This window comes from Amblyomma maculatum, chromosome 5 (assembly GCF_055883805.1).
Source record: "Amblyomma maculatum isolate TAMU_Amacu chromosome 5, ASM5588380v1, whole genome shotgun sequence".
NCBI classification, from domain to species: domain Eukaryota; kingdom Metazoa; phylum Arthropoda; class Arachnida; order Ixodida; family Ixodidae; genus Amblyomma; species Amblyomma maculatum.
The window spans coordinates 19,199,919-19,272,007 of NC_139348.1; positions in this window are offsets into that span (position 1 = coordinate 19,199,919).

The following is a 72,089-nucleotide window of genomic DNA, read 5'->3' on the forward strand; positions in this document are numbered from 1 at the left end:
CCTGTTGCTTAACGCTCTTTATTTCTCCGTCTTTGTGACTAGTATACTTACTAGTTAGTTTCCTAGTTCTTTTCCTCCATTGTGAGCCAACGCTTTTTAAGTATAGATATTTAAATACTTTAGCTGCCCATCTGTTACTGTCCAATTTCCTCAGGCGTGCTCATATAATATTTTACTCTGAGCTTCCCGTACTTGGAAAGATGCCCAACCCATATCTCCTTGTACAACCTCATTTGTGGTTTTGCCGTGGGCACCTCGTGCTTATCATCCAACGGCTCTCTCATTTAATTCTAATGTCGACTGTACCTCTGATTTAGGCACAAAACCGCATTTCCGAAAGTAAGTCCGGGCACCATAATTCCTTTCCAAATATCCCTCGAAACCTCATACCTGTTGTATCCCCACAATGCCCAATGCTTTATTACCCCGCATTTCTTCGCCCTTTGGCCTTACGTGATTGCTCATGCTTTCCCATGTATGGCAATCCTTCGTCTGCCTATACCCCCAGATATTTATATTCTGCTGCTCTGGGTATTTCCTGACCTTGTATTTTAAGACCCTGATCAGTTGAGCCGTTGAAAATCATCAGACCAGACATAACTTCTCTAAAACGGAATCCTAGAGCGCCCCCTTCGTCTCCGCAATACTTAACTAGAGTTTGCAATTCTTCCAGACTCTCAGCTAGTAGCAGAATATCGTATGCATACATTAAACGGGGGAGGCGCTGCTCTACCGCCTTTGCACCTAATATATGTGACAGGTTAAAACCTAGGTCACTTTCTTGTATCCTCCATTCCAGGTTTATCATTAAATGCATGAATAGCAGCGGTAAAAGAGGACAGCCTTGTCTTAATCCTTTGCATACTTTGACATCTTCCGCACTTCTTATCCCTTCCCATGTAATTTCTACTTTGTTATCTCGGTATATTTCCTGTAGGAACTCTATTATCACATAACCGATACCTTCTTCTTTTAATATGTTCCACAGGAGTTCCCTGTTTACGTTGTCGTACGCCCCGTTTATGTCCAGGAAGGCCAAATACAAAGGTCTATTTTCCACTCTAGATATTTCGATGCATTGGGTAAGCACGAACAGGCTATCATCTAAGCCCCTACCATTTCTAAAGCCGTTCTCAAGTTCTCCGAGTATCTTGGTACTTTCTACCCATGCTTGCACCTTTAATTTCACCGCCTGCATGGTCAACCTGTGCATAACAGATGTTATGGTAATCGGCCTGTAGAATTTTATGTGCATCCTTTCTTCTTTCTCTTTACAAATCAAATTCATTTTACTCTGCCGTTAGCTGTCCGGAATTTGCTTATTCGTTATGTGTTTCCAAAGCTTTTAACAACGTTTCCTAAATTTTTGGATCAACTTCATTAATCAGCTTGATCGTTATTCCATCTATTCCTGTAGATGTGTTTCTTAGAATATTTTTTTCTGCCTTTTTCCAGTTGAGATTGGTCAGTGTTAAGCTGCTAGGTGCGTGAATAGCGCCATCTAGTTTACATAAGCAAAACTATTGATACCACATTTTTTCGCCCAAAAATAAAAAAAAAAAAACAGTTTACTTAGTAACTAACAAAACTTCAAGCAATAGAAACATTCAGTGTTTTTGGTAGTCTTGAACCATGATGGTGTTCTTCTTTGCATATCGAACGGCTCAGTTCTGGAATGTTCCTTTGAACTGGTGTCCGAAACGATGAAACGCTAAGAGATAGTGATGGTACAAGCTTCAGGTGAACAGTCTATTTCATCTGTAGATGGTTTAACTGGTTGAGGGCAGGGTACCAGCCGATTCCAGTTCCAAGTGCATTCATCATTTTGTAGTTGTCTTGAGCACGTTGGTCAACAATGGTGAATGGACTCGAGGAGGTCAAAGCACTCATAGGCACGTGACTTGGCAATTTGACTCACATTGGCTGACCTGTTTTTAACTGAGAATGCTTCGTAGCTCATCGCCGGTCAGTGCAGTCGTACTTTATTGTGGCTTTTGTGCTACTTTCCTATGGATGGGCTTCATCGCTGCCTGTGTGTCTTGAAAAAACTGTTTACCTAGTGCTCCAACCGGATCAAGTTTGGGTTTTGATGGCGGCCATGAAAAAGGACTGAAAGCTCCACTCCATTGGTAGCATGCGGAGAGCAACAGTAGCCCCTAGGTATTCGGTGATTGCTTCCTTCAAAGACCAATGTTCTTGCGTGCAGACTTGAACATACTCTTTGAGTACGCGATTAAACCTCCATACCTCGTCGTTACCTTGTTGGTTGTAGACTGCCGAATACACATGAGCAATGAAGCATTCCTTAAGAAGAGTGTGAAACTCTCCGTAAACTGAGAACCATGATTACTTACGAACTCGTCTGGATATCCTTCCCTGTTGAAGATGCTTCGCAGAAATGAGATGACTGTTGTAGTAGCCACTTTCACCGAGAAGCAAACCTCTGGCCACTTACTGAAGTAATCAATTTGGCTGCAATAGCAAAACGACAATTTGCAGGCACATTGTAAAAGGGCCCCGCAATATCGGATGCTAACTTTTACCATGATGCCGATGGGAATTCAACTGGCTGCCGAGGTGGTGACACCGGTTTTGAAGACTTGTCAGCAAGATGCAATCAATTGTACTTGGTTACACATTGCAGGCCACCAGTACTGTTCACGCAATGTTTTGTCCATGTTATTCCCGGATGGTACTCGTGAGCTGCGTCAAGAAGCTGTGCCATGAAGGACGAAGGTACGATAAATTTGTCTCCATAGAGCAAGAGGTCTCCACCAGCTGAGAGCTCACTCCACATTCAGTAGAACAGAACGACCTCAGCAGGCAACGTCTTCGCTGGAGGCCATGCCGAAGTCACCCACTTCACCACCTGTTGCAGCAGCGGGTCCTGCATTGTTTGGATGACAAACTGTGAATTAGTAGCACATGTTGGGACAACACAGTCTCCCCCGTCTCTTTTTCATCCCCATGATTTGGGGGGCCATCCTTTAAAGAGCATCAGCAACAGTATTGTCACACGTCGGCAATTCAATTGTAAAGTTGTACGCCAGTAAAACCCCTTGATACTTTGAAAGTTACGCCAGCGATTTAACTTTGCCGCCGCCGTGCTACCTCCTCGCCTATTCCTCGCCCCTTGCGCGCCCCTTCGCTGAAGGCCGGCTCTCCGCCCGATTTCCTGAGCGACGATTGGTCTCCCTGCCGTTGCCCTTGGAAACCAACGCGCGTCCGGCGTTTTCCTTGTGTTATCTTTTTCCTTCGCACCATTTTTCTCGTAGTCTCGGCGAGCGAATATTGCGCTCTGTGCTTTTATTGCAGCGTGCAAGCTCCATGCCGTGCTGTTCCGCGTACAACTGCAGCAAGCGGCCTGAAGATGGTTATGCGGTATTCATGATATCTCAAGGAAAGCGTGACTGCTTGCGCACGAGTCAATGGATTCACAAGATTAGTCGAAAGAAGTTTATTCCTAGAAAGAACGGAGTTGTTTACGACGTAAGGTGCCTTTTTCACTCCCCGTAATAACGCGTCGCCTGACGCTGCGTTTTTTATTCCTGCTTGCTCCTCAATATTTTTGCGGCGGCAACATGTTCATTGTGTAAAAATAAGGTTGTCCTCTGCAGCCTGCTGAATATTCTGCGAGGCTCCAAGGCTCCATCATTTAACACGCTTCGACTTTTGTACATTCAGAAATAGGGCGCTATAATCTACTTTTTGCTGTCAGAAATAACTGGAAAATTACAGTCTCTCGATTGCATTTGTCGCGATTATGCTAGGATCCCTGGCCTCCTTCACTAAAAATCAAAATTCGGGCTTGTAGAGGAGCTAGCCTTTCCAGCTTGCACTTGTAGTGTGCGTCGGTTACTCGGGAGCAATGAATGCTGGCCCTGAAAAACTCTTTGGCAAGTAAACCCGAGGTATTGTCGGTAATCTGCACTAGTTAGGTCGTACGAAATTTTTTTTTTCAATTCTTGAATGCGTCTTGCCATGCTTCGACGCACGCGTGGGTTAAAAAGTATGCGTTCGTTTTATCAGGGATGCGGCCAATGTGCAGGAGGTGTTCACATGATCGCACACGCTTCACTTTGACCATGACTACTAGGCGTTGGCAGGTTATCTTCGCTTTGAAAGCTGGAGCTCTAAAACCGCGATTCCGCGTATTCATTTGCTGCGAGAAACGTTTTCACATCGATGTCAAATCAGCCGGAATCATTGCATCAATTTTCTGTATTTACGAAACTTAAACAATCAATAATGATTATAGTTATGATGTAAAAATAGGGGAATATTTTTCGAACAACAATTCTTAGCACTGTAACATATTACTCATTCCAATTGTATGCAAGATTTTTTTTTCACCTAGCCTGAGTGATTAACTCATCGCTCTATGTTCTAGCTACATTTCACTGAAGACCAGTTTGAGCCGCCAATGTTACACGAGCTCGAAAAAAAAACAGGCCCAACGCAGTTCCATCAATTTTCTCTCACCGACCTGTCCTGAAGGAAAGGAAGCCTCTTCGACATAGACATGAACCTCGCGCTGATAGTAGTCAGTTATTTCTGTGGCTTGCTCTTTTCCCACCTCCATTTATGAGAAAACAAGAACGTATAAGAATTAAAAGTCAATGTATAGTTGTCTCGTCAGATATTATGAGATAATAGAGATATGACTGACAACGTAAGTCAATGAAAATTGAAGTATATCAATGGGTCATGGGACGGCATCAGATTAAATAATGATGGTTATGAATAGTGATAGGTAATGACGGTGAATATTACGGATAATAATAGTAAATGATAGTAATAGGCCCGGATAGTGAGGTGATAGTGTTCGTTGCGGATAGTAACAGTTATGATAGGTAACTTGATGGCATTAGCAGATATAGTGATAGATAGGATAGCGATATTTAATGAATTGGCAGTTATATGCTTTCTCATTTCCGCACGTTGAAGACTTATGTGCCCCCTGTTTTTTTATTTGATTGTTGCGTTCAATGAAATTACGCTCTTTTACATAGAGCATGAGGCCACAGAATGCTTGCCCCAGAACTTCAATGTCTCGGCAATAGGGCCCACCACTTCTCGCAGTGTACCCTGCTGTCTTTTAACCACACCCGAAGTCAGTGAGTGGCCGCGTACTCATAAAATTATTTAATTCCTCCATCAGCATCATATCAAGACTGCCGTGACAAACCTGTTCCTTGCCTCGAAGCGGCAAGGAACAGCTCAAAATTTGGTTTTATACAAAATTAGCTAATTAACGCAGATTATCGCGGATCGCTAACTAGCACAGTGCAATTACACTTGGCCTAAGCTTTCCATTGGTATGCGGTTCGATGTTGCAGCTAAAATTTAGATTTTATTTGCAATTTACTAAATATCAATTAATTTGGCCCAGTAATTGATCAAAGTACATGTACAATTAACCAATAATCCAATCTCATGGTTGATCACGTGACATATACTATGCTTAGAGAGATGCTTGACAGTAGCGAAATAGACTAAGTCCTGCTTTGACCTTCTCTCATCTTAAAGTTCAAAGCACCAGCCTGGATCGTTTTCCAAAGTTTTACCGCGGTGACAGATTTCACGCTCAAAAAAACAAACACAAAGTCAGAGGCACTACTAGATTAGGTGCACAAAGTAAAACTTAAAAAGTGTCTGCAGCACAGAACTCGCCTGAAAGCTTTGTTTATCAGTATTCCCCATTCAAACAGTTCTAAGAAGAAACCAATCAATTCATAAACTTTACTTTCGGCATTCTCAATGCTTTTCTCGCAATTTTTCAAAAATTTTGTGCACTCCTGGAGCGCAGACCTGGCCCAAAAGCTCGCGCTTCACTCACTGCTGCGGCCGGCCGGCGGGCGCCAAGGAGAAAAAGTGTGTCGTGCGCAGCGCTCGCCGCCGCCGCGCGAGGAGAATCGAGGGGGAAAGCGCGGCGCGGAGGAGAGTGTCGCTACTTTCAAATTATCAAGGGACTTTATACGCCAGCAGCCTAGCGTGCCACCTTGCGACCAGAATGATCGGCGGTTTGTACTTTGTACGGGTTTGTACTTAGCAGTGTGACGAGGGCCTGGTTTTCGATACGTAACATGAATGGATGACCCCAATTGTATAATCTCCAGTGTTCGCATGCCCACAAGCAAGAAGGGCTTCCAGTTCTCGAACGGAATACTTCGGTTCCTGTGGGGTAAGCCTGTGAGAAGCAAAGACAATCGTTACTAGCTCATCCTTTCTTGTCTGCTGCAAAACTGCTTCTAAGCGAATGGATGAGGCATCCGTAGTGACAACAATGTAACCTGCGGGGTCGCATAGCTGCAAACATCTTGTGGCCAAGCACCTTATCAATTGCTCTAAACAAGCTTGTCTCTCAGGAGTCCAAGCGAGGCTGAACAACCACTGCATAGTCAGGTACAAACTTGGCGTAATAGCCGCCCATGCAGCAAGCCTATGGTCGGCCCGCTCTCGGCCCTTGCCAATATGGCCAACTAAATCTCATCGGGCTGAGCTTGGCCGTCCAGCCTGGCCCGAGATCGGGGATTTACAATGGCCTAAAAATGGCCGATCTTCCGACGACTACAGCCTACTTCGGCGGTTTATCCATGCCTTGTCAGCGGTCTACTTGTTCATGTCCCGTGGGTTACTCATGAAAAGCTTGCAGTTCGATTGCGCGTAAAAATTGATTCTGCGGCAGTATTTTTAGGTATAAATCGTTTTCAGCAAGCGGGCTGTCCCTCTGTGGCATCAGCAATATAAAATAGCATTCTCCAAAAAGGCTATGTAGCTTAACAAATTCTGCACACCGACAAAGGTAGATTCAAAAAGCCTTTTTATTGGCTTTTCTCAGTCGAAACAGGCTCAAAACTAATAATAAAAAGCACTTTTCTTACAGCTTATTAAGTTTGCGAGGCTTCACAGCAATTTATTCTAGCTTTCAGATTCTAGGCTGATTTGAAGATGTCACGTTTCCTTGCTGGTTGTGCAAGTCGTCCCATCCCATCACTGTTATGTGCCATCGCTTGACTGCTGTCGCGGCCTTCATGGACAGGACGTAACTCAGGCACGCTGTCCCTTCTCAGGCATCCTAGAAAATATATGAACAAAAAACAGCTTTAATTTTGTATTCATCGGAACAATGATTTTCCAGCCCGTGAAAAGTGGTAAAACGCTGTCACTCCGGCAATAATCATAAGGGTCTTTAGTGTGACCAGTAGTGAGGTTCAGTGTTGCAGTCATCGACAGATACCTGAAGTCGATCTAAATGTGGGGTGTACGAGTTTTACATATATACTGCATGTCCCAGATAATTTGATTCCAGGGCTAGAAAAGACATTTCAGAGGCAGGCGAAGGAAGCCGGTTACATATTACTGGCAACTAAATTGAGCGCCACAAAAAAGCTTTTGTAACGAAAGCTATATTGACCATGAACTTGGAATTTCGCTGTGGCGGTGCTCCAAGGAGGCACAGAAAGAGCTTGAGCCGTTGCCTGGCAACCAGCGTAGCTAGTGGATGCCGCGCGCTCGCCGCGGAGCCACCGCCGCCGTTGTTTGGTATGACGTCACACCACTTGCCTCATCAATGCGCTCGCCTTTGCTCGCTTCGCTAGCTGCATCGCATGCCTGCTAGCATGTCGGAGAATTGAAAAGGAGAGCTCGCGTGCGCCGCAGCCATAAGGTGGCCGTACGGATGGAAACAAGTCTGCTAAGCAGGACGATGCCTGGAATCGACATCGGAACGAGATGAAGAGGAAACAAATCGCCCAGGAAACAGAGGAACAGCGCGCCGAATGACTGACTAAATATGCCGCCGCGAGACGGGCACGTTTAACGTCCCATGTCTCGACGGCTAGCCGCAGCGACAGCAGCCGATGGAGACCTGAGTCCTGCTTCACTGAAGACGGCCTGTTATGAACGATAGAACGCGACCAAGACACTTCAGCAGGCACAAGAAACCGAAGAACAATGCACCGCTCGCCTAGAGAAAGTCGTAAGAGTGACATGATCCGAGAGGCGCATGTCAGGCCGCCAGTGCATTGGACGAGGAAGAATTTGCTCGACGTGGAACGGACAACGCGATTCCACTAACCTTAGCTTTCGCTACGTATATCCTGGCGTAGCCGTGCTAAGCCACTGCCAAATTTTGTTCGCAATTTTTAATTGACATTATTTATCAAAACTACTAAATAGTGACATTACACAGTAGACGTCGAAGAGCACCTTAACAAACAACACTTCATTACTTGTGGTAACGAGCCCTCATGTGTACAATTTTTTTCCCAGAATAAAGCAGGAAACCCCGTTAATACAAAAATCAGATGGCCAGAGAATGTAAACGTAGCCTTGGCCCCACCGCCCATTACAGCAGTAGAATTGCTAGTTGGTGATGGTTTGTTCGCCCGCACAGGCAAAGCATTCAACTATATTTGCATTTTATTTCGTTTTAACTTGCAAATAATGTTCCCCTCATTTATATCCTTACAGCTTTGTAGTCTTTGTCGCCATTGCAATGTGCGGTGCACTCGATATAACTCACGTTTTCATACGCGCCAAAGGGCTGACGCGAGGCAACCATGCTCAGCATATGATATTTACTCTGCAAACCCATCGTGGCTGCAGGTTGTGTCATTCGCTCAAATAATGGCTGATAGCAGCAAAATTGCAGTGCGCAAATGGGCTGGTAAGTTTCTTCATCTACATTTCGCAGAGTTTCTCTGGAGAAAAAAAAAGGTAGACGTGATGTTTCCTTACCGAAAATAATGAAATAAGTGCTTCTGAAGGTGCTGTCCACCTCTGTATATTCCATTTATTGTCTAAAGTGAACATTTAGTGTTTAGAGCTAATAGCCTGAATTAACTACTTACTAAATAAATAATTTTCTGTGCTGCTCAAAGTGGCTGCCGGCAGTATGCGACCGGTTTCCAATGCCAGTTTCTATTATTTATGTTTAACGCTTGTCTTAAGCTAGCGGGCACAGCATGTATATTGGAACTGAAATAGTAGCTGCATGAGCTCATATCTATGATGAGGTTTGTAAACTCATAATATTTCATTTGCAAATACCATAAGAATCGCGTGACTGCGGCCTTTTGGAAAGTGGACGTTGCATACATGACAGAGCTATATTCGTGACAAGGTTAAAGCACCAAACTTAGTAATTCAGTTTAGAAAGTACAACTATAATAGAAATTGAGGGCTGTCAACACCGAAGCTATGCCTGGTTTCAATTTTTCCTAGACGGCAATTCCGTTCGAAATCTGGAGTTTCAAAAATACGCCTTTGATATCGTGTTGATTGTGCTTCCCCCGGTCCATATTTATAAAATAGTGTTATTCGAGCTTTTTATGCCTCATATGCAAGTACATTTCTTTATTTGATGATGATAAAGAAAGAAACTGGATTTAGACTACGATACCTTGCTCACTGACGCAGTTTCACCAATTATTTTAGCAGAAAAGCCAACATAGCCTCGTACAGAGTATTTATGATGTTTTTGATATTTCGAGCATACCTGAATAAAAACATTAAACTTCAACTGAGCATGAAGTATGACTGCTTTCAATTTCAGTCCATATTAGTGCCCCCAAAATTATAATGAAATCGAATTTATATTTATAATTAACAGATTTTTACTCGCAAACCTTCTTACGTACATAATGCCCACATTTCTGCATAATCCACCTATAGTGGGAGTACAAACATTTCCTCAGCAGTTTTATTGCGACAGTTCTTTATTTCCGCTTGTTCAGAGATAAAACCTGCGGCTGCAATCAACGCATGGGAAAAGCTTGATGTCAAGAGCTGTACACAATTATCTCTCGACAGCAGCAAAGCCAAGCTTTCATATGCCGCAAAGCCGCATGTGCGAACGCAGAAATTGTGGCAACTGTGTATTCTGTCTTATAGTATATATTAAAATATTGCCATGATTCTCTTCTAACAAAACAGCCCATTCTTTATGCTACCTTCTCGGTACCATATGTAACCGACAATCTTCATAGCATTCGATTACTTTCTTGTTTATCGGCAGCTAAATTGCACAGGATCATTCCATGCGAAACTTTCCAGGCTCCGAAAATGATGGCCGGTAATTTTTCAAATTAAAATTGCACCTGTTGGTAATTGCGAGAAAGGCCTTTTGTGAAAGTATATTGAGATTCTTTTCTTTTTGCTGGCGCAATTAATACTTGAGGTTTCCGGTAGAGGACGCAAATTACCCCCAGAAACAAATTTTTAGATTATAAGCAAAAGAGGTTGCAATTATGAATATATTTTAAGAATATTGCAATTGCGTTCCTATTTCATGCCCATTAAGATTAGAACAAGATTAACTTTTGGTCATTTAGCATGGAAAATATGTGGAGGTTCAGGAAATATTTTAGTAACGTTTCACCTGAAGCAATGTTTAGCCTTTAAAAAATGACTTCCGGTAATTTTTCAGATTAAAAGTGAACCTGTTGGTAATTGCAAGAAAGGCCTTTTGTCAAAGTATATTTATGGAAATTCTTCTCTTTTTGCTCGCGCAATAATACTTGAGGTTTTCGGTAAAAGACACAAATTAGCCTCAGAAACAAATATTTAGATCATATGCGAAACAGAATGCAACTACGAATATATTTTCAAAGTATTGCAACTGCATTCCTACTTCATGTCAATTCAAGATTAGAACAAGATGAACTTTTGCAACTGCTTAGGTCAATAAACGTGAAAAATATGTGGAGGCTCAGGGGAAGTTTTCAGTAACGTTACACCTGAAGCAATGTTTAGCCTTTATAGGTTGCTCTAGTGAACAGTTCAACGAAGCGAATTCTAGAAAAGAAAGTTCTAAATTCTATGAAAAGTACCTTTTTATTTATACTCAGGGCTGGATTAGAAACCTTACTAATGACATCAACGTCCTGTCTCTTATCCTAGAATTTGTGCGAGTAAACATTTTTTGACGGCAGGTTTTTTTTATTGCCAAATATATTTCTTTGGTATTTAAAACAAAGTGAACACTGCGTATCGACCACAGTATAACCGGTATCGCTCAAGAGGGAAGTATACAACAGTTGCATCTTACATCTACTTACCTAAGGGGCTGAAACGTGGAGGCTAACAAAGAGAGTTCTACTTAATTTGAGGACAATTCAGAGGGCTACATGGAAAGAAAAATGGAAAGGATAACGTTAAGAGATAGAAAACGTGAAGATTGGGTCAGAGAAATAACTCAAGTCACTGACAATCTAGTGCAAATCAAGAAGAAGAAATGGGCATAGGCAGGACATGTAGCGCGAAGAAAGGATAACCGATGGTCGCTTAGGGTAACAAACTGGATTCCAAGGGATGGAAAACGTAGCAGGGGCGGCAGAGAGTTAGGTGGGCGGATGAGGTTAAGAAGGTCGCAGGGCTCAAGTGGATAGAGCTAGCACAGGACCGGGTTAATTGGAAGAATATGGGAGAGGCCTTCGCCAGCAATGAGTATAGTCAGGCTGAGGATGATGTTGATGTTGATGATGAAGAAAACTGCGTGCTTCACGCAGAAAGAAGCGGCACCGGTATCAAGCTAGTAGAGGTATAATCTTTAGGGAGAGAACCACATGAATGTGTATTTACCAAGGCTAGAAATAAGACAAAGGTAATCAAAATTATTTGGCTACCATGTTCCAAAATAGAAGCACGAAAGAGAATGGCCTTCGAAATTGTATCTGTGCAATCATAGTTCATCACAGTTCACCGATTTCAGACCTGCTACGATTTAAACATGTCTTGCTGAAATCTTGTAGCACTCAGTCAATAATTTGAAGTCGGGAAATGGGCACGTGTACATAGGTGGCCTCACTTTATACGGCACTAACGATTCAAGTGTTCAAAAGTTGAACGTAAGTTTTATTTATTTATTTAGAATACACCTCAAGGTCTGCATGTATGGGGTATTACGGGAGGGATAGCGGCATAATTTAAATGTTAAACATTAGTTATCATGAATAAATTATTCTTTCTATGGAATTTTTAAAAGATTGTGGATTGGAGTGGAGCATGGTTTGAGGGGGAAAATCATTCCAGTCTTTCGCAGTCTGGATGAAACATGAAAAAAGATGTGCAGTAGTGTGGGCAGATGGTGGGTAAACACTTTTATTTTGGCTTACACGTTGCGAATTCCAGTGAGAGGGCAGAATGACGGAGTTGGATAGCTATGAATGATAAAATTTATGAAAAAGGCAAAGTCGAAACATTTTACGTCGATGAACGAGACGTGGTACTTTAGATTGAGATTTTAGATTAGATGCAATAGTGAAGTAGCTGTAGTTAGAGTAAACAAAGCAGATGGCTCGATTTTGTACCGATTCGAGAGTACTTGCAAGGTATGATTGGTGGGGGTCCCAAATTGCTCATGCGCATTTTAATATTAATCGAACGAGTGTTAGATATGCCGTAAGCTTTACAGCGGGAGAGGCAAGTTTTAAATGACTGCGAAGGAAGCCAAGACAGCGGTTAGCATCGTTTGTGAGTGCAGAGATGTGGTCATATCATGAAAAGTTGTGGGTTATGTTAATGCCTAAGTATTTGCAGGAAGAAGCACAGGAGATTATTGAACCAAAATTATGTAATTAGGCGGTGGGCAGCAGTGTTTTCGATAAAAAGATACGACGGATGTTTTGTCAGTATTGATTGACATTACCACTTGTTACACCACGCTTCAGTGTGACAGATCGTTTAGTATTGCGGTTTTGTCGGCAGTACTACTGACGGTGCGAAAGATTACACAATCATCCGCGAATAAACGAATGTTAAATGATATGTTATTTGACAAATAATTAATGTAGATCAGGAAGAGTAAGGGGCTCAGAACAGTTCCCTGTGGCACTCCGGAGACGACCTGGGACATTTGGGATGAACACTTGTTGGCGGATACGAACTGCTGACGGTTAGTTAGAAGGGAATGGATCCAAGTTAGAACTGAGGGGCTTATATTTAGGCATGAAACTTTTGAAAAAAGACGTTTGTGTGGAACCTTGCTGAATGCCTTTTCGAAGTCAATGAACACTGCTTCTACAGGAATACTAATATCAATGTAAGTGTTTATGTAATTAGTAAATAGTGCTAGGTGTGTGTCACAGGAAAGACCCTTTAAAAATCCATATTGGCTGTGATGAAAAAAATTCATGGGTTTTAGGAATTTAATTGTGCTAGAGTGCATTAGGAATACATTAGGAGTACATGGTTGAAGTTGATGAAAAAACAAAGCTAAGAAGAGAAAAGGCGAACCAAAATTGTTTTGTAGGTGAACATTGTCTATTATGGGGCCACGTTGTAGCCCCGTAAAGCTTTTGACGTGCAATAATATTTCAGACACATTTAAGAAATGGCGGCCGATTCCTCGCACTGCAAACTCAACACCGAAAAGTGCTGCTTTTGTTGAGCACCCAAAACCACCAAAAATGAATGTAGCCATCTGACGAAAATATATTACTTGCGATTCATTTAGATTCATTTAAAGTGACAGTTTCGTAAAAAGCACGACGGCATCATTCGCGAAACCATGATATTAGGTTGCGGCATGTACGTGTTCTGCAACAAGTCACAGTTCGGTAGTGCCTACCCTTTTTCCTGTTCATGGAATTAGAAAAATAATTTCTCCAGTCGAAAAAAATTTACACGCATAAAGTTTTCGAAAATAAAAAGCTACGAATTTCGTACTGTGTACACTAGCCATCTCAAGCGTTTTTATATCGTGGGCCTTGACTCCCAATAAAGGCTTGAATAACAAGAAACGGTCGAATTTTGAGGGGTTTGAAAGATATCGTTTTATGAACCGCTTCGTTCAATCAGCTGAACAAATTTTAACATCGAGTACAGCTATCAGTGAAAGTAATTTTTTTTGTAATGTTAAGAATATTGTGAGAAATGTTTTAAAACTTCACATTTGTTGCGTTAATAGTGATCTAGAATAACGCTAAATTCTTGTATTCTAATAATGAAATGACATCACAGAAGAAAGCAAGTGAAAAATATAAAATAAAAACATACAGTATTGCATCTTATTTCAAGCAAAATTTAAAATTTTTTGCCTTAGGTTCAGGTAGTATCATACAGCGCTTATGCAAGAAAAATTATTCACGGAAAATTACTTCGATGAAAGGCAATTCGCGCAATTACCAAGGAGTCCTATTTTTGAGGCCTGGGACGTTTCGCATGAAATGAGCCCACACTAACAGTATACGTCCATTAGACTGCTAATTGTGTCACTCTCCTTAGATATGGCCATGTCTGATCAGCTGCTCGCTGGCGGTACCACAAAGCAATCAGGATATATAATTAATGCAATTAAAAAAGGTTCACCCCCTCCCTCGCCTAGTATTGGTATTGAGGACACATTACGTGACATTGTACAGACGGAATAAATTTTATCGTTCAGATTAAACGAGCAAACGGACAACTGAAAGGAATGTAGCACCAAGACCGTAGGCAACGTCCGCAAACCAAAGCGACGTGGGTAGCGTTCTAACAAACAGTGCACTGCCAACTAGGCTCCAGCTCCACTTCGTCTACCTCTTCGGGTTGGCGAGCGAGCTTATGGCGATCGGGATTACTACAATACCCCCCGGCGGAAAAGGAGCCATCCTGGCGACTCATGGTGAGGAAAGGGTAAGGGGATCATAATACGGCTTGAGGCGGTCAACATGTACAGTTTCTCGGCCGCGGCGGAGATGATCTGGAGATGGGTTCAAGGGCTCTACCACGTAATTGACAGGAGAAGATTGTTCGAAAATGCGGTAAGGTCCATGATAGCGCGATAGGAGTTTGGATGTGAGGCCGGGTGCAGAGGAAGGCACCCAGGGCCAAACGAGGGCACCTGAGGGATATGAAGGCGCTGGATTTGCAGGGTCCCGGTTATGCTTTTGTTGAGCCTGGTTCTCCGTTGTGAAGGAGCGCGCCAATTGTTGGCATTCTTCGGCAAACGTGTGCGCTTCAAACAGTAGAGTGGTCTCTGAAGCGTTGGGGTGGTAGGGCAGGATAGCATCCATGGTGGACGTGGGTTCACGACCATATAAAAGAAAGATGGGGAGAATACAGTCGTAGTCTGCGTAGACGTATTGTAGGCGTACGGTACGAAAGGCAGCACTTGGTCCCAATTAGGGTGAGCGCTATCAAAGTACATGGCTAGCATGTCACTAAGACAGCGATTAAATCGCTCAGTCATGCCGTTCGTTTGGGGGTAAAATCCCAAAGAGAAGGACACAGGAAGAGAGAGAATGCCCGGGTGCTTATCGTCGGTGGTTCCAACATGAGCAGGTTCAGTCGAGATATCATGGAACGTGTAAAGGGTGATAAGCGAGTATTATGGCGAATTCGAGTGGGAGAGCAGGCGCCCTCGAGAGCACTTCGAAAGTGCTCTCAGACAAGCGGGTGCCTTCCAGTGGGAGAGCAGGAGTAGGATCACTGGCTTCCAATGGTACAGGAGAATACGCTGTGGTGCTCCGGTGAATGATCTGGCACTGTTTGAGGAGGGCTTCGACAGTGTCGGAAAGAAACGCACGTCCGCGGTCACTGATCAATTCTTTCGGTGCGCCGTGACGAAGAACAAGGCGATGCAGAATGAACGATGCAACATCCCGTGCGGTGGCAGACTGCAAGGCCGATGTTTCCACGTAACGGGTTAGGTGGTCAACGGCTACGATGACCCAGCGGTTGTTAGCCGAAGTGGCCGGAAGCGGGCCATACAGATCGGTACCGACACGGTCAGAAGGGCGGCTGGGGCAAGGCAATGGCTGCAACGGAGCGGCTGGCTGAGGGGGTGGATTCTTGCGACGTTGGCAGGCGGTACAGGATCAGACGTATTGACGAATGAAGCGGTACATGCCGCGCCAGTAATATCTCATACGCAGTCGAGAATAGGTTTTCATGACACCTGCATGGCCGCATTGGGGATCGGCGTGGAAAGAGGCGCAGATTTCAGAACGGAGATGTCGCGGAATCACGAGAAGCCACTTTCGCCCTGTAGGATGGTAACTGCGGCGGTATAAAAGTCCATCACGAGTGGCGAAGTGGTGGGCCTGACGACGAAGTGCACGTGACGGAGACAGCTCTGCGGGCGTAGACAGCAATGTTAAGAGGGAGGATATCCATGGATCCTTCTCCTGCTCAGATTTCATGTTGGTAATGTTGAGCGGCGACCTATCGTAGGCACAAACGAAGCCAGCCGTCGAGTTGTTTGGAAGCGGTGAACGGGAAAGGGCATCAGCGTCGGTGTGCTTGCGTTCAGATCGATAGATGACGTGGATATCGTACTCCTGAAGACGTAACGCCCAGCAGGCGAGGAGGCCGGAGGGGTCTTTGAGGGAGGATAGCCAACAGAGCGCGTGGTGGTCGGTAACAACGTAGAATGGGCGACCGTAAATATAAGGACGAAACTTGGTAATGGCCCATATGATGGCCAGCACTCGTTTTCGGTCACAGAATAGTTTGATTCCGCTTTCGTGAGGGTACGACTAGCGTACGCGACGACATACTCAGAATATCCAGGTTTCCGTTGAGCAAGAACAGCGCCCAGACCTACGCCGCTTGCATCAGTGTGTATTTCGGTCGAGCAGGCAGGGTCAAAATGGTGGAGTATAGGGGGAGAGACCAGTAGACGGCGTTGTGTACTGAACGCAGCATCACAGGCTGGTGACCAAGAGGAGAGGTTCGGGCCTCCGGCGAGAAGTTGCGTTAAAGGGGCGATGATACTGGCGAAGTTGCGGATAAAACGGCGGAAATACGAACATAGACCGACAAAACTGCGAAGTTCTTTCAAGGTTGTGGGCTTGGGGAAGTCTGCGACGGCACGAAGTTTGGTAGGATCCGGTATAACGCCATCCTTGGATAAGACATAACCAAGTATTGTCAGCTTGGTAGCGGCAAAGTGACATTTCTTGATGGTGAGCTGTAGGCCGGCTTCAGTAAGGCACGTAAGGGCACGCTGAAGGCGCAGAAGGTGGGAAAGGAAATCTTTCGAGAAAACTACAATGTCATCTAGATAACAAAGACACGTTTCCCATTTGAGCCCACTGAGAATTTTATCCATCATTATCTCGAATGTGGCGGGGGCGTTGTACAGTCCGAACGGCATCACATTGAATTCATACAAGCCATCGGGAGTGATGAAGGCTGTTTTCGGGCGGTCAGTGGAAGCCATCGGTACTTGCCAATAGCCAGAGCGCAAATCTAGTGACGAAAAGGACTCCGCTCCTTGCAAACAATCTAGCGCGTGGTAAATTCGTGGGAGTGGGTAAACATCTTTGCGGGTTATCTTATTCAGACACCGGTAGTCCCCACAGATGCGGATCGTGCCATGTTTCTTCATCACCAACACTACGGGGGAGGCCCAAGGGCTTTGAGATGGTCGTATGATGCCCCGTTGAAGCATATCGGCGACATTGTCACGAATGACGCGGCGCTCAGTGGGCGACACGCGAAATGGTCGCTGCCGCAGGGGAGCATGAGGACCATTGTCGATTGCATGAGAAACGGTCAAGGCGCGGCCCAAGGAAGGCTGGGACACGTCAAAAGATGCACTGAAGCGCTGAAGGAGGGCCACTATTTGGTCCCGTTGGGCGGACGGAAGATCGGTCGCGATAGCTCGATGAAGGGCGTCGACAGGAAGCTCATCACTCGCAGCAGCACAAGACGTCAGGGCAGCGACGTGAGGAAAAACTTCAGGTTCGGAGAACATGTAAGTGCGATCAGGGTCCAGCTCTTCAATGTAGTCGAGGCACTCGCCGCGACGAACAACCGTCGGGCAGGGAAAAGGGTTGGAAGCATAGTTGGCACAGCTGCCATCAGAAATTGTTAGAACGGCGAAAGGAAGAAGGAGGCAGTTATGGTGAGCGGAGGTGAGTTTGGGCGTAAAGAGAACAGGAATAGGGAGGGCAGATGTCGAAATAAGGGGAACGAGAACAGAAGAAAAGGGAGGAATGTCGGTGTCTGCAGCTACAAGGCGTTTAGCAGGGCGCACAGGCGGGTCACCCAGGGAAACATTACACACAGGGGAAAGCTCAACTTCACCACGGGCACAATCAGAGTACTGTGAGTACACAGAAAGTCGTAGCCGAGGATGATGTCGTGGGAGCAGGCATAAAGCACCACCATCTCGACGAGATACGTAATGTCTTTGATGCAAACTCGTACCGTGCACGCTGCCACAGAGGTGATGCGCTCTGAACTGGCCGTACGAAGCGAAAAGGCAGAAAGCGGCGTCGTGACCTTGCGAATTTTGCGGCGGAGGGCATCACTAATTACGGAAATGGCAGCACCTGTATCCACCAGCGCAAGAACGGGAAAACCTTCTACGAACACTTCAATGACGTTGGCGGGAGAAGGCGGAGGACTTAACGAGTTCGTCAAACGCGCAGTTCTTGCCTCCGGAACTGCAGCATTTAGTTTTCCCCTTGCGTAGGGCCCTGTCGCCGGAGCATCGGCGAAATGGAACGTCGGCGAGGCGAAGGCGAACGGCGTGTCGAGTACTGAGCCCGAGGTGGAGACGATCGAGAAGAGACGTTTCTCAAGGCCGGCTCGGGATCGTAGTGGTACTGACGCACTGCGTTCTCAGGATGAAGCGGGCGCTGACGGCAAAGGCGAGCGACGTGACCAAGGAGCCCGCAAGCATAGCAAATTGGGCGATTGTCGGCGGTTCGCCATGGGTTCGTAATGCGGCGTCGCGGTCGAGGGATCGGAGACTGAGGGGCCATGAAACGAGGTGGAGCATAAAATGTAGGGCCGTTCTGGTAAGACGATGTAGGAAGCGGACCGCGCGTTCCAGCGGTTACTTGAGCGTAAGTGAATGGGGCTTGCACAGGAGCGATGGGAATACCAGAAGGCAGTGCTTCAGCGACTTTCTCCTCGATAACTTGGCGGATAGCCGGCGAGATGGATGGCGCGTTGACCGGCGCTAATTGCGAAGTGCAGACGGTCGGCTGAACTGGATGGAGGAGGGACAGCCTGCTTGCAACTTCTTCGCGGATGAAGTCTTAGATATTCTGCATAAATTGAGAATGTTCTGCAAACGACGTGGCCAGTGCCAAGCCAGCATTGCCGGCAGGTGCGGCAGCCCGCCGCGTAGAAGCGCGTTGCTTTCATAGCTCGTCAAACCTCTGGCACAGGGTTATAATGTCGGATACGGAAGTAGTGTTCCTGGCCGACATCATATAGTACGCATCATCAGTGAGACCTTTTAGAACATGTGTGACTCTTTCGGGCTCGGGCATGGACGGATTGACCCGCTTACAGAGGTCAACTACGTCCTCTATGTAGCTGGTAAACGTTTACTCGGGAAGTTGAAGCCGTGCATGGAGGCGTTGTCTGGCGCGGAGTTTGCGTATCGCAGGACGGCCGAAGACATCCGCGAAGTTCTTCTTGAAGACAGACCACGTGGAAAGATCGGCTTCGTAGTTTCGAAACCACAGATTTGCCACGTCTGTGAGGTAGAAGAGGACGTTGCTCAGTTTTATGGAATCGTCCCAGCGGTTGTAAGTGCTGACGCGCTCGAGAGAGGCCAGCTAGTCGTCACCGTCATGGTCGTCGGTACCACTGAAGAAAGGTGGGTCACAGGGGCGTTGAACCCCGGGACAGAAGATTGTGGCAGGAGTGGCAGGGATGGGCGCCGATGGTTGGCTGGGAGCGTCCTGCATGGTTGTGACCGAAGGCGGTAGCGTGCGGTTCCGAAGTTCCAGGGTGAAATTTGCGAGGACTGGGGCGACGACCGAGACACCTTCACCAAGTGTAAGGTGTTTATTGGAGAACCAAGACCGTAGGCAACGTCTGCAAACCAAAGCGACGGGGGTAGCGTTCTAACCAACAGTGCACTGCTAACAAGGCTCCAGCTCCACTTCGTCTACCTCTTCGGGTTGGCGCGCGAGCTGATGGCGATCGGGATTACTACAGGAAATACAAGCACAAAATTCAGAGTAACAACTTACTATTTCAGAACGAGATATTGAACATTTAAGGCACCTTAGTTTTTTCGAGGCCGTCGAGATGCGGTCGAGTAAGTGTACGGTTAAAGCACCCTGATCGCGGGCTGAACGAACGCTTGCAAAGACTGCTAGATGTGTGCATGTGTGTACTTATTTGTACTTGTGTGTGTGCGTGCAAACGGAGCGGCAGGGCTGACGCCTCCCACTGAACGGTTGCAAATTGGGAGGAGGTGTGCCAGCTGGCGCCGCACAGACGGGCAGCAGAAGAATAATGGCTGGAGAAACGCATCGCACTAAAGACATCCGGTCCTCCCGCAGCCATCCCCGCTGGGCTAGCGAGTAGGTTTCTCACAGTTTGCCGCTGGCGGCCAACAGTTGTAATGATGGCAGAAGATTCCTGAACCAGCCACAAACAGCAGCGGTGAGATAACAGAGGAAGGGAGGATCCTCCAGGAGCCTGGCGAGTAGGACTTCGAGGGAGAGAGAAACTTTGAAGCGAGCCGATCAATGCAAAAGGAAGGGGAGATTAGTTTCGGGTGCTGTGTCGAGAAGCCGCACCCTGGCAGAGGAGAAGTCAAACTGCAATGTGTATATAGCTCTAAATAAACTTTGTATTCTGTAATTAGAGTGAATGGTCCAGATTTATCGGGAGAGGGAGTGAAAATGAAGAAAAGAAAAACCTTTCGTAACACCACCCAACTTGAGTCTTGCTCAGAAGTGGGCTTCCTGGAGGGGGTCATCCCTAGCTGCGCTCCACAAGCGCGCGCCTGAATTCCTCCTGTAGGTTTCTGCGCAGCACGGCTAATACAAACAAAGTCCGTTGTACACCGACAAGAGGCACACAAAGGAGAAACTGAGTACAGGCTGCCGGATGAGAGATGTGTGCGAGAACCATCGCGCCAGCGCCTTGGCGGAGGCGTGCTCGTTGTGCAAAGCACAGAGGAAGAAGATGGCGGTCGGGTAGCGAGAAAGCCGTGCGGGCCACTTCATCGATGGCGGTTAACACCATTCAGCCAAAGCCTCTTGACAATGGAGCGGTACACCGAGCAACAACGAACAAACACTTGCTTAATCCACATCGATCAAGGCTTGGCAAAAACGAGCTGTGCAAGGGAATCCGGAGTCGCTCGACGGTGGCAATGGCGCACAATCAGACTTGGCTGGAACTGGCAGCTCTGGAGCAGTGCCGGTCTTTGGGGTGTGCGACCAGTCGCACAGGGCATTAGCATGAAAGGGGCGCCGATCTGCGCTAAGAGCTCGCCCCCTCCCCTCCCAAATTTCCACTCTGCCCGACCTCCTCCTTGTCTTCCGTGCTCTTTGAAGTGAGGGAAGCAGTATGCTTGCATGCAGAACCCCAAACGAGGTCTGCGAAGGAAAAACGGGTCTTCCCAAGAATTGCCTGGGGAGGCCTTGGGACGTGGCGAGGTTTTCGCCTTGTTCTGTGGCCCTCTGGAATACCTGCGCGCCACACCCCGAAGGTAGGTGGAGCAGGAAGGGGGATGAAACGTTACTGTGCTGTCTGTCCACAGCCCGTCTCAGTTGCTTTTTCTTTCATGACAATGTCCTTTGAATGATGACCGTTTTTTTTCCTTTCTACATGCTCTGTGGTGCAAACAACGTCATAGCACGCAAGTTAAAAAAAAACACAACTTTGAGGTCGAAAACGGGTCTGAATGTCCTCTAGGTGCCCTGTTCATCTCATTTTTAAGGAACGCAGGAGCTATATGGGCTGTGAGCTTGACACGGCCGCTGGAAAAATTAGTTTTGGACGAAAGAAATCATTCCAATTATGAATGCTAGAAAGTAATTGCAGACAAAACTCATTTAATCATATTTTTGAGTAAAAGATTAATTTTCTCGCTACTGTTGTTGCTGTGTGCATGGATGTGACTTCGGACAGAATTTCGTGTGACTAGTGCGGCTACTTTGGAAATATCAGTTGGATTTGCCGAGTCTGGCATTACGTTAAAGCCCGTTTTATTTTAAATCTCGTCTCTTCCCTGTTGCATACTGAAAAAAAAACTAATATCCATTTTAACAACCCACCTATGGCTGCATATGTCACCGCTCTAAGCAGAATGATTTGTCAAAGATAAGGAAGGCACAAATGCTAAATTCACAGGTGTGCAGTGAAAGTATAAAATACGAAAAAGAAAAATGCCTCTTTAATGTACAAGAGATTGCCTACTTTTCGTAGTAGGGCTAAACTAACCTGATCTACCCTGGCCAGCATCGCACGGCCTATATATAGCAACTTGAGCAGGTTCCGCTCAAATTGGCAATAATCATTTTTTATGCCGCTTAACTTTCGCCCTGTGTAAAGAAAACTGACGCACCAAACCTTCCTCAGGTGGGTCCACAGGGAAGCAGCTGTTATTAGCCACCGAAGGAATACACAATGACAAGAGCGGCGCAGAATTCACGTTGTTAAGACTTTAAATTTATATATCACAAGATTGCGTTTTGGTATGCTTTTTGAGCTGTAACTTTATGTAACATATTTATGTTCGTTGTTATTTTTAATGTTTACAGTAATTTCCCTTTTCAACAGGTTTTGATTATTCATTGTTTAGCGCAGAGTCACTATCTTCTGCTTTCTGTAGGAATGGCCTTCAAAATTTTTTATTGGAGAGCACTTGATATTCCTTGTGCATGTGCTCATGCATTACAAAAAAAGACGTACGAACTGACAAGGTCGTCAAATGACTGAAGTACATTTTTTTGCCTCTGACTTTTGTGTTCTTGGTTCTCAACGTCTTAAGTTGTAGAAAGTGAATGCGCAGTACGCGGGGAAAAATGTTCGAGTGCTAACTGCTTTATGCTGTGCCATCTAATACTGCCTATGTACAGGCATGTTCATGTGCGTTTTGCCAGTGTGCTAATCCAAGGGCTTGGGAGCAATACAATGAGGTCAGCCGACTACGCTCAATGAGTAGAGAGCTAGATTCATGCGACTTCTTTACTAAATGAACCCTTTACTGGTTCCTTCATTACAAGGAACTAATGACTGTTATTTATCTTGGAATAGCTATAGTTGTCTCCTCTGTTCATGTCTCTAGCATTGAATGGCTTCTTATAAAGGTATAAATCAGTCAGACAGGCAATATTTGAGCCTTGCTCATGTTGGTTTTGGTGGGTGCGCAGGGTGACCAGATCCTTTGGAGTCGCGGATTTGGCATAAAGCCAGCGATGCGTCACACAACTGGCAAGCTGCCATTTTGTTTGATAACACAGCAAAAAACGAGAGAGAGAGAGAGAGAGAAAATACGAGTGCCTTTGAAAAGGTGAAACAGCGACGGCGCACCAACGGGTACATGACACCATCTCTTGACTGCTCATTACACTGCAGACACTCCCCCTTAATGAACTGACACTGCACCCGCTTTTTTGATGGCCAAACATTCGCTGTGCTTGAGCGTATTCTTCCATTTAAGGCCTTTGTGAATAAGTCAACCCAGTTATTCAACGATTCATTGTGCTGGAGTTGTAACTTTCCCTATTCAACCTTTTCTTTCAGGAAATAATACTTGAAGTCAGTGTGTCTGCTTCTATCTGCAGTAACTTGGTGTTTCTCAAGCGCAGTTGCACTCTGGTTGTCAGCCATTAAAATCAGTGGTTCGTGCATCCCTTACGGAAATTCCATATCTGCTCCAGATATGAAACATATGCTGCCAGATACAAATATATAAGGCAGCAAATAAGACCTTATCTTGGCCAGATAAGGTCATATATGTGCAAAATGTTGCCCTTATATGGCTCAGATTTGGCCATATCATGCAACATATAATCCATATCTGAACTGGTAACGGGGCCTTATATGGCTTGATCAGGGGCATATATGGTATCCTCGCGACCTTATGTGGCCTGATAAAGGGCATACATGGCATCGTCATGACCTTATGTAGACAGACCAGGGCCATATTCCTAGCGTCAACAGGACTTTATATAACCTCATCGGGGCCTTAATTATGTAGGCGCTATAGTTATTGTATATTAGCAATATATGGCCTTCGTGTACCTTCTGCAAATATCCAATATTGGCATCATGTGGTCGAGGCTCGTTTCTACACTCAGCATGGCCTGCATGTTATAGTGTTAATTGTATGCAATTTAGAAAATATCTACGACTCCTAGTATTTCAAATATTCTGCACATTGCTCTGCACTATAATTATTACACCATGTGTTCCTTAATCCAGGAGGGCGCTGGGTTATAGCTATATGCTCCTCTTTCCCCCTACTAACTCGCATTTTCATTTAAAATGCGGCCCCAGTCCGGTGCACAAAAGCATGGTCGGTTAAGTTGAGCGATTCAAAATATCAAGAAAATGATGGCAGTTCAGTATAGAGCCCCCTCCGCGCTGTCAGATGGTGACTCACCCTCAGAGACAGCTGGCGATTGCTTCTTCGAGGGCCGCAGTGGCTAGACAGTGACTCCTCCTCTCCCGCGTTCCCCTCTTCCCTCTCAGACAGCGACGGCCCCTGCGTCGCTGGCTCGCATTTCATCTCTCCTCCTCGCTGCCACGCTCTATACCGCGTAGGCCGCGGGCTCTCCGTTTTGTGCGTGCTTGCTTCTTTCCCCTCCCCCTTTCAACTCCGTGCGCCTAAGCACTTGGTATCTCGTTCCTTTTCGATGGCAGACATCGGAGTTCGGTGCGGCTGGCGGGCGTGCTGCATGTTGTGTATGCTGGTGTGTGTGTGTGTGCCAGCGCCTGTTCGCTATTAGCTGTTTGCATGTAACAAAAATGCGACAGCAAATCTACAAGAGCTTCAGTCTGACTGTTGGCACAGAGGAAATTACTGTGTCCCACTGCGGGTGGAAGCTGCCTCCCCAGTCTTAGCAGCGACCCTGATGGTCGATTGAGCTTTTCGGGGCTTCTGCCCTGGGTGGTCCGACCAAATCTTCACCATTGTTTCGGATCGCACCCTTATCGTGCCGCCCCATCTTCACGCCCGATCACCAAAACCGTGAGCGTGAGACTTCTTATCGGGAACTAGCACTTGCCAGCCTCAGGATATTGTTCACTTTATTATTTTGATGGAAAATTAGTTTTCCAATCAGTAAATTGGATGCTAATTGCTAGTATATGATATTTTTTCGTACATTTCGTTGCTAATTTGTCTTTCGCTCCAGCAATTTTGACAAATTCAGTGGGTGGATAGGGTCCTTCGTTGTTTATTATTATTTGCACTACCTAAGTAGCTTCATGCTTGATTTAGTTTAAGGGCAGAGCTGTCGCTGCCATGACAAATGCCATCGGACATGTTTTTTTTTTTGTTTTCTCTCCTAATTTGAAAAGCAACCACGAGTTGGGCGCGTTCGCTCATTTTGCACTGTAATCCCTTCTTAAGGTAACACCAGTACTTCCTGACAGCCTATATGTACTTTTCTAAGGTTGAGGTATTATCTGCAGTCCCAGCAGTGTGTGTTTTATCGCCCTACGGTTTAGCGGTACTTTTTCCGGGTATCGACAAACTTTTAAATTCCATTTTAATGGTCTAGTTCGATTAATAGCCGTTTATTTTATTTAGCTTCGCCAATAAACCAGCTCAAACTAAAACCATTTACTGGTTAAAGCTCTGTGTGTAAAAGAGTAGAATAAAAATGTAATATCTAATTTAATAGGTTAATGTATTTCACTTTATCTTCTCGTGTAGACATTATTCTGTTCAGATATCTCATTAGTTTGTTATAGTATCGCGCGTAAATGAGTAGAATCTCAATATTTACTAACAGACCCTGTTTGATCCTCGGTACACACACGTAATTCAGGACCGTCTTTGAGTGATTCCATATAGGCAGGGAAAAAAGAAAACCTGTGGTTTCAAAGCTATTTTCCTGTAAGGTTTGAAATAAAAGGGGAAATTCAGGTTTCCCTTGGCAAACTTGATTGAACGTGCGTTTAGCTGAAATACTAAAATTGTTTTGTGTGTGTTGCAATAAAGTGTTATGTTGATATGTAGATATATAGATCTAAGTTCAAAACCTACCTGCCATGCGGGCTAGATCTTTAAATCAGGAATTGGGTAGATAAAGCATATCTGACCAGATATGCCTTATCTGGTACTCGAAATCAGCAATTGGGCAGATCAGGCATATACAACCAGATATGCCTTATCTGGTACTCGAAATCAGGAATTGGGCAGAGATGCCTTATCTGGCCTAGATCTGTCTTAATATACCATATCTGCCCAATTCCTGATATACCTGATCTGGATTTTTTTATAAGTCCAGATATGACATTTCCGTAAGGGATGAATTGGTTCGCATTAAGTTCCTTCATGAAAATTTGGAGCCACATTACTTCCTTTGTGGCGTGACACATTCCTACATATTCCGCTTCGACTGTTTAAATGCAATGCTTCGCCGTTTCTTACTACTTCAGGAAGCACCAGCTAGCGTGATCACGTACCTGCTGAATTACTTCCTGTCAGTCTTGTGACTAGCCCTGTCTGCGTGACAAAAAGCTTGTACGCACTTTCCAGTTCTTTGGTAGACTAGTGCATTATTCTTTGTTTCACATAGAAAAGAATGTGCTTTATGCCGTCCTTTTGTGGGATGTTCATTGAACTGTTCATTGTTTATTGAAGTAACTGCAAAAGCCAGGCCCGGCCTTGTGCCTCCGACGAGGTAAAATAATGCACCAATTGCTTGTCTATACTTGTGGGGCAGGTCCTCACTTGATGGTTATTGTTGTCTCCTTTTTGGTACTTTCTTCCAGGATCCAAAGGAGATGGTGCTACCTTTGCGTCTGATATGCCAAACGTCTTCACTATGTCGTCAGCGTAAGCCATCTGGTCCAGTGTTAGTTTTCCATCCCTTTCTTCTTTCAGTCTTTTCAAAAAAATGTGGCTAGCTTCACCCAAGTTTTTTGCATCGAACTCTTGACCTAAGCGGTTTTTGAAGTCGGTAATCTCTTTCTCATCTTCTGCGATGATCACCAAGACATCAACGTAGACTCCCACGATGAGGTTCTTCTTGCTGTAATAAACACAGCGTTCTGCTTTTGATGTTGCCATCCCTTCCGACTAGAGCTTTTTGCCAAAAACATTGCTACACTCCCTTCTACACTGTCACAGCCAGTAAATGTTCTTCTTCAGAAGGCATACTTCATCTTTCTGTCATTTAAATGCTGTGGTTGTTCTATGTAGACGGGCTCCTTCAGAATACCATTTAAGTATGCTGCCGTGTTGTCCATCCGGTGGATCTTCCGATTGCTCTTAACTGCTATGGCCAGTAGTGTCCTGACGTACTTGAGCTTTACTACAGGAGACCCTAGATGAAAGCGCCACAAGATGGACGCTAAGATTCCAACTGATTGCATCTTTCTTGATTTTTCGAGAGCATTTCATTGTGTAGCTCGTCGTCACCTTATATCTAAACTTTATGCTCTCCGATTAGGTTTATGCACGTTATGCACGTTATCATGGCTCCGCAACTTCTTGTCCCTTCGCCTGTTCACCGTTGTCAACAACGTCTCATCACATTTTCTTATATCTCATCAAGCCTACCACAAGGCAGTGTTCTAGGCCCCTTATTTTTTTCTAATCTATATCGATGATTTGCATCATATGCGTTGCGGAGCTCTTCAGTTTGGACAGGCAAGCGTCGAGGCCCACGCAGCACAAGACAGTGCTCCAGTTTTGGTGATATACTGACAAACGGGGGCCCTATAGAGGCACAACTTTGCCACTCTTTGCACAGCATCGTTTAAGACAATCCACAGTACTCCAACGATGGATTAAGGTTCACGTGTTCCTCCAATGCTGGTGCTTACGTTCTCACATGTTGGCGATATTTTACCTGGTTATTCCCTGCTTCCCGATATTGGTACAACCGTCTTTAGAAGCTACATGGGACCCATTTTGTCTTCCGTTCACCCAATATCGAATATGTACATCTAAGAATTTGCTACATTGGACAAGTTTGTACTGTGTGCTGCCATTAGAGGCCGTGCCGTTTTTAAAACTGTCTATATTGGACTACTTTCTCTAGCCTTATTCCTATATCTGCCAAGCCGTTCTAAAAAACCGCCAACAACAGACCACGTTGTCCTCGATGCCCCGATGTTGTTTCCGCGACGTGGAGGCCTGGCTATAGTTCTTTTCAAAATATTTACTCTTATTATTCAAATCAAAACAGGGATCAATATTCGCGTATTTTAATACACGCATACTAGAAGAAATTCGATGAAATTTCTAGAAAACATTTTAATTATGCTTTAATATATGTTATATCTCTATTATAGCCTTTTTATTCCAACATGAACCGTAGGCCATAGCACACGGCGGTATAATATATATGAACCGAATATTTGGAGCTGTTTTGGAGAAACAAATCGCTGATTTCCGCAATTTTCGCTGGAAAGTAGTGTAGCAGCGAGAGGTTATATATAATTATAAATGAAATCAGGGATCCTTATTTCTATATATTATTGTACGCTTGCTAGAAGCGATTTTATGGAATTTGTAGAGAAAGCATTTTATTCAAATTGCATTTAAACGCATTCATAGCATGGCTGCAGAAGACGCATTTCGCTTTTGCCCGTCCAATAATTTGCTTCCAAACTGCTGTTCACAGGTAACGCTAATATATAGACACTTGGGTTCCTGAGAATTGCGCGTGAGTCCTCGTTACACCGAATGGCTAAGGAAGAATATTAAAACAGGGTACGATTAAGGTTTGTTTCTTGCATTGTGGTAGCCTGTGAGGTTAGAATGACAATGTTTTGCATATAGAAGCCTATTCCCCCGAACTATCTATAATTTGGACGGGCTACCACTTGAAAAGGTCCAACATTACAAGTATCTAGGGGTCTATTTTTCAGAAAATTTGACATGGAACCGACACATAGAATATTTAACCTTAAAGTCATCTAGAACGCTAAATCTCATTAGACGAAATTTTTATAAAGCCCCCACAAAAGTAAAAGAACAGCTATACGTAACTAACGTCCGTCCAATACTCGAGTATGCTTGTGCGGCATGGGACCCTCAAAGCTCTTACCTTGTGGAAAAACTTGAACGCATCCAAAACCGCGCTGCCAGGTTTGTTTCCGGCAACTATAACTTCCGTAGTAGCATCACTATAATTAAAGAAAACCTTAGATGGAAAACATTGGCTCACCGGAGACTAACCGCAAAATTAGAACTTTTTTACCAAATATACTCTGATCTTACGGGAATAAACAAGAGCTTGTACATTCTACCTCCCCATTTTATCTCTGAACGCCGCGACCACAAGCTGAAAGTTCTTGTAACGCGATGTCGAACTGATGTGTTCCGTAATTCCTTTTTTCCTCACACTTCTTCACTTTGGAATAGTCTTCCTAAGAGCATAGCACAATGTAAAACAGGTAAACATTTTCAGACTTTCCTGGCGTCCAATTTGTCGTAGTAGCTTTCCACCCTTTTAAACCTGTTTCTCGTACTCACATTTTCAGTGTTGTTCTTTTTATTGTTAAACAAATGTGCTTTACTGTATACTTTCAGTATTGTAACATGCTCATTTTAGGTATTTTTTTCCGTTATTGCCCCCCCCCCCTGCTATAATGCCCCTGGGCGCTGCAGGTACTTGTATAAATAAAATAAATAAACTTCATGAACTATAAAATGGGCTAAAAGCTTAGGCGCCTAGTGGGATATGCATCTGTGTTGCATATCACGAACAAACGAATTGACTTCTACAACATAGTACTGTTGAAGCAATACATATAACCACTTGCTGGGTTTAAAGCGCCTGAATTTAGCGCTCTGTTTTGTGCAAGTTGCACAAGGAGTTTCACTGCAGCCATTTCTGGAACACGCATATAAATTACCAGAATGGCAGTGTGAGTCGCCCCATGCACGCCATAAAATTCTATATGTCGCGCCATGTAGTAAGCATATTCCTGCGTTCTTTGACGAGATATTTACTCCTTGCAATCCGATGATGATGCAGGAGTTCTTTTTCTGCGTAATTAATTCAACTCCTGCGCAGTTTTCATCGATTTGCACTGGTACAGGCTTTTGCATCTTTGCAGTGTTTTCCGGCTAGTAAACGTGGTATTTATTGAATAAAATGCATCAGGAGCAGTTAATAGTTTTAATTTGGATTATTATTGTTCATTTGCGTTGTTTCTTGCCTGAAGCTGTAAAACATTTAGAATCAGTACCTGGTACAGCGCGCCACCCTATTTAGATTTAGATTAGTGACGCGTGGACGGGCAACATAGTAATAAGTAACAAGATATTGCTTGCAGCATGGGACTCACTGTTAGAAATGACAAGTATGCTCCTCCTTTTCTGCTTCTGTATTTCAACAATTAACCGGATTTCTAGAAGTTCTGTAATGCTTGTGTTTCTTTTTTTGCAGATGCCATAGTGAAGTCAAAGAATGGCTGCTACTGATTACCAGGATTTTATCTTCAAATTGTTGCCGAATTTGCTCGCATCCTCTCCAGATAGGCACTGCTCCCGTCCCCCCTTTTAACCAAGCCATATGAACGCGCCCTAGTGGCCTATCGAGGCTACATGAATGACAGGGTCCAGGCTTGTTAATTCTGACGTAACTGTCCCATGTGAAACGAGAGACCCAAGTTGGCACCTCCTGCCGACCGCATGAGTTGGTAGCCCAGCTCTCAGCCTAGTGTCACGTGATGAGTGAAGTCCCAGCACCACATGGGAAAGACGGGGCTACCGGCCGCGCCATGCTGAAGTCTCGAAACCTATGGGGTAGTATTGCTTTCGCAATAAAAACAATACAACTTACCAAGAATGCAAGGCGACGCTTTAAATGTGCGTTGAAGTGAGCGGAACCGGCAGCACCTTACCGAGGCAGCAACAAAGATTATATAGAAACGGGAATCTTGGATATATTCCGGTAGACGTATGATGGGCTGCCTAACTTTCAGGTGAAGTGGAAGCACGCATCGCTACGCCGAATTTTGGGATCAGATCTTTACTTGCTCGGCCGCGAACCGGTTCGAGTGTCCGCTACTTACGTTTGTTGCTCTAGGGTTCATGGATATAAAAATGGCTTGACGCGTGACACAAAAACACAGGCGTGATCCGCATGCGGAAACCAAAGCCAATCATCTTGATTTAGGTCTTCCCATGAACGCCAGCTGTATCAGAGAAGGCGAGGGAAGAACTGTTAACTCAGCTGTCCCCAAGCTCCAAATTCTTTCAGCTTCGCTTCTCTCCCTTGTGATGCGGTCTTTTTTTCCCTGTAAGTATGGCATTTTTCGAAAAGCGATTTTCATTTTATCTTACGTTCCTTACTCCATTTTAAGGCAGTGTAGAGGCAGGTTTCTCTCCTTGGGATTTTTCCACATCCTTTTATGCTCTTTTAAGCTTTCATTTAGGCATCGTCCCGTTTGCCAAACATACACTTTCCGAATGATAGAGGAATCTCGTTGACTAGTTTTCCAGGGCAGTCAGCAAATCTTTTCCTAAGTTTTTTTAGTAAAAACAAGAGTTTTCTTAATCACGGGACTACTGATGCGAATAAAAATAGAGAGCTTACATGGAGCGGAGAAGGATACTCGTACATCAGAACGTTGTGATTATGCGACAGGGTTTGAATGAATGCAATTATAACTGTATTTTTCTGCTCCATCGAGTTTTCAGGCTAACGTTTTTGTTTTAGTTTTTTTTTTCTATTCCTGGCATAGCAAGCCGTATGGAACGGATAGCACATGAATCAGGTAGCCTACGGCCGCTAATAGTGCTGATTGCTGGGCGAACATGAATTCGAGTAGGTGCTCATGGGAGTTTTTGACGGCTTTCTTAAAATACAAGCTGACTACGGATCAACGAACGCATTGGATCGGATACTAACTAGTGCTCTACTACGTAATGGTTTCCGATCTTGACAAAGCAATGGCAAATATGATAGGACATTTGTCACAAATGTATAGGGCTCCGATGTCACCAATGTAACGGTAACCATGAACCATCAGACGCACGGTGTCCAGCAAAGATTTCCTCGTTAATTCTCACAGCGTGACCAGCTCTCACCTGACAACAGCCGTCATTGGTGTCGTCTAGAAACGTCACTGGCCGTGCAGGTCACGCAATAGCAGCAGTAAAACGGCAACTGTTGAAGCCGCTGCTCAGGTGGCTAATATCCCGGGTTGCAATATCACACAGGCAAGTCGTGGACCAGCATATTCAGCAGTTCGACCGCCAAAACCGATAGGAAGCAGGAAAGAGTTTTCCAATTTCCGGCAGGTTCTCACAAGGCCCAGTGCCTCCAGAAAGGCGGCACTGTAAGCCTTCTACAGCAGTTCCTAGCGCATTCACTGTTACCCGTACGGACGCCTCGCCTGCGACAGCGTAGCAGCCCATCAGCAAGTTTTGCAAGGAAGACAACCAGTTTTATTCTCCTGGCGAGGCCACGCCAACCCACCACAATCTTTTCGTGCTTCTTGTTGAGTGTATGGATCGTATGGAGTGCAGCCAAAACCAAATGTTTGCTGGTAAGTTGATTAGGCTTGCTCAAGTTCTTCTGGAACGTCACCATGGCGGGCTCAAGTCAACCGTCTAAACTGTAACCAGGAGCCACAGGGATGCTTCAGTGGAACTGCCGTTCTTTTGAGTGCAAAAAGGCAGAGGTTCAGCTCTACTACCCGGAAGAGATGGGTTCTACTATTTGATTACGTAGAAGGCAAGGCCGCTTCCCCTCCAGTTTTGTTTCGCATCCAACATGACCGCGCAGTTTCTTGTTGTTCCTAAACGCCTCCGGCAGGAAAATCTGGAGGCATTGCCCGATGGGCACACAGCAGATCATCTCGGGTTTGCGCGCATGTTGCGACGAATGCAGGAGACGTATTGGCCGCGACTGCCTGTCGAAGTTGCCCACTACGTGGACGCGTTGTTATGAGGGCTGACGACACAAGACGCCGCTGATCAGACCACCGGTACTGCCGAATCTGATTCCTCCCCTAACCCTGCCCTTTCAACAAATGGGGATGGAGCGATCCTCGGACTCTTTTCATCTTCTACTAAGGGTAATTTTTTTAAGGAATAACAGCGCGGAGACGAAGGACAAGGAAGAAGACAACACCTGCGCTCTTTTTAAGTAATAACAGCGCGGACACGAAGGACAAGGTGTTGTCTTCTTCCTTGTCCTTCGTCTCCGCGCTGTTATTCCTTAAAAATATGTATCAACTAGCTCAACTTTCCGTGTTATTGTGCTAAGGGTAACAAGAGGATCTTTGTGGCCACTAACTACCTTATCCTTTACACCGAAGCAAAAGTACTCCGTGGCAGAGTTCGGCACAATTTGTTCGAACAGATTCTCTTGCGGCACGGCGCCCCAGAAGTCTTCATTACGTACAGGGGAACGACGTTTACGGCAGAGTTGACGCAAGCCATCCCGGAATAGAGTTATAAAAGCCATCGACGAACAGGTGCGCAAAATTCTTCCACCAGTTGACTTAAGGGCCTGTCACACTAGCGCGACACGACACCGACGCAGACCCGACAACGACACCGACAGTCGGCCAACTCGTCGGCCGACCGTGTCTGCGGCCGACCAAGCTGTCGCACTAGGCCGACGACGGCACCAACACGACCGAGTGTGACAGGCTTTGAGGCCGGGGACACCGACAAAACCAGTCTGCCGACTGTCGGTGGCCGAGTCTTCGAGAGATCGGCCGTCGAGCAAAAACTTTCTCGAAACGCAAAACCGACTCAGTACACCACGTCGACAGCGAATACCTTTCAGCACTAATATAAATAAAAAAGTAGAATCAATGCATAATCCCTGACTGAAACGCGAGCGTGAGCCGCCAAAATACTCGAGGCTGCCGAATGCGTGGAATATCAACGGCAGCGTTTTCTTTTCGGGACGAGTGAATTCGGGGCGCATAGATTTGTTGCGCTCGTCGGGACCGTGAGCAATCTTTCCGCTTTTCCGAACTGCACAGAATAGTGCAAAAAGTACATAGTACGCGACAAAGAAATGATGAAAAGAAGCGATTATTTTCCTGAAGCCAGCAGAGATGCCGATACTCCTGCGCACTTCGATCATCGCTGCGTCGCTACTTCGCAACCCAATTTCAACGCTATGTTACGCATCACGCAATAATTTTTTGTTGCATAATTCAATGTGTTTCAAAAATTGTGTGTGCAAAAAGCGCAGAACTTGCGTTTAAACTTTACAACAGAACCAACAGCAGTCGTGGTCCCGCGGCCGGCCCTGTGAAATCTGGCTAAGGTTTTAGAAAATCCGCCGGAAGTTTTACCTGTTACTGCACAACATGGCATGATTCAAACTATATGCAGTTTACTCTCAGCAAGCTGGACAGTCAGTTAAGCGGTAAACGCTCCTACTACCTTCGCGACTTTCACACTGCAAGACAGCGTATTAGCTAGAACCATATCTCAATCTATGGCTATGGAACGAAAAATGGTAGGGGTAACATTAAGAGATAGAAAGCGTGCAGAGGTAGTCAGAGAAATAACTCAAGTTACCGACATTCTAGTGGAAATTAAGAAGAAGAAATGGACATGGGCAGGACATGTAGTGCGAAGAGAGGATAACCGATGGTCGCTGAGGGTAACAAACTGGATTCCAAGGGAAGGAAAGCGTAGCAGGGGGCGGCAGAAAGTTAGGTGGGCGGATGAGATTAAGAAGTTCGCAGGGGTCAAGTGGATGCAGTTAGCACAGAACCGGGTTAAGTGGAGAAATATGGGAGAGGCCTTCGTCCTGCAGTGGGTATAATAAGGCTGATGATGATGATGATGATGATGATATCTCAATCTCTGAAAGTGCCGCTTAGGCCTAGCTTTTGTGGTGCAGTGGTTAGCGCATCTGGCTATCAAACAGGAGGTCGTGAGTTCGATCCCAAAATTAGAGTTTTTTTTTCCTTTTTTTTCAGCTTTTAATATACACTGTCTCTTATTCGCCGTGGACAGCTTTTGTTTTTCGAACACTGACGTCGTTCTGATCCGGCAACCAGAGCCGTAAAATAGTGGGCACTGTTCAGTCTCGGCCCATAATCACGACTGTTGAGGCGCATGTTTTGGTATGGTCGAATATATGAAATAGAATTAAAATTAAGCGTTCCTTCAGTAGTTACGAGAATATACCATGAAAACTAAGATAGGGAGTAGCTACAGAAAGGAGAATTTCGCATGGTAGAAAAAAATAAAAGGATTAAGAAAATGAACGTATAATGACACGAGAAGAGAGTGAGAATGAGAGGGCTGGTCGGTGGGGAGGTTTCCCACGTTGTCTGGCTAGTGTGACATAGGAGTTGGGCGACCGTCGGCCGACAGCCGTCTTGCGAGCGACGCGGCGCCGACACCGACTGTAGGCCGACTGTTTCCGTCGGCGCAGTGTGACATAGACGCAGGCATCAGGAAGACGCTCTGTTGGCAGACAAAATCGGCGTCATGTCGTGCTAGTGTGACAGGCCCTTTACAGAGCGTCTGCACAAAACGATTGCAGATATGATCACCATGTACGTCGGCGATGAACACTAGACCTGGGACGCCATCCTGGCGTGCTTGATCTTCGCGTATAACAATGCCATCTAGGAGACGATTAGAGCGACCAGAGCGACAAGTACAGCGGGAAGCCCATGCTGACGCTCGGCATATTACTGCCGCACTTAACAAACGAAGACAACTTCGTCGTCGCCGCCTACCTGCAGCCTGCAGAGGAAGCCCGACGACTCGCACGGCTGCGTATTGAAGAGCGACAGCGCACCAACACCCGACAATAAAACTTACAACGACACCAGGCAGAGTACAATCCAGGAGACCCAGTGCTGGTTGGACTCCAATTTGCCGCCATGGACTAAGTGAAGTTATTGCTTCTATACTTTGGGCCATACAAAATCCTTCGCCGCGTCAGTAAACTCGACTATGATGTCACTCCCGGCGGTACGACAGCATCACAACGGCGACGCGCGCACCTAGAAATCGGTCATGTTGTTCGTCTGAAGCCTTATTACGCACTGTAAAGAATTCATTATGTTTAAACTTTATAATGTGTATTTTGTAGTTGCTTTGTTTATTTAGGAACATCGATGCGATAATTTTTAAGCTGGAGTAATGTAAGTATTTTTTTTTGTTTTCTAGCGTAAGCAATACTACTGCAGGTCTCAGCCGCGTCGCGTGGACGTGGTAGGTAGCCACGGCGACCTTTAGAGCAGCTGCAGATGGGCTCCCAGCTCAAGCCGTCGGGTGGCCGCGGCCGGTAGCAACGGTGCCCCTTAGATGGAGAAGAAGCTACGTCGGCTTTGCTTACTCAACCTACTGGGTTTAGCTAAAGCTAAACTCTAGCTAATGTTTTAGCAGCCGCCGGCATGCGGCCTTATCACTGTGATTCTAGCACGCATATCAATTCTATGATGCAACCGATGTTTGGTTTGGGCTAGTTGGTAGCAGTTTCTTGAAAACATAGCGCAAAAAAGACGGGGACAACTAACACAGATGTAGACAGGACAGGCGCTCTATTCTCTATTCTTGTTTGTTAATGTTCGATGTCGCAAGACGCACCTTTATCAGTTTCGTTGTGACGCAAGATGCGCCAAGATCTCTGTCGAAGAGAACAACAAATTGCCTATGTTTCTATGTTCTAATTTGTGCTAATAACTGTTCGAGGTGTTATCTAGATGGCTTTAGCCGCCTTTAAATTGAGCGCTGACCTGCGCGAAAGGCATTCATTGTTCGGCCACCGAACAATCGAAAATCGAACAATCGATAGCAACGTTTGTTGCTATCGATGCCGCCAAGTTGCTTAGTTCTTTTGCTACCACAAGTCAGCCATATAAAGAGGTAATTTCGGCACTTACGTCTGTCTCCTCTTTAGGTTTCTATGGCCGTGCCACCAGTACGTGACAATATGTCCTATGATGCGCACTTAGTACGTGATTAATAAGCCTGCCATGTGTGAACAAATTGCTGGGGACATATTTATGAAACAGTTTAACACTGCACAAGCTAGCCTCTATACTGTAGTAGCTTCTTTCAGGCCTTGTTTATTGCTCTCTTGTCTGGATGCTGAAACAATTTGAGATATGCATGTGCCCATGTGCCTTCAACTTTGACATGTGTGTAGCACGTTTACGCTGACCTACACTCGACACATATTTCTTGTATCCTTATGCGCCATTGTTCAAGCGGAAGTGCTTTTTACGCACACTGAAAGTATTCAATATATGGAATAAAATGAATAAAGTTCGGGGTAACAATTTTAAATTTGGAATTATAAAACATGGGAAGCCGCTGTAGTGCGAAACAAGCATTCGAGGCTTGCAGCAGCTCTATGCCATATTTACAAAACGAAGGGGGACAGTACTGCTACACGGCGTGCGAAGGCAAAACAAACTGGGGCTCGGATAGAGAGTTCAGTACGGTAAAATGTCTACTAGCGGTACGAGAGACATTGTTTCCCGCGTGGAAACAACTCACGCAAACAATCTACCCCTACTTAGTATCCACTGCTACCGTCTGCATCCTGGTAGGGCTCCGCTACGGCGTCCTTGTTCACCCAGGATGCATCGTGTCGCTCGCTGACAGCACGATAGCGTCCATAGCCGCGCCCCTCTGGAATCCCTGTTGTTGGCTGTTCGTTGTCCTCGTTAAGGCTAACCTTCAAGCCTAACACATATCACGCCCTGCGCTAAGGTATGCACATGCGCACTTGCGCTAACTTCGCGCGGGCCAAAACGGAGTGCATAGAGCGCGAATATTTGAAAAGCAAAAAATGAACGCAGGCTCCCCACACTCCTTAGGACTGCTGCAGTGCTGCTGAGAGCCACCCCGGAGGGCAAAGCTTCCTTAACATTTATCCCATACTGTTTTTCAAACCAACTTCACCTCCAGAATATATACATATTGTGAAAGCTGGTTCGTATACTCAGCGCAACCCTTTTTGGTCTCATATATATTTCTCAGGCCTGGAATTTGTCGAAAACAAATCACCAAACATAACACTTGTGAATTCGATGACAGTGCAGTAGCTTATGTGTAAAAACAGAACATCCACGCAGGCTCCGACATAGGGCCAAAATTGAAATGTTCGAAAACAGGGATATAGCTGATATAAGAGGGTGCTCCACTTAAAAACACGAGGAGAATTGAAGGGATTCTTCCGTTTTGATCTGTGTACGTAATTTAGCGTACGGCATCGCTATTGTTCCCTTAGTTGCACCGGATGTGCCTTAATCGAAACTGCCGTATGGGCGATCGGATATCAGATTATATGCTGCAAAAAATTTGTTTCCTTTTATGCAAAACTATGCTCCACATATGTAAGGATCAACCGTCAAGTCAAACCAAGAACGATGTCGCATTGTCAAATATTTCTCCAGAGCCGATACATAACCAAAAAAGAAAGCAAGCGAGGCAGAATATAGGAATTGCTGTACACCCAAAACAGGCAAAGTGATCTCGAAAATGTGTATATAGGAGACTGCGATAACCACGTTGTCAACTTAAATTGCGATGCCGAATTCTGAACACCATTCGTGCCATTCCTAGGAAGCATATATCCCAGTAGTCTGTTTCGTTTTGACCAAAAAGAGGAAACGCAAAACATTACCTACGTTCAGGTTACCGTTGGTTTCATGTTATCTCTATTAGCTTAAGTCGGGCTTTCAACCGTCTAAGCCATAGCACCAGTCGTGGGATAGGTTCTTATGCATAACCATTTCGCAATGCACATAAGATGCTGAATACTGTCTTTCAGCCTAAGTCCGAGCTACGTAACTAATAGTTAAGCAGACACAAAATTAACAACCGTCAACAACGGGCCCTAAGGGATACTTATGCCGTGGCCTATAGCAACGTGCTTTTAACGCATGACGTTTGTTCATACTACGGCCAACATGGACTCCCTCGGCTAATGGCAGAGACTTTTGTTTCTCTTCCTGCTATCTGTTCAGAGCTGGTTTGGATGCTCTACAGCGGTATAGTAGCTAATATGGTGCACGATTGCAATATATGTGACTAAGTTCGAGGTCTCTCTAGCTAGTAGCATTCCCAAATCGTAAACCATGCAATGAATGCACGATAATATGATCATTCGCGATCGTTTCGTTTAGAAGAACAGAGATGTTACACTCTCTAGTAAGCGGAGATATTATAGCACGGCTACGACTTGGGTTTGACATTGGAATGCAGAATAGGTCCAGAAGGCAGGCTGGTGGTGAAAATGCTTATTAAAAATAGTTATATAGAGACTGCTCCGGGGTCAGGCTTAGTCCCTTTCCTCTCACAAACACTAGGTGGAGTCCCTAGTACGGGACCCTAGTGGCTTCCGCTGCCGCCATTGCTCTTTTGACCAACGCCTCTTAGGCTTTCAGGTCGGAGCAGGCGTGTAGAGTCACCTCCCAGTCCTCTCGGGTGGGATTCGGGTTAGGAGCAAAGGCAGGGTTGAAGGGGCACGCCCACACCATCTGGAAGAGGTGTCAGGACATTTCTCCACAATATTGGCACTCCTCGGAGAAGGCGCTGTCAATGTGTTTAAGTGGTGCCAGCACATCATGATGTTCGTAAGGAGGCGTAGAAACACGCGGTCCTCCGCTCACGTTAACCCTTTACACGGGTGGGGGTAAGATTGTGTCTGGTTTGGTACAGCTGAGTAATTTCTCTGAAAGTGTAGGCTGGTGTGAATTCTTTTTCTGCGGAGAGGGACGACGTTGCCGGTTAGAAAGGTCTTGGGCGGCGGCATCTTCTGCCTCGTTTCCAGCTGGTAACCGTTTCATCCTAGGTAAAGAAAGGCAAAATGGTGTCTCAGTTCTTATGATCAGGACTGACGTACATGGATATCATGTCGGACAAGGTGCGGTGAAAGCCTTCGATGAGGCCATTGGTCTAAAGATAACTATAAGATGTCTTGTGGACGGTGTTGGCAGCGTGGAGTACTTCCGCCAGGACTTGGGAAAGAAATGTCTTCTCACGGTCGCTATCAATATGCGGGGAGCACCATGACGCAAGACGATCGCTCGCAGGAAAAACTCGACAAGTTCAGAATCGGCCCCAAAGGAAAGAGGGGCTGCTTAAGCGTAGCGCGTCAAGATGGTCAATAGCGGTTGTAACCGATCGATGACCGGCGGCGGTGAGAGGTAGGCGGCCGAATAAGTCAATGGCGACAGAATCGAAAGGCACGGTTGGGCAAGGAAGAGGTTTCAGATGGCCGGCAGGAAGAGATGTTGACCGCTTACTATGTTGGCAAGGCGCACATGATGATATGTATTTGGCGGCGCTGGTAAGAAAGCCCAGGCCAAACGTAGCGGCTTTCTTTATAGTCTTACGTGTTGTGGTGTCCAAAATGACCGGCAGTGGCATTGTCAGGGTAAAACCTCCAACACTCGACGATGGAGAGAGCGAGGGACAACGGGTACCCACCGGTGACCAGTCATGTGGCATACAGAGCGGTAAAGCGTTCTGTGTTGCATACGGAAAAGGCGACGCTGACGACGGAGGCGACTGATGGCTGCCGATGAATGACCGCGGAGGCGAGCGATAATTGTGCTACTGTAAGGATCAGCCTGCTGCAATGCCGGGAAGTTACTGCTCAGGTCCAGCGGAGAAGCCTCGATAAACGCAGCATCTAGATGATCACTGGAAGGCTAACGTGAGGGGCAGAGTGTAGGGGCCATATGGGAGTTGTTTGGAGAAGAAGACAGCGGGCGTCAGCACCGAGGTGTTTTCTGCCTGATTTGTACGTGATGGTAAAGGTATAATCTTGTAAACATAGCACCCAGCTGCCGAGCTGACCTGATAAGTTGTTTAACGACGACAGCCAACAGAACCCATGATGGTCTGTGACGATTGTGAAGTGGCGGCCGTACAAATAGGCTAGACATTTTGGGACAGTCCAAACAACGGCAAGACATTCTTGTTCTGTAATGCTGTAGTTACGCACGGCAGCTGTGAGAGAACAGCTAGCGTATGTCATAACCTGCTCTTAAAACTCAGGTTTGCGCTGAAAAACAACGGCACCGATGCTTTGTACACTGGCGTGAGTGTGAAGAATGGTGGAAGCTGTCTTATCAAAATGTCGAAGCACAGGAGTTGACGTGAGGGCTTGCTTGAAGGATTGGAAGGCCTTTTCACATGCATTGGACCATAAAAAAGCGCGTCAGACTTCAGGAGGCTGTGTAGAGGGGCCGCAATAAGAAGGAAAGTTTTGGATCAAACGTCGGAGGTACGACGCCAACCCGAGGAAGCTGCGCAGTTTTTCTGGCGTTTGTGCTGAGGAAAATTATTTACAGCTGCGATTTTGTCGGGATCGTGCTGTATGCCCGCCTGGCTAACGACATGACCTAGGACTTTGTAGGTTTTGCTGGCGAAGTGGCGTCTTTTGTGTTAAGCTGGAGACCGGCTCATGCCTGACATATGATAACTTCTGTGAGACGGTGCAAGTGCTGGGCGAAGTCCGACGAAAAGATGATAATATCGTCTAGATAATACAAGCATGTCCTCCATTTTATTCCTTGAAGCACTGTGTCGATCAAGCGCTCGAGGCAGGAGCATTGCATAAACCGAAAGGCATCACATTGAATTCATAAAGACTATCGGGAGTAGCAAATGCAGTCTTGCTCTTGTCGAATTCATACATGGGAATTCGTCAATATCCCGAGCGCAAATCGAGACTTGAGAAATACTCTGCTCCCTGAAGGCAGTCCAGTGCGTCATTGATGCGTGGTAGCGGGTAAACATCTTTTCGGGTTATCTTATTAGCGCCCGGTAATCCACACAAAACCGCGCAGAACCATCCTTTTCCTGACGAGAACATCAGGAGAAGACCAGGGGCTGCTCGATGGCCAGATGTTTTGCGGAAGCATGTCCGCAACTTGGTCCTCAATGATTTTGCGTTCTGATGAGAAAACACGATATGGGCGATGACAGACGATGGTTGATCCCTGAGTCTCTATGCGGGGGGAGGCGACACGTGTTTGATCTAAATCTGACGTACACATATCAAAAAGAGTGTGTTTCAAACGACTGCGAGTAATGTGCTGACAGTTCAGAAGTTAGGTCAGTGCTGATGGTTGCCGCTGAGGTGGAGGATCAGATAGTGGAGAAGCACAGCAAAGCGTGGCGAGCAGAACAGGATCTCCTTAAAAAAAAAAAAAGCCCACAGCTCCTCCTTTTGGTAAAAATAAAAGCTGGGTAGGAGTGTTTATCGCCGCGACAACCGCGCAACCGCGGTTGGAACAGGTGAGGCAGGAGGCAAGCGCTATGCCCTCGGAGGTCCAACGTGATGCTGGCATCACTAAAGGATCGCCTTCAAATGCATAATCCAGGTTAACAATGATGAGGTGTTCACGGCTAGGGCTAAAAACGTAGTCAAGGACCGCGAGCACACGCAGTGGGGAGGAGGCTGATTCTGGTTCGTACTCAGTGTCCGCAATGTGAATGAGGCGGTCACGGCAGGCGATAAGAGCAGGCGCTAACGACAAAACATCTCGGCCTAAAATTAGTTCATGAACGTCTGACGGAATCATCAAAAATTCAATATGATGCCGCTGGTCATCGATGAGAACGCGCGCTGTGCATTGCCCTATAGGTGTCATGGTAGTACCGTTGGCTCCATGGAGAAGAAGATGGAGCTTTACTTTGAGGAGACCACAAGATGCTATTAATGACGGAATAAGCGGCTCCCGTATCGATTAGGGCTTCAACGTATACTCCTTTGATTAGTACTTTGAGCATCTTAGACGGATGTCCGGGAGGAATTCCACAGTTCATTTGTGAAGCATCTTTCCCTCCAAAAACTGTTTCTGTTAGTTTTCCGCACTTGGAAGGAACGATTGTGAAAGCAGTCGAAGTGGGGACGGGCGGTGAAGTGACGATGGAAAGCGGCGTCGGGTAGAACGAGAGGGTCGAGAATTATTCTAGGAATCCTGCGGCGAGGGAGAACGACGGAAGGAATCAGAGTGTGGGATCGTAGAAGCTTCAGACTGGAGTAGGCGGGCATTCTCAAATGGAGTATAACCACGCTGTTCGTCTTGCTGGTGCCGGAGACAGACGCGGGAGATGTGACCGCTGGTTCCGCAGTAATAGCAGACAGGGAAGGGAGGACGCCAGGATTGTTGATAAGGGGGTGGTTGAGAGTATGGGGCTACTGAAGCAACATCATCACACACAGGAGCAGGACAAGGAGAATGGACTGGGGCAGGTGGCTTCGAAGTCATTTCAGCGTGCGTGGGGAAGCGGCAGGCTGTAGTCGACGTGGCTGCTGCCACGGCGCAGGTAAAGGCGGCCAGTTCGGCCTTGACGACGCTGCGGAAACCTGAAGTGGCTGGCGGAAGGTTCGAGTTTCCAGGAACTAAGCTTGCTTGATTGGCGAGCTCCTTTCGTATAATGGGATAATGGTGCCATCAACAAGAACGTTGTCATTGATGTTTTCTTGCTGCAGGCGGCACGACTAAAGTGCATCCAGGCGTTGGCAAGTGGTGTTATATCCGGCACAGTGGAGGTGTTCTGAACCAGCAAGGCGTTAAATGCGACGATTGCGATGCCCTTAACAATGTGGCGAACGCATTCAGCTTCCATCATAGCAGCACCGACTCGGCGGCAAAGAGCTAAAACGTCCTCGATATATGATGTGTAGGACTCAGCAGGCTGCTGAAGACGGGCTTCGAGCTTCCTCTTAGCCAGCTTCCGCACCTTCTGGGTGCGGAAGCTGGCTTTCGCATTGGTACTCCTGCCTAGAATCTTTGTCATCTCAAATCTTGCCCTACACGTGCTAATGCAGGAATAAATGTGCCTTACAAGGTTTGAATTTTTATCATTATTGTCTACATTTTTTACATGCTCCCGAAGCCGGTCATTAACGCAACGGCCAGTTTGGCCTACATAGGAAGAGCCACAAGAAAGGGGCAAGTGTATACCACTCCTGTGGCGCACTTAACATAGGAGGTGCCATGCCTTTTTTTTGCAACCCCTTTCACAAACGCCCGGCTTGTCTTAGAGGCCTTCCATGTCAAAAAACTATCTGATCGCTGCGTAAGTGATGCTGCGCTGCAGATCTATGATGCTGAAGTTTCATATCTTGATTCGTTTGTGTAAAATTGCGGTGTGTGTGATGTGTGTACCTGCTCTACCTTTACGCATGCTCTGCTTTTCTGTATATATGCTGTTGTTGCTTCACCCCATAAACAGTTGGTAGTTGCGCTCGTGATCTGTTGTGTGTTTCTTCCTGTGTCCGGCTAAGGTGTTGCGCATTTCTCTTATATACTATGCAGAACCAACTAGCCCGACAACACGCTCTTCTGAGATATAAATCCTTATTTGTTCTTTTCTACAGCCGCTCGCATGCCGCCTTATCACTGTAATTCTAGATTGTGGATTCTTTTTGTATTCTTTGAATATTCGTGCTCATTGTCGAGAGACGACGCTTTATCATTTTCTTGTCGCGCAAGATGCGTTAGATGCATCTCATAGATTCCAGCAACTAGCGCGTCTTTCTACAATGTTCCAGGTGATGCGATACACCGTTCTGAGTTTTATCCAGAAGTTTTGCCGCCGCGGCAACCTGAGCCTCGCAGGAAAAGGGGGAGGTACACTCGGCGACGAACGATGGCGGCTAGAGCGCGCGCAGCAACCGGAGAACACGAAAAATGAAAGGAGGGGGGGGGGGGGGGTTGCCGGAGGCAGCACTAGCAGCGACTGCCTGGTGCCGCTGCCGCCATGCAGAAAGAGGAGGAGGGGTCCACCCCTCTTCTCGTGTGGCGGCGAGGGTGCTCTTCGGTTGCCGAAACTCAGGCTCGCTCTCAGCGGATCACGGCGCATCCCGTTCTCACTTGCTTCACGCACTAGCGGCGTCAGCGGCGTCAGTCAGTCGCTGCTATCTGTTCGGCGCGTAACGTTCCTATGGGCCCACGAGCTGCTTCCCGCAACCTTCCGATAACTCAATTGCTCTCTTCTTTTCTCCGACCACAAAGCTTCTTTCATGACAGCCAAGAACTATTAGTGGAGTGTTTCTTGATAGAATAACTGTGAAAAACTAAAAAATACCAGCTGAAATTGTACATACGTGTCTTGCTCGAAATCTTTGCCTCAATCTATCGAAAGGTGAAACAGCTGATAAGCTGCGCTCAAATTTCACATTAGGAAGTAACATAATTGTTGGCAATTTTTCTTTTAACTACCCACCAAGTTTTTACTGAAATGTCTCGATGAGCTCATATATGCACGAATCAGACGAAGTGAGCGTCTGCAGGTTCTTCGCTCGAACAGCACTAGGAAAACAAACTTCGCTCGCAATATAGAAGTCAGAACTTATGTTGAGCACCCCAACGCCTTCTACGACTGGCTGCCTTGCGAGCTGCTTCCGGGTGACACGCGAAATTTTCTGAAAACCAATAACCTGAGCGACAGCGGCAATGCTTTGGCGGCCCTCACTCCACCGCGCAACAGTGTCGCAGGGCGTGTTGCCGCGAATGGTCGCCTCACGCGGTTAGCGCTTTAACTACAACTTGCCCCATAACATGCTGAATAAAATTTTTATATATCTCAAAAGGTAGTAGTGTCTTACTGCAAATTATGTTGGTTTCTGGCCCAGCCGCCAACTTAATTTGACTGCCACTTTGTGGCTGACCAGCATGACTAACATCCATCTTGTAGCCGATCCTATTGAGGTTCCACCTAGACCAGCAAGCTGATGCAGCTGTAATGAAGGAATCTGATTATTTTCACACTCACTCTGCAATATCGAACAGGCATGTAAATTTGACAAAAGGAAATGAAATGCCATACCAGCCTAGTTTTCATCTTTCATAAGCTGATAAGCTGGAGTCAAATTTCTCAAATGGCTCAAAGTCGTCGAATGGTTGTTGTAACACATCCCTAATCATGTTGATGCTCTCAGATATGTTTCTAGTCAACATCTGCGTAATAGCATCCAGCTGTTGCGCCTGATGCTCAACACGCATCAAGACTGTCTGCAGAAGCCTGATTTTTTTTGCTGGAGCTCCGAAAACTGGTACAAATTATATTACTTATATTTAGGGGCAAAACGAGCATAAACAGGAAATACAAGAGATAGAGTTAAAGCTGCGTTATTTCATGAGATAAATCTCCAAGCAACAGGCACACGCATACGCCAGCCCCCTTAAATAATCATGGAAAATATGTATCATCAAGCACTTTCATGTGCAATGCTTTGGAAGTGACATATTTGAAATACGTGTCCATAAAAAATGTGATGACTCAATATTATGCATTTTTTCTTACCCTCAAAGGACAAGAGCAGTTTTTGTTCTGGCTGTATTTACTGGGCACAGACAGCCTGACAAACAATTCTGGAGTGCATTGTTTTCATCCACATTCTTGACAATAACACTGGAGGCACAGATTTCCCTTTGATGTAGACACTTCCTGTTCTCTGATCTTTTCATTGGCTGGGGCCAGTTTGACCAATACCAACTTTGCCACAGATGACATCACAACACTACTCCTGCGACACACTGGGTGAATTGGGTTCTTTCGTGCTCTTATTTAGTTTCTATGTGGTGTGCAGAACAATGACTAAGCGATGCAGGGTACGTGCATGTTTCTCATAAGAAAAGATGCTAAACAAGTGCAACAATAGACACGCCACCCAACTCGTATTTGCTATGCATGATGACAGTGCCACACTTGCCAGTGCGGTGAGGTGAAAAATCAGAAGATCCTTTCCTTGAGAGAAGGAAGGGGAGGGGGTGGGATCAGTGTCCAATGAGCTGCAATGTAAGCATCCTAAAACCTGAACATACACACAAGCAGCAACGGCAAGCATGAAAAACAAGTCCTAGATGTCCGCACCAAGACATCCGCACGGCACTGCTGAGTGTTCTCACTATGCCTCCGCAGCTGGTGGAAGCTGATCGTCAGAGCGCCACTGCCATCATCAGGCATAGCTAGCGCAGCTTGGTATCATGACAGAAGCGGCCGAGCGCTCCGTATCGCTCCTCTCACCGACCTACTAAAAATATTCACCGCTTTCACGTGGGGCCCTGACCAGCAAGGTGCGTTTTCAATACATATAAGCTTACTGACGTCACCCCCTGCCTTGGCTCATTTCGATCCTTAAGCTTCAACTGAAGTTCAAACAGGCTCCTGCGGATATAGTATCGGTGCAGTGCTTGGTCAGCGCCAACATGGCAATGTCCGCGTCACTGAATATGCCGGCCGCCCTCTTTCCAACACAGAACGCAATTATTCGATTACCGAGCGCGAGTGTCTCGTCCTTGAATTGGCTGTCGCTAAAACCCGACCTTAATTATTCGGCCATCATTCTCAGGTGTAACCTCCGGCCGTCTTGGTCGCTGGGCTTTGCTCCTTCAAAAATACTCCTGCAACGTCGGCTACAAGTCGGGGCGCCTTCATCAAGATGCTGCTTGTTTGCCTCGCTATCCTGTAGATCCCCCTAATCTCAGTGACACAGAGGCAATTCCCCGTGTCTTCGCTCTCTCCAATCTCGCCGACATAGCAGGCGAGCAGCGCAACGATCCATCTTTAAGATCCATGATTGACCTGACATCTAGAAGAACAGATTTATCTCTGCAACTTTTTGTTGTACAGGATGGAGTGTTCTACCACTGTAAATTTCATAATGACGGTCCTTCCCTCCTTTTGGTCATTCGAAAAACGCTAAGCTGCTCTGTTATTGAAGAACTCCACGACCTGCCCACTGCTGGCAATCTCGGTTTGTCTCGCACTCACGACCGGGTACGGAGTCGTTTTTTGTTTTGGCCGAGAGTATACCGCAGCATCCGGCCCTACATCGCAGCCTGCAACACGTTTCAGCGTAGAAAAGCACCATCGCGGCCACCAGCTGGCCTTCTCCAACCTATTGACGTACCCCTGGAACCATTTTATTCTGCTGGGCTTGACTTTCTTGGCCCCTTGCCGACGTCCCGGTCGGGAAATGGATCGCAGTGGCAACCGATTATGCAGCACCTTATGCCATCACACGAGCTTTACCGGCGAGCTGCGCTACGGATGTCGCTGACTTTATTCTACACAGCGTTATTCTTCATCACGGCGCTCCTCGTCAATTAATCACTGACCGCGGCCGCTTTTTTTTGACCCGAGCTGTTGAAGAGATTGCGCTCATGTTCGAAGGAGCATAAACTCGTGAACGCGTACCATCCCCAAACCAACGGCCTTACCGAGCGCTTAAATCGCAGACTTAGGACATGTTATCCATGTATGTATCACCTGATCACCAAGATTCGGACCGCGATCTTCCATATGTGACCTGTGCTTGTAATTCTCCCAAGCACGACACGGCTGGTTATTCACCCTTCTTCGTGCTCTTTGGCAGGCACCCCGCTTTACCTTTGGACACGCTGGTTCCTCCTGCTGGGCACCCCATAACTACCTACGCACGTGATGCCATTGCGCAAGCCACTGAAGCGCGCCAAGTAGCCCGATGCAGGCTCCTCGCCTCTCAGACTTCTTAGAAGTCTGCCTACGATAGGCGACATCGCCAAGTAACCTATGACCCTGAGTCCTTTGTTCTTTTATGGTCTCCTGCACGCCGCATTGGTCACTCCGAGAAACTTTTGTCCCCCTATTGTAGCCCTTATAGGGTGGTGCGCCAAGTCGCTGATGTGACGTATGAACGTGCCCCTCTTGTGCCTGCGTCCTCCACCTTTCGCGCACTACTGAGATTGTCCACGTTTCGCGCCTGAAGCCATACGAACTCATGCCTTCTTTTCCAGATTAGCGTCTGGACGACGCTCACGCCGCCGAGGGGTCATGTTATGCGATGAGGAAGAAGAAGTGTTTCCTTCTCTTGCCGCACGGAATGGATAAGGTGATGACGAAGAATTGAGACTGGTTCCGTGTTCCTGCTTGCTGCTATGCCAGTTGAGGCTGTTGTAAATATGTTGTAAATACATCGATTTTCAAATTAACAATGTGAACGAAAATATTTCAAATGGTCATTGCAAATGGTCATCGCCACCCTTATCGCGTATGCGGTGCAAAACGCCAGGTAATCCAAAAGGAGGTTGACAAGATGCTCGCTCAAAACATATTCGAACCCTCGACGAGCCCGTGAGCATTCCCAGTTGTTCTGGTTAAAAAGAAAGACGGCAGCTGACGCTTTTGCGTCGATTATCGCCATCTCAACAGTATCACTAAAAAGGACTTCTACCATCTTCCCAGAATCGTTGATTCCGTAAATCCTCCATTGAGCTGTATACGTTTTCTTCCATCGATTTACGGTCCGGGTTTTGGCAGATCGCTGTTGACGAGCAGGACCGTGAAAAAACCGCCTTTGTCATACCAGACGGCTTGTACCACTTTAAAGTCATGCCGTTTGGTCTCTGCAATGCAACGGCGACCTTTGAACGAATGATGGACTCCCTTCTACCCGGATTTAAATAGACAACCTGCCTGTGCTACCCCGACGACGTCGTAGTCTTCTCGCCGGCCCGCTTTCATGTGGAGCCTGACCAACAAGGTGAGTTTTCAACGCTCTAAGCTTACTGACATCTCCCCCTGCCTTGGCTCATTTCAATCTCTCTACTTCCACTTAAGTTCGAAAAGTCTCCTGCGGATATGGGATCGGTGCAGTGCTGGCTCAACACCAACATGGCAATAACCGCGTCATCGCTTATGCAAGCCGCCTTCTCTCCAACGCCGAACGAAATTATTCGATTACTGAGCGCGAGCGTCTCGCCCTTGTATGGGCTGTCGCTAAATTCCGACCTTACTTATTCGGCCGTCCATTTTTAATTGTAACCAGCCATCATGCTCTTGGTTGGTTGTCATCTCTGAGAGATCCCTACGGCCATCTTGGTCTCTGGGCTTTGCACTTTCAAGAATACTCCTACAACGTCGTCTACAAGTCGAGGCGCCGACATCAAGATGCTGGTTGTTTGTTTCGCTATCCTGTAGAGTCACCTGATCTCAGTGACACAGAGGCAATTCTCTATGTCTTCGCCCTCTCCAATCTCGCCAACATAGACGGCGAGCAGCGCAATTCAGTTCAGTTCAGTTCAGTTTATTACCTTAAGGACCCCCGTGGGGGTATTACATAAGGGGTGGATTATACAAAAAAAAAATAAGTACAATGGTTGCCATGTGGGTTCAACATACAATATGATCTGTTAGTGCTTTGGAAAAGTTGGATGGGCAGGTGATAGCGGCGATGCTGTGGGAAAGGCCGTTCCAATCTAATGCTGCTCGGGGGAAGAAGGAGGCAGCGAACGCGGTCGTATGGGTCCGAGGCCGGGCAACTTGAAGTATGTGACCAGTGCGATGCGATATGCGAGCTGGTGATGTGATATAGCCTGCGTAACCGTGGGTGCTGTAAAAGAACTTATGAAACAGGTTTAGGCTGGCAATGCGGCGACGAATAACAAGGGTTGATAAGGCGAATTCTGCTTTTAAAGACGACACGCTGACTTGATATGAATAGGTATTGTGGATGAATCTAGTGGCACGGTTCTGGACGGATTCGAGGGCATTTATGAGGTATATTTGATGTGGATTCCATATGGGGGATGCATATTCTAGTTTCGGTCTGATTAGCGATTGGTAATCCAGGAGTTTAACTTGTTGGGGAGCGTGACGTAAGTGGCGTTTCAAAAAGCCTAGTGTTTTATTCGCGGATGATATTACATTAGAAATATGTGTGCGCCAAGATAAATCATGAGATAGCGTGACTCCTAAGTACTTAAATGAGTTAACTGCTTCTATTGGGATTTGAGCTATATTGTACGAAAAAATAAATGGTTTAGTGCGACGGGTGAAGGATACAATCTTGCATTTCTGAGGGTTAAGTGTCATCATCCACAGGTCGCTCCATTTCTGAACGTTAGTTAGGTCAGTCTGGAGGGCTTCTTGGTGGGAAGAGTTATTAATAGTACGATAAATGACGCAATCATCTGCGAACATACGAATGTGACATGATACGTGAAGGGGCAAGTCAATAATGTATATTAAGAATAATAACGGTCCGAGCACTGATCCTTGGGGGACGCCTGAGGTTACTGGAATGTAATCAGAAAATTCGTTATTAACTATGACTAATTGGGTTCGATTTGTTAAAAATTCCTTAATCCAGTTTAGAATGCTAGGGTGAATATTTAGGTAAGAGAGCTTAAGTAGTAATCTGTGGTGTGGTACTTTGTCAAAGGCTTTTGCGTAATCTAAAAAAATAGCATCAATCTGTTGGTTGCAGTCAAGGTTGGCATGTAAGTCATGGACAAATGTAGCCAGTTGTGTCTCACAGGAAAGGTTTTTACGGAAGCCATGTTGTGATGAATGAAAGAAATTGTTGAAATCGAGAAAGTTCATGACTTGAGAATAAATTACATGCTCCATGATTTTACAAGGAATGCTTGTTAGGGAAATGGGTCGATAATTTAAGGGCGAGTTTTTGTTACCGGACTTGAAGATTGGGACGACCTTTCCCACTTTCCAGTCATGCGGTATGTTACCTGAAGAGAGAGACTGAGAGTACAATAGTGATAAGTAGGCCGCGGAAATGTGCTTAGTATTTTTCAGAAATTTCGAGTTAATTTCATCGATCCCGGCTGATGACGTTAGCTTGATGTTTTCGATACGAGATGATATACCATCTGCGAAGAAAGAAACTGGATCCATGGTTGACGCTGTGAAGGAACTTATGAAGGCGTTAGCAAGTAAATCACACTCTTTCGCAAAAACAGTTGAAAAGGCTCTATTGAAAATGTCAGCACATTCACAATCGCTGATGGTTTGACCCATATCGTTAGTAAGAATAATTGTACGTGTATCCTTAGGGTTTACTACGTGCCAGAATTTTTTAGGGTTGTGTATTAGCATTTTTGGCAAGTCAGAGTGGAAAAAGGAGTGTTTTGCGTTGCGGATACCAGCAAGGTAATCAGCTTCGGCAGTGTAGTACTTCTCCCATGATGCTTGGCTTGGGTTCCACTTTGCTGCCCGATAGTGACGCTTTTTCTTGTTTTCCAGGCGTTTCAGGGCCGTAGTAAACCACGGTTTTTGCTAGTTAGCACGGAAACTAGCTACCGGAATGTACTTGTTTGTTAGTTCGTGAACTTTGTCCCTGAAAATCGTCCAATTTTCGTTAAGAGACTTTGTGTGGAAATCGGTTTCATAAGTTGTAAAAAAAGCAGATAGTTCTTCATTTATTGCTTGAAAATCACCTCTTTCAAAAAGACGAATTGTTTTCCTGGAAACTTGACGAAGCATGGGTGTAAAACTGAAGGTAGCATGAATGACTTTATGATCACTTATTTTCCTTAGGTATGTAATACTTGTTGCGCTATCAGGGCTGTTGGTTAATATCAGATCTAGAGTGTTCCATGATCCATCTTTAAGATCCATCATTGAAGGCCTGACTTCTGGAAGAACAGATTCATCCCAACTTTTTGTTGTACATGATGGAGTGCTATATCGCTGTAACTTTCATAACGACGGTCCTCCCCTCCTGTTGGTATTTCCGAAAACAATCCGCTGCTCCGTTATTGAAGAACTCTACGACCTGCCCACAGCTGGCCATATCGGTGTGCCTCGCACTTACGACCGGGTACGGCGTCGTTTTTTGGGGGGGCGGGACTATGCAGCATTTGGCAGAACATGCCAGCCTGCGACACGTGTCAGCGTAGGAAAAATCCATCGCGGCCACCAGCTAGCCTTTTCCAACCTATGTTCGTGCCCTTGGAACACTTTTATTGTGTTGGGCTCGACCTTCTTGGCCCTTCCCCGCGTCACAATCGGGTCACAAGTGGATTGTAATGGCAACCGATTATGCAAGACGTTATGCCATCATACGAGCTTTACCCACGAGCTGCGCTACGGATGTCGCTGACTTTCACCTACACAGCGTCGTTGTTCATCATGGCGCTCCTCGTCAATTAATCACCGACCGCGGCAGCTACTTTTTGTCCCGAGTTGTTGAAGAGATCCTGCGCTCATGTTCTACGAAGCATAAGCTCGCGACCGCGTACCATCCCCATACCAACGGCCTTACCGGGCGCTTATGTTAGACATGTTATGTTAGACATGTTATCCATGTCTGTATCACCTGATTACCAAGACTACGACCTCGCTCTTCCATATATGACCTTTGCTTAATATTCTTCCAAGCACGGTACGAAATGTTATTCACTCTTTTTCCTGCTCTTTGGAAGGCATCCCGCTATACCTTTGGACACGCTGGTTCCTCCAGCTGGCCGCCCCATAACTACCTACGCACGTGACGCCATTGCGCAAGCCACTGAAGCGCGCCAAGTAGCCCGATGCAGGCTCCTCGCCTCTCAGACTTCTCAGAAGTCTCCCTCTGATAGGCGACATCGCCACGTAACCTATGACCGTGAGTCCTTACCTCTTTTATGGTCTCCTGCATGCCGCTTTGGTCTCTCCGAGAAACTTTTGTCCCCGTATAGTAGCCCTTTTCGGGTGGTGCTCCAAATGACTGATGTGACGTATGAACGTGCCGCTTTTGTGGCCGCGTCATCCTCCTTTCGCCCCACTACTGACATTCTCATGTTTCGCGCCTGAAGCCATACGAACTCATGCCTTCTTTACTAGATTAGCGCGGGACGACGCTTACACCGCCGAGGGGTCATGTTACGCGATGACGAAGACGACGCCTTTCCTTCTCTTGCCTCGCGGAAGGGAGAAGGTGATAACAAAGAAGTGAGACTGCTTCCGCGTTGCTGCTTGCTGCTATGCCAGTTGAGGCTGCTGTAAATACACTATAAATACATCGAGATTCCACGAAACAATATACACGGAAATGTTGCAAATGGTCATTGCAAATGGAAACAAAGTTAAATGCGGGCAAAAAATGGGCATGATTAGGATAAATGCCATCATGAACCAAATTATTTAGAGGTAGACGAGAAATGTTTGTGGATGGAGCACACTTCTACAGTTAATGCAGGTATTAGAGGCTGCACATATACAACAGGCAGTGTTTTATAGGGAGGCCAAGCCGTGCGAAAAAAATAATTATGTGAGGTAATGAAATTCGTTTTTTAGCACCATAGGAAAGACTCATATAAATTAAATTGCACTGTACCGTATGTTGATGAACACGGGAAACCAAAAGAATTACCCGAACCTCAGAGCACAAGACATATCTAAAGCCCCAAAACTAGGAAGGCCCAGGCAATGTAGCCATGCTTGCCGTTCAATCAAGCAACGGGGTGGAAGTTTGTAAGCCGCGCAGCCTGTACACAAGACGCAGCCGAATTCCAGAATAGCGCGCACCATAAAGTTTCTAGATAATAACAAGGGCAGAGCTTCTCATTTCATATCCCCTGTGGCTGTTGCGACGCCGTAGACCCAAGGCAAAGACCCCATTTTGCGCTTAATATGCTCAATATAAGGTCTCCAGCTTATAGAAGAATAATAAATATTGCCAAAGTACTTAAGCATAGTAGCTTGAAGTAAAGCTTCTTGAAGGTATGAAAAGAAATAGAAACAGGTTGATTGCCCGGAAAGACTGAAAAGACGCATTCATTGACATTTAGATTACAGGAATTTTTTGTCTAGCCAGGATTCTAGAGCATGTAGGTAATTCAGTAAGGTGTAATATTGTCACCAACACACGTAGCAAGCAGCACAACAACCGAGCTGGCCCTTTTAATCAAGCGAAACTCGAGAGAGAAGAGGATGACGCTTAGCCGCGTGCCAAGGCATTCGGCCACTTGGTGGCGCATGAAGATGAAAAGAGGGAAATCAGCTGGAGAGGATCAGATAACTACAGATTTGCTGAAGGACGGGGGGGATATCGTGCTAGAAAACCTGGCCACCCTGTATACGCAGTGCCTGGTGTCATCAACGGTACCGGAACCATGGAAGAATGCAAACATTATCCTTATTCACAAGAAAGGGGACTCTAAGGACCTTAAAAATTACAGACCAATCAGCTTACTGTCTGCTACGTATAAGGTATTTACTAAGGTAATCGCTAATAGAATCAGGACAACCTTAGACTGCAATCAAGCAAAGGATCAAGCAGGGTTTCGGAAACGGTACTCTACTATCGATCATATCCATACCAGGTGATAGAAAAATGCTCGGAATATAACCAGCCCTTATACATAGCATTCATTGATTACGAAAAAGCATTTGACTCAGTTGAAACCTCGGCGGTGATGCAGGCATTGCGAAATCAGGGGGTAGACGAGCCATACGTGAAAGTGCTGGAAGATATATATAGCGGCTGCACAGCAACCATAGTTCTGCATAAAGCAAGTAACAAAATTCCCATAAAGAAAGGTGTTAGGCAAGGAGACACAATCTCCCCAGTACTATTCACAGCTTGTTTAGAGGAAGTATTCAGATACTTGGAATGGGAGCAGTTAGGGATAAGGGTAGATGGAGAATACCTCAGTAATCTGCGATTTGCTGATGACATTGCCTTGCTAAGCAACTCGGGGGATGAACTGCAAATAATGATTGATGACCTAGACAGGAAAAGAAGACAGGTAGGCTTGAAAATCAATATGCAGAAGACTAAAGTAATGTTCAACAGCCTCGGGAAGGAACAGCAGTTTACATTAGGTAGCGAAATACTGGAAGTAGCAGGCGAATATGTCTACTTAGGACAGGTAGTAACCGCAGACCCGGACCACGAAAAGGAAATAACAAGAAGAATACGATTGGGATGGAGCGCATTTGGCAAGCACTCGCAGATTATGACTAGCAGCTTACCGGTATCGCTCAAGAGGAAAGTATACAACAGTTGCATCTTGCCTGTACTCACCTATGGGGCTGAAACGTGGAGGCTAACCAAGAGAGTTCTACTTAAGTTGAGGACAACCCAGAGGGCTATGGAACGAAAAATGGTAGGGGTAACCTTAAGAGATACAAAGCGTGCAGAGTGGGTCAGAGAAATAACTCAAGTTACCGACATTCTAGTAGAAATTAAGAAGAAGAAATGGACATGGGCAGGACATGTAGTGCGAAGAGAGGATAACCGATGGTCGCTGAGGGTAACAAACTGGATTCCAAGGGAAGGAAAGCGTAGCAGGGGGCGGCAGAAAGTTAGGTGGGCGGATGAGATTAAGAAGTTCGCAGGGGTCAAGTGGATGCAGCTAGCACAGAACCGGGTTAAGTGGAGAAATATGGGAGAGGCCTTCGCCCTGCAGTGGGTATAATCAGGCTGATGATGATGATGATGATGATGAAGATGGTCACTGGTGTGGCATTGCCCCCTTCCAAGGGGCATCGAGTCGATGCCGCAAGCGTAGGGGAATAATAGAAAAGCGGAGAAAGCTATACGGGACAGTCTCTGGTTTTGGTTTGGACCCGTAAATGGTTTAACGATTGTAATATGGCTTTATTCTGGCAACGTGAACTATTTCAGATTTCGGGTGCCGTGAGGAGCGCACAGTGCCTTGCTGTAGCACCTCGTAGTTCACCGCGGTGAGGCAGCGGAGCACCTCGTAAGGTCCAAAGTATCGCCGCAGAAGCTTTTCAGACCGCCCTCGCAACCGTAATGGGCTCCATACCCAGACTTGGTCGCCGGGCGTGTAAGACACCTCTCGGTGTCGCAGGTTGTAGCGCTGCGCGCCGTGTACTTGTTGGTGCCGAATTCGCTGTCGGGCAAGCTTGCGTGCAGCTTCGGCATCACGAATAAATTGGTCAGCCCCCCCGACAGTGGAGGGAGCCGAATATGGAAGAAGCATGGCATCCAGCATAGTCAACGGTTCGCGTCCATGAACCAAATGAAATGGAGTGAAGTGTGTTGTTTCCTGGAGTGCAGTGCTGTATGCGAACGTGATGTACGGCAGACTTCGGTCCCAGTTCCGATGATTGTCGTCTACATACATAGAAATCATATCGGCAATTGTCTTGTTAAGCCGCTCAGTCAGTCCATTAGTTTGAGGATGATAGGCTGTTGTCTTGCGGTGGGTGATGCCACTGAGTCAACGTACCTCACTCGTGAGTGTCGACGTAAACGAGGTTCCTCTGTCAGTGAAGACGACTGTTGGCGCACAATGACGGAGTACAATGTTGTGAATGAAGAAATGCGCAACTTCCTCTGCGGTACCTCGGGGAATGGCCTTCGTCTCACAGTAGCGGCTGAGGTAGTCGGTGGCAACCGCTATATACCTGTTACCCATGGAGGACTTCGAAAATGGGCCCAGTAATCCATGTCGACCTGTAGAAATGAGAATTTCGGGGGATCGATAGGCTGTAGGAGTCCAGCTGGTTTAATGGCTGGTGTCTTCCGCCGCTGGCACTCACGGCGGGTACGGACGTAGCGGTGCACAACGGCAGCTAGCCTGGGCAAGTAGTACTTTCGGCGTATTCGGGCCAATGTCCTAGAAAACCCGAGATGGCCGGAAGAAAGGTCATCGTGGCACGCACGAAGAACTTTGTCATGTAGCTTTGTGGGTACTACAAGCAGATAAGCAGTTTCTGTTGGACCATAGTTCTTGTAGAGCACACCATCCCGCACGCAAAATGACGACAGTCCGAGCCTGAAGAGTTGAGGAGGAGATGACACGGTTCCTTCGAGAGGCCGACACGGAACTGCACACGGATGTCAGTAACGTTGGCCTCGGTGCGGTCCTTGTTCAGTGGCAGGACGGTGCAAAACGTGTCATTGCTTACGCCCGTCGCACTTTGTCCCATTCCGAAGTTATTCAACTACCGAAAAGGAGTGCCTCGCTGATGTGTGGGCAGTGATGAAATATCCGGAATTACAGGCAAGTTCGGTCTTGGTGAGCCAAATGAAGCTGGGCAGAGGCTAGTAGAGTTTTGTCAAGAAAACAACCTGACCATAGCGAATACTCATTTTCAACAGCACAAGAGGCGCCTGTATACATGGACTTCACCGGACGGTCTGTACAGGAATCAGATCGATTATAATATTTGCCGGCAGAGATGGAGAAGCGCTATACAAGCAGTAAAAACAAGGCCAGGGGCCGATTGTGGCACCGATCATCAGCTTCTTGTTGCCAAGATTAAGTTCGATTGAGGAAAACGCAGAAAACTAGAAGGCCTTTCAGGTATAATCTGGATCAAGTTCCGTTAGAATATGATGTGGAAGTGAGGAATCGATTTGAAGAATTAGATCTAGAATACAAAGAGCCCGAAGAGATGTGGACTGATGTTCGCGATATAATACAAGAAGTTGCTACTAAGGTAGTTCCAAAGCAAAAGCGGTGCAAGAAAGCAATCTGGTTATCTGAAGAGACTTTGCAAATAGCTGAGGAAAGGAGGATGGCAAAATTTATGGGGGAAAGAGAAAGATACAAGGTTCTCAATGCGGATTTTCAAAAAATAGCAAGGAGAGATAAGAATGCCTTCCTGAACATACAGTGCCAAGCAGTTGAGGACAACAGCCAATTAAGGAACACAAGAGCTCTGTAAAAGACAATCAAAGCTTCTGTGCTAAGCTGGGCGTGATAAAGGACAAACAAGGCAAGGACCTCACTGAAGCCGCAGAGATAAAGAAGAGGTGGCAGGAATACACAGAATAATTGTACAAGAAGCACCCGAATGTGCAAACCCAACGTAAGACGGTTGTGATCACTGATCTCGAGCCGGGCATCCTGAAGAGTGAAGTTGAATGGGCCTTAGCCAGCCTTGCTAAGAACAAAGCTAGCGGAATTGATGGCATTGCAGCTGAGTTGCTTGAAAACCTCAACCATGACGCTGTTAACATTCTGCATACATTATGTCAGAAGATTTGGACAACCCTGCAGTGGCCACAGGATTGGAGGAGGTCAGTTTACATCCCCATTCCAAAGAAAGGCAGTGCCAAAGATTGTTCCAACTACCGCACAATCGCGCTTATTTCGCATGCTAGCAAGGTGATGTTGAAAATCCTCCAAGGTAGGCTGCAGCAGTATGTGGATCGGGAACTTCCGGACGTGCAAGCTGGGTTTCGGAAGGGCGGAGGAACTAGAGACCAAGTTGTCAACCTTCGCTGGATCATGGAAAAAAGCAAGAGAGTTCCAGAAACCCATCTACTTCTGCTTTATTGATATGCGAAAGCGTTTGACTGCGTAGATCACAGCAGATTGTGGCAAGCTCTCCAAGAGATGGGAGTTCAAATACACCTCATCTGTCTCCTCAGGAACCTGTATGAAGGGCAAGAGGCCACAATCAGAATTGGGCATGGTCTTACTGATTGGTTTCCGATTGAGAAAGGAGTGAGGCAAGGCTGCATAATGTCGCCCTGCCTATTTAACCTATATACAGAGTGTATCATGGGGAAAGTCGGTCTGGACGAGTCTTCAGCTGGAGTGAAGATTGCTGGAAAATGTATCAACAATCTTAGATATGCGGATGATACCACTTTAATGGCAGAAAGTGAAGCGGAACTCAAGAAACTTCTGATGCGCGTACAAGAAGAAAGTGAGAAGTTTGGGCTTAAACTGAACATTAAAAAGACAAAGATCATGGCGTCTTGCCCTATCAAGTCCTGGAGCATCAAGGGACAAGAAGTGGAAGCTGTGACAGATTTTCTTTTCTTGGGCTCCAAGATTTCCTCGGAAGGAGACTGCAGCCATGAAATTAGGAGACGCCTGCTTCTGGGAAAGACAGCAATGGTTAGGCTTGACCGCCTAGTAAAGAGCAGAGACATTAGTCTGCCAACCAAGATCCGTATAATTCGTGCTATGGTCTTTCCAGTTGTGATGTATGGATGCGAGAGTTGGACTGTGAAAAAAGCTGACCGCCGAAGAATTGATGTGTTTGAATTGTGGTGCTGGTGAAGACTCTTGAGAGTTCCTTGGACTGCCAGAACATCAAATCAGTCAATATTGTCGACCATAAATCTGACTGCTCATTGGAGGGTCAAATTTTAAAGTTAAAGCTCAGCTACTTTGGTCATCTGATGAGAAGAGAGGAGTCGCTGTAGAAAGATTTGATGTTGGGAAAGGTTGAGGGTCGCTGGAGAAGGGGTAGGCTGCGAACGCGATGGTTAGATGGCATCCTCGAGGCACTGCAGATGAAGGTATGTGATGTTAGGAAGATAGTGAGACCGGAAAGCGTGGCGTGACATGGTCAATAGGGTCACGAAGAGTCGGACACGACTGAACGACTGAACTGAACTGAACTGACTGCGGAGGTCAAGAGACAAAAAGTAAGTGGCATGGCGATGGCGATCCAGGGAATCGTGTATGCGCGGTAGGGGGTACACATCCTTTTTCGTGACGTTGTTGAGGCGTCTGTAATCTACGCAGAACCTCAAGGTTCCATCCTTCTTCGCGACGAGGACAACAGGCGAAGACCAGGGGCCCGTCGACGGTTGGATAACATCGTCCTTGAGAATTTTTGTTACTTGGCGGCAGATGACATCACGTTTTTTTGAAGACACCTGGTAAGGACGCTGAGATAGTGGACGTCGGTCATCGGCAACTATATTTCGGTGCTTTGTTAGTGGTGTCAGTCGGACCTTGGAGGTTGATGCAAAACAATCGCGGAACAAATTGACAAGATTCTCTATGCAGCGTTTCTGACTGGGCAAGAGGTGCGGGTTCACATCAGTCTAAATGGCTGTAGGCTTCGCATTGTCGAGGTCTGACGTGTTGGATAAAGCGTACTGGCCTGTACATTCTCCAAGTTCTTCAAAATAAGCGACCGTCGTGTTCGCCGCCAAATGTTGGGGTTCACATGTGAAGTTTGTCACTAGCACTTCAGCTTTGCCACGGACAAGTTCGACAAGTGCCCGAGCTACACAAACTTGTCGAGTTAGGAGCAGTGACATGATAACTTCAGCAATGCCACGCGTGCCGGTGCTGTGATCACATTCGACTGTACCGAACTTGCTCGCACGCGAATGGATCGTTATGTGGTCATCACAGACGGGCAACATCTTTTTCCGGAAGTCTTTGTTGCTCTCAACGGCTCGCTTGGTTGAAAACGATACCGTGAGCTGCTCCCGAAGGTCTATAACAGCACCATACTCTTGAAGGAAATCCATGCCGAGAATCAGATCTTTGCAGCACTCTTGTAATACGGCAACTGTGCCAGTGAAAGTAAAACCTTAGATCTCTATGCGGCAAGTGCACATGCCAATCGGCGTCATCACATGACCACCGGCGGTACGCATCATTGGCCCAGTCCAAGGCGTCAGAACCTTACGGAGTGCCGTGGCTAGCTGGCTGCTCATGACGGAGAAATCGGCGCCGGTGTCCACAAGTGCGGTCACATCCCAATTGTCGGCAGTTACAAAAATGTCACCGGAAACAATGCGTTCGCAGCACGTCGGTAGGTTCATCGGATCGGGTCGTCGCAGCTCGGTCCGTCGCGTCAAATTGTCGGGTAGAGGCTGTTTAATCTGAGACGTAGCGGCGGCCTCACCCCGGAAGTCACCGTGTTCAGTTTTCCCGGTGAGGGTACGTGCCTCTGAATTGCCCAGAGGAGGAGTGCCGACAATGCGAAGCAAAACGCCTCAGAGTTGACGATCGCGACCGTCGTTGTGGTGACGTTGGGTGCGTCTCGTTAGCAGCAAGGTACTCCTCAATCTCCTGTGGTCTTGCGCCATAGCGGAGTCGAGGCGCGTTTGGTTGAAATCCTCTCAAGCCTACTCTCCGGTATGGGCAATTGCGAAGGATGTGACCAGGTTCGCCGCAGTGATAACAGAGCGGCCGTCTGTTGGTCGTGCGCCACAAGAGCGCCTTGCTGATAGCGGGACGCTGGTATTGCTGCGCCTCGACGGGGTGCAGATCTTGTTGCTGTTCGACGGGGCGCATGTAGCGAGGCGGTGGTCCGACAACGGGACGGAATGGATCTGGCTCGGGGGCAGGTCGACGTAGGACATATGTCATGATGCAAGCCTCCGGTTCTGGTGCTGGTGGTGGCTGGAAAGCTCGCCGAATTTCATCACGGATGATAACCCCGGTAAAATAATTCTTTGCAGAGGGAGAATTCAAGTGGAGCTTTTGCAGCTCTTCGCGGACAATGCTCCTAACAAGCTCCCGCAATGCCTCGTCCCTGGCTGCTGGCACGGACGCGCAGCAGGGTGTGGCCGCTACGCTTGCCTGGCGGCCGTACTGGGTACTCCATTCCTGCCGGGAATGTTCCATGGCGGTAGCTTCTCTCGCGAAATCTGCGACAGTTCTTGGAGGGTCGCGAATGAGACCAGCGAACAGCTACTCCCTCACCGCGCACATGAGGTGCCGTACCATCGTTGCCTCGGGCATGGTAGGGTCGGCCCGATTGAAAAGCCGCGTAATGTCCTCGACAACCATGGCCAGACTCTCATTTGACTGTTGAGACCTTGAACGAATTGCAATCTCTGCCTTTTCTTTGCGCGCACTCGAGCTGAATGTTGTAAGCAACGCACGGCGATAGGCTGCCCTGTTCACAAAGGACGCCTCGTGGTTCTCAAACCACGTCTTGGCCGAGTCTTGCAGCGCGAAGTACACATTCATTAGCTTCCGCTCGTCGTCCCATTGGTTAAATGTAGCCACACGGTCAAAACTGACCAACCAGTCCTCCACATCCTCTAACCGGTCACCATGAAATGATGGCGCTGATCGCGGTGCGACAAGGACGAACGGTGGGGCATTGCTGGAAGGCTGACTGTGTGGCTGCTCGTCGTGGATTTCATGGTTCATAGAGGGGTGGACAGTGGTTCGAACTCAGGTTGTAGGCCTCAGAGGGGACGGCTGGCTTTATGGACAAGAATCACGTCCACGTGTTGATGAGCAGCGTCACTGACGTCTTCGGGGGCAACGTACATGGGATCTCACCCAGCACCTCCACCAAATGTCACCAACACACGTAACAAGCAGCACAACCGAGTGGGCCCTTTTATTCAAGCGAAGCTCGACAGAAGCGAGGATGATGCTTAGCCGCGTGCCAAGACAATCGGCCACTTGGTGGCGCCAGAAGATGGTCAGCGGTGTGGCAATATCATCATCATCCTCTTAATCCTGACTGTACCGAAGGATGCATTTATTGATATTTAGCATAAATGAATTGTTTTCTAGCCAGGATTCGAGAGCGTTTCGGTAATTCTGTAAGGTACAATATCATCATCATCATCATAAACCTGTCTATACCCACTGCAGGCGAAGGCCTCACCCGTATTTCTCCAGTTACCCTGGTTCTGGGCTAGCTGCATCCACTTGACTCCTGCGAACCTAACCTCGTCCGCCCACCTAACTTTCTGCCGCCCCCTGCTACACTTTCCTTTTCTTGCAATCCAGTGTGTTACCCTAAGCGACCATCGGTATTTCCTCTCTTTGCAATACATGTCCTGCCCGTGCCTGTTTCTTTTTCTCGATTTTAACTAGAATGTCAGTAATTTGAGTTATTTCTCTCATCCACTCTGCACGCTCACTATCTCTTGATGTAGCCCCTATCATTTTTCGTCCATAGCCCTCTGCGTTGTCCTCAACTTAAATAGAACCTTTTCTTTAGCCTCCACAATTAAGCCCCATAGGTGAGTACAGGTAAGATGCAACTGTTATATACTTTCCTCTTGAGCGATACCGATAAGCTGCTAGTCATTATCTGCGAGTGCTTGCGAAATGCGCTCCATCACAATCTTATTCTTCTTGTTATTTCCTTTTCATAGTCCGGATCTACGGTTACTACCTGTCCTAAGTAGACATATTCGCCTACTACTTCCAGTGCTTCGCTACTTAACGTAAACTGTTGTTCCTTCCCGAGGCTCGTGAATATTACTTTAGTCTTCTCCATATTGATTTTCAAGCCTACCTTTCTACTTTTCTTGTCTAGGTCATCAATCATTATTAGCAGTTCATCCCTCGAGTTACTTAGCAAGGCAATGTAATCAGCAAATCGTAGACTACTGAGACATTCTCCATCTACCTTTATCCTTAACTGCTCCCATTCCAAGTCTCTGAATTCTTCCTCTAAGCAAGCTTTGAATAGTACTGGGGAGGTAGTGTCATCCCAGGTATGATATAAGGTATGCATATAAGTGGTCTACCAAAAGAAGGCAGTATCGTATGCGTAGACGTACAGGTGAAGATAGTCTCGCAATGTATTGAACAAAGAAAACATTGAATAAAAGCAGGGACAGGACCGAACTTTGTAGAAAGCTTTTCCATTGCGAAAATGTGCGCGATTCATGACTAGCCAGATGAGAGTAAAAAAATCTTCCTGATAAAAATTCTTGAATCCAGGCGACAATGTTGTTCGGAATATGGCAACTTATCAAATGAGAAATTAGTAGTCTGTGATCAACACTGTCGTGAGCTTTTGAAATATGCAAATTTATTAGAGCAGATATTTCACGAGACCGGTAGCCAAACGAATTCTGCTCTCCAGATCCATGTGGGCAGACACTATTGAGTATTATATACGAAGCCAATCTGTCTGGAAAAAATAAATTTCTTGAATTGAACTTAGACAAACGCGAGTGAATTATGCTCTGTATTCTTTTCAGCAGCATAGTGGTTAAAAAACTCGGTCTGATATCAATGAGGTAGCCAAGGCTTTGATATCTGAGTTGCGGTAGCTATGTTTCCTGAATTACTTTAGCGAAAAATTTACAATAATTAATATTTCATGTGAAAACATTTGCAATATGATTTTTAACATACCAGCAGTAATACCATCAGGGCCTGGAGCTGAAGCTGTTGCTTTAGAAATTACAGTTGCCAATTATGACACAGTATACACATAAAAAATCTGTCGCAGAGACCGGGAAGGCGAGTCACCTCGGGCATAATGACGTAAAGCGAATTTGTTACCCGCAACCAACACTATTAAATAAATCAGCCCCCTAGCTAGAGTTCAGCCCCAAAGACGAAGACCAGACTACTTGCTGCGGAGATTTAGCATCGCGCAGGAAACGAAATAGCGCACTCCGGTGCTTATTAGCAGAAAGAAAGGAACGTAAATCAGTCTCGTGTTTTTGCTTGGCTGATGACAGCAGGTTTAAAGGGCATGCATGAAACGTGTATAGTAACCAAATAAAGGGTGGCTGATTATGGCGTAAACTCTTCCATGCTGCGTTTTGACACAGATAAGCACGAGTGCGCTTAGAAAAATACCACCGAGAGCAATTTGAGGGCTGACTAGATGAAGCAAAAGAAAATTCCGCCGGTTGAATCGCATCGTGCAACCATGACACCACAAATACCACCCGTGAATGAGCGTCAGAAGGAGATACAGATGTAAAGGAAGTTCGAAGAACGGTTGCACGTTTAACGTTATTCACAAAGCGCCTCTAGTCATCCCTGTAGACATATTTTGAAAGTAAATTATAGGTAATATGAACATTGCCACTGCTTGTTCCGCTATCTATGGTCGCCCACGATGATATAAGAAGACGCGCAGTTGAAAAAGATATATTGCTAAGGAGCACGGTCACCGCATGAAGGTGGCATCCCTCGAATTATGGCAAGAGAGGTCATCGTCCTGAAACGAGTCCCACAGCTTACGCCCAGAAGAATTGCTCGCACATTTCCAAATACACTAAGCGACTACACAAAGAAAAACATAACCGAAATGGAACTGAGGAAAAAGCATATCTTAGAAAGATATCGGTAAACAGCTTGCCTCAAAATTAAAAATGTATTTCTATCCTGTACTTGTTCTCATTGTGACTCAGCCTATAATATTTAGTTTACGCATTGTATAACAATAATTTGTATTTTTGCGTACAATCACATTTCAACTGATAAAATGGTTTTAATACAGGTGAACATAATATGAAGGACGGACGCATACGGCTCAGGAAACCCGGATAAGTTTGCGCGCGTCTCGCTTCCGCCACTTCTTCTTCTGCTTGTGCTATTTCTCAGTGCGCCGCTACGCGGCCTAACAATTCCGCTCGGGCAAAGGATTCTCATCCTTGAGAAAATTAGGCAGAGCGAAGATGGCAGCGCTTCATGCGAGCCACGTGAACAACTTGTGTCTTGCGGTTATCCGTCGTGACTTTGGCGATAACTTAATTCACGTCATTCAGTTGGTCCAACACGACGAAGTGGCCATCGTGCTTGCAGAAAAACTTCTCATGTAATCCTCGCTTGCGAATAGGCGTCCAAAGCCAGACGTAATCTCCAGGGGAGTAAGCAACTGCACGATGATGCAGATCGTAGTGTTCATTCGAGCGGCTTTGAGAAGCCAGTGTGCGTAAGCGGGCTATACGACGGGCTTTTTCGGCACGAATAGTATGTGGGAAACAGACGCATCATCGTTGGTGGAAAATGGGAAGATGCTGTCTAAGAAAATGTGGGGAGTTCTTGAGAAATAAAAAGGAGAATAGCCGGTAACTTCAAGATTTGCAGTGTTATAAGCGTACGTCGCATACGCTAGCACTCCAGCCCAGTTGCAATAGTCAGACAAGACGTACATGGACACCATGGTTGTCAAGTTTCGGTTTGTGCGCTCGGTGAGACTGTTGGTCTGCGGATGATACGGTGTCGAGTGTTGGTAGTGTGATTCACAAAGTCGGAGCATTTCTTCCACGACACCAGCAGTGAATTGTCGACCACGATCACTTATAATAACACGGGGTGCGCCATGGCGAAGAATAACTGAATGCAAATGAAACGACGAAACATCAGCAGCCTTTCCGGTAGCTAGAGCAGCGGTCTCCGCGTATCTGGTAAGATAGTCAACGCAGACGATAACCCAGCGGCAGCCCTCTACAGTTTTGGAAAAGGACCGAACAGGTCAATTCCAATCTCTTCAAATGGTGAGGTAGGTGGCTTGACGGGTTGTAAAGGTCCGGCCAGCCTGGTGCGTGCCTTAAGTCGTTGGCATTTTTCTCTTGTCGCAACGTATTGCATGGTTTTCGGCGTGGGGAAAGCACGCGTATTTGGAAAGCACGAAAGGTACGCAGCAGCCCCACACTCCTTAGATTGCTACAATGCAACTGCGAACAACCCCGCAGTGCAAAGCTTCCTTAACATTTATCCCGTGCTTTTATTTTTAAGCCAACTTCATCTCCAGAATACATAAAAATTGTGAAAGCTGGTTCATATTGCCACACCGCTGCCCATCTACTAGCGCAACAAAGTGGCCGAATGTCGTGGCGCGTTGCTGAGCATCGTCCTCGTCTGTCTCGAGTTTTGCTTGACTAAAAAAAGGGGGAGCTCGGTTGTTCTTGTTTGCTACTTGTGTTGGTGGCACACGTAGCAAACAGAACAACCGAGCGGACAACAAAATATGTCCACCTTGAGCGGCAAAAGCCCATTATGTGGCCCTTTTTGTTTCTTCTTTAACCAACATTTTGGTTCATCGCCCTTTTCCCAAGCATTTCACCCCAGAAGAGGCGAGCACCATGCAGGCCGGGGGAAATGTTTTACCCATTGGAAACCGATGGGTACACGGCGGCACTGGGCATCGAACCCTGTACCTCCCGAATGCGAGGCAGATGCTCCCCCGCAAGGCCACCGAAGTGTGGACATGTGGTATAACATCTGCCTCGTGTTCGGGAGGTAAAAGGTTCGATACCTGGTGCCGCCGGGAACCCACCGGTTTTTGAATAGGTACAAACTTTCCCCCGGCCTGGTGCTCGGCTCTTTGGGGTGAAATGTATTGGAAAGGGGTCATAGGTCCCAAATTGTTCCTCCGATGTGGCTGTGATCCGTTCCGCCATAGGACAACAACAAGTCCGCCTCGCGCGATAACAGCCCATTATGTGGCCTTTTTTTTGTGCAGTCAGTGATTTCATTCTCGGCAGCCTGCCGAGTTGTTTTTTCTTCAGCACGGCTTTTGCAATTTTGTTGGGATGTGACCGCACTTGTGGATACCGGCGCCAATTTTTGCGTCATGAGCAGCCAGCTAGCAACGACACTCCTAAGGTTCTGACGCCTTGGTCTGGGCCAATGATGCGCACTGCCGGTGGCCATGTCATGACGCCGATTGGCATGAGCACTTGCTGCATATAGATCTACGGTTTTGCTTTAATTGGCACCTTTGCAGTATTAAACGACTACTGTAAAGATCTGATTCTAGGCATGCATTTTCTGCAAGAGTATGGTGCTGTTATAGACCTTTACAGACCTTCGGGAGCAGCTCACGGTAGCGTTTTCAACTAAGTGCGAGCCGTTGATAGCAACATGGACTTCCGGAAAACGATGTTGTGCGTCTCTGACGCCCACTTATGTGGTCGTCAGAGACGCCCACATAAGTGGGCGAGCAAGTTTGTCACAGTCGAATGTGATCACAGCACCGGCACGCGTGGCACTACCGAAACTAACATGTCAATGCTTTTCACACGACAAGTTTGTGTAGCTCGGGGCCTTGTCGAACTTGTCCTTGGCAAGCCGAAGTGCTAGTGACAAACTTCACGTGTGAATCCCGACATTTGACAGCGAACACGACGGTCGCTTATTTTGATCAACTTGGAAAATTTACAGGCCAGTACGCTTTATCCAACACGTCAGACCTCGACAATGCGACGTCTACAGCCATTCAGAGCGATGTGAACTCACGCCTCTTGCCCAGTCAGAAACGCTGCATAGAGAACCTTGTCAATTCGTTCCGCGATTGTTTTGCATCAACCTCAAGGTCCGACAGACGCCACTAACAAAGCACCGAATTATAGTTGCCGACGACCAATGTCCGCTATGTCAGCGTCCTTACCGGGTGTCTTCAAAAGAACGTGACGCCATCCGCCGCCAAGTAACAGAAATGCTCCAGGACGACGTTATCCAACCGTCGACGAGTACGTGGGCTTCGCCTGTTGTCCTTGTCGCGAAGAAGGATGGACCCTTGAGGTTCTCCGTGGATTATAGACGCCTCAAAAACGTCACGAAAAAGGATGTGTACCCCCTACCGCGCATACACGATTCCCTGGATCGCCTTCGCCTTGCCACTTACTTTTCGTCACTTGGCCTCCACAGTGGATATTGGCAAATAGACGTTGGCGAGCAAGACCATGAGAAGACCGCCTTTATTACACCGGACGGTTTGTATGAGTTTTAGATGCTCCCGTTTGGCCTGTGCTCGGCCCCTGCCACATTTCAACCAATGATGGACACCGTACTCTCTGGCCTGAAGTGGAAGTCATGCCTCGTATATCTCGAGGATGTTGTAATTTTCTCGGACACGTTCTACGAGCTCCTGAAATGTTTGCGCGCTCTTTTCGAGGCGATCCGATCTGCTGGTCTCTCTAAAACCCGAAAAATGCAACTTCGCTTTTAATGATCTGAAATTTCGGCCACATTGTTAGCGCTCGAGGTGTTAGCCCAGACCCAGAAAAGACGGCCGCTGTCGCTTCATTCCCCAAACCAGCGGATAAACGAAGCTTGCGTCAATTTCTCGGCCTCTGCGCGCAGTATCCCTTACAAAAAAGGATAATGAGTTTCTGATTAAGTGTTGATTACATTTCTCATCATGCACATTAACATTTCAATACATTTTCTTGATGCATTCTTGATGAGTTTCACAAGAAAGTTGGCCACCGTGTTTCTGATGCACTCTTTGTGCATGAATTTTTTTTGAACTTTTAATGCATGAGTGGCTATTGTCATCGTAATGTGTATTGTTTGATGTGTTTCTAATGTCCCTAGAGATTCTAGTGCGCACCTTAGTGCAGTGGACTGTTATGGCCACTGACACTGCAAGTACCCCTAAAGGCTTTGAAGTAATTTGATTTCAGATCGTCAAGTTGGAGATGAAGTCCAAACTTCACATTTTATTTAATTTTCCATGCAACCATTGATGACAGGATCCTCATTTTTTGCACCACTGTGGTGTTAAAATTGCCACAAGTGTAACCTGAAAATAGAGAAGAGGCATTTAATTAAATTAGTGTCACGTAGATGGCATTTACTGCTCACATGCTCAATTTGCTACAGTGCCGTGCTTACCGGTAATATCATTTACCCGAACAGGGTCCAGAACATCCTTGCACGTTGCATCTTTATTCAGGTTGCTTCACATGTCATAGAGGGACTTTCCTCTTAGTTGTTCGGTGAACATTGCCCGTATCATGCCCTTAAAAATTTTGCCGCTGTTGCTTTTCAGTCCGTACGTAACCGATCTAGCGTGGTCTTGTCCACCAGGACACCATCACCAAGAGGGATCTGCATAGGAATTTACCAACCAACCAAGGAAACGATGTAACACACATATACAAGTCTCAATAAATTTAGCCGAAGCAGTGTCACATGAGATGACTCAAACCTTGTACAAGTAGGGCGTTTCATTCAATTAATAGAAATTTATAATAACAGTAAGTCGCCCATTTGCCTGCAATATGCGCACTGTAATGACTAAAGCAGATAAAAATGCGCTAACGCTATTATAACCGCTTCATATGCACATTTAGGCAAAAAAAAGTAAACATCTGGTCACAACCAAACTCTGTAATAGCAACATCCGGTACAATGTTTGGCCACAGAATTTAAGCTGTCGACCTCAACTTCAATGCTCAGGCATCAAGAGCAAATATCCATTTATTCTAGTCGTCACTACTAAAGACATTAAAAAAATCAAGTAATGCGGTCAAAGAGTTGTGTTGAAATATGACCAAAAAATAATGAAAACTGGATGATTTGAACCACATCAGCTCACTTAGCACGTATACAAGGGCCTTATAGGAAGTCTTGTTGAAAATAAAATACATAGCTAAACGATTCTTCGAGAGCAAACGTAAATGCCATAACAAACGCAGCACAATAAAAATGCAACTTCATACTCCATGCAACCGCGAAATATGATCCCGGTAAAATGAAAAATGCTCCCATTGTATAAAAACGCAAATCTTGAAGCCGGGAAAGTCACAGGTTGATGATAGCGGCATATAGTTTACGCAGTTTGGAATAAACTATTATGCAACCAAGCCGGCCGACCGCGCCCTTCGAGGCCGAGAGGGAGCTCAGTGGTACAGTGCCTAGAATACTCAGAGGCATGCCGCGCTGACTGGCCGCGGAGAACAAAAGTGTAAACAGAACGGCTGCGGGGGTCGTTCCCGAACAGCAGGACGGGAGGCGGAGGAGCACGGCCTATGCCCCGAGTAAAAAGAAAAAAAAAAGGGGGGGGGGGGGGGTCCACGGCGCGTGCCGAGTGAAACGAGGTGAGGAAGAGAAAAGAGAAAGGAAGAAGGAGGTTTCAGGTGAGCGAGCGCGAAGTGTATGAGAGAGGAGCTGAGGGTGCGAGGAGAATTAAAGTACGCCAACATGAACCTTGCGCCACGAATGGAAACGGTAGAACAAACCGAGAGGTTGCAAACTGTGCGAATTATCAAACTGTCGAACTAAAATCGTTTCATGAACCTCCTGCGCGTACTAAATGCAAGGAAAACGTATCACACACATTAGTTCTGTTAAAGAAAGTTTAGACTAATGTTCTTGCGCGAAATCAGCCCAACTCGCCGCGACATCTAACCGCATGTTCGATGTCAATTAGGCAGCCAGGTGAAAACAAGCGCGTTTCCCACTTTTTCATTATAGCACATTCCGGAGCATTCTGGCACAAAAAGACCCAGAATGCAGCAATCCGTTAGGACACTGCTCCCACAAAGCGCAATGTGCGTAAGAATATGCTTACCTTTACAGGCGATCACGTCAGCCGTGCAGTGCGCTGTCCGCCTTCGCATCACCGGCACCGAACCAACCAGTGCGATTTCAGCACGAGTGCAATGTAGGCGGCGCATATACCTCTTAGTCACGCAGAAAAAAAAATCGTCCATGCCTTCTTCTTTTTAACATCTCAAACATGACCCGATGCGCCAGTCCTTACGCCTGATCAAAGCACAAACACTGACACGTGGCGACACGATAAATGCCCGTTTGCGTTAAACACCATATCTAGAAGGCACTCCACAAGCGTACTCACTTCTGTAACAGATATGCACGCGAAATGCGACATATTTCCCGACGGTAAACAATCGACGAAGCACATTCATCATTCGCCGAAACGTGGTCGAAACCATAGAGTTAATACAAAGACTCTAGAGGGAAAGCTGGGCAGGGAAACGAGCTTCTCACTGTTCGCCGCCATCATCAAATTTATCATTGTGGCCAGCACAGTTTCTGCTCACTGCGTCAAAAATGAACAAAGGTTTTAAAAACCGCTGCCGATAACACAACTGTAGGAAATTTCTATACATTGTTTTCAAGTTTCAAGCATATTATATAATCTTTCAGGCCCCTTCTTGGCCATAAAGGAATGATGTAGAACAATTGGAAACCATGTTTGCGAGCAGACGTAGCAGATCAACAGTAAACACACACGAGCACCCTTTGACATTTACTGTATGCAGCACTAGCCATATCCCGGATACACCAAGGGCTGTTGCTGTGGAATTCGTCACTGTTTTTTTTTTTTTAATATACTGTGGTCGTCGTCTTGCGCCAAA